The sequence below is a fragment of the Eptatretus burgeri genome, chromosome 17 (assembly GCF_056783735.1).
Source record: "Eptatretus burgeri isolate ZD-2024b chromosome 17, Ebu_testis_v1, whole genome shotgun sequence".
In the NCBI taxonomy this organism is placed as follows: Eukaryota; Metazoa; Chordata; class Myxini; order Myxiniformes; family Myxinidae; genus Eptatretus; species Eptatretus burgeri.
This window is the reverse complement of record NC_140977.1, coordinates 13915191-13987279: the sequence shown is the minus strand read 5'-3', so window position 1 is coordinate 13987279 and position 72089 is coordinate 13915191. Positions and strand designations below refer to the sequence as shown.

Below are 72089 nucleotides of genomic sequence, written 5' to 3'. Positions count from 1 at the left end.
ATCATGCATATTTTTCCAGATATTGAGTAAAATAGGTTTATCGGTAATGGCGTCACTAATTGAGTGATTTTGGGGGGAAAGCCACGGGTCGGACCCGGCAGCAATGCATCTTTGTGATGTCGGTGGATGACCCCATCAGCCCACGATGTCAAACGTTCCGGCGCTTTTCACTCGAATAAACCTTCTAGGCTCCTGGACTATAATGCACTCAATGAACAGGGACGAAGACTCTGAAGTGGGAACAACAGGTTTTATTCCGGACACGGGCACAACACAGCACAGAGCAGCACCACATTGGAACATGGGAGGGTCACGTGACACTCCGTAACCACGCCCCGTGCAGTGTGCACCCAAGTAAGCATGTATTAGCATCAACTACTGATACATCACAGTGTGTATGTGTGTTTGGTTGGTATCACCATACATGGGTTATAGAAAGTGGAATAGAGCCCTACCAGGTCTCAATGTGTGCGTGCGTGCGTGCGTGCGTACGTGTCGTTGATTGGTATCTACATATGTGTGTTTCAGAATGTGGAATGGAGTCCTCCAAGGGGGTGGGCTCAAGTATCCACCTTCATTTCAGTAAGGGGTCACGATTCACGGATACACACTCCCCCTAATTCCCTCACCTCATCCTCTCTTCCTCCCCTGTTAGGGGTGTATACACTTGCATGTTTGGTCACCAGTGTCACAATGTCGCGCAGGTGAACTAGTATCCACCTGGCGTAGTTGGTATGACCCAAGGCGAAGAACCAGGGGACAATTTTGCTCAGGGCATCAATGTATAGCAGGAAGTTCCCTTCACGGACCGATCTGACGTAGATTAGGACAGTGAGTTCCAACTGTAGAATGATCCACTAGAAGTGGAACTGCGGACTGGCTTGCACACGTTCAGCACACCAGTCTTCTAGATCCTGTCCCTCATCTGCTCCTTGGCTGAAGGCTTTCTGTAGGAGAAGATAGAGGCTACTGGCTGTGACCTGGTGAGCTCGCCGAGTGCATGTAACATGGGCAGCCTTCAGGAAGGAATCAGCAGTACCAGTTGTAGCAACTCCTGCCTGCACCAGAGCTCCTGTCCACCCACTGCTATCCAGAAGATCACCCAGAGTTTTCAGTGCAGCCATCTCAATGTGGAGTCCACCAAATAGGATGCCGAAGTGATCTTCTCCATGTGTTTCTGGCCATCTCCACTGGATCTGTTTGGCGAGTGCGTACAGTGGCTGATCGACTGTGAGGACTGGGATCTGACCAGGGTTCAGAATCTCAACTGCTGTCTTGATGACGTCCATGGAGTGACGAATCATAGCCATGGACTTGGCCTGGTCGTAGAAGAGAGGCAGCAATGAGGTGAGGGTCACGCCACACTCTGGTTCCTCTGGAATGGACTGCTTGCTGGCATGATATGCAGCCCATGACACAGTCTCATCTCCCTGTAGTGGTGTGTCTGATGCTACACTAACTGCCATCTGCTCTAGCCACCTGTCAAAATGACAAGAACTCATCAACACAATTAACAAGAGACAGGACCTCAGCACCACACACAGTTAACAAGAGATTGAGGCACATATATGAATACAGAATATGTACAACTTTCAGATGATATATTTTCTGTGGCGTACCTGTATTCCACCTGCATTGCTTGAGGGATCAGTTGGCAGTCACTTCTGTTGGGACCAGCCAACTTGGGCATCGGTGGTTCACGTTTACCCAGAACCACAGGAGGTACAGTGGTGTATGACTCTGGCAGGTGTGCAGTGGTTGCTGTTGTAGTAACATCATCTGAGACTACTACCCACAGCCGTTGAACTCCACGCACTTCACTATTCGGGTGCTGGAACAGCGAGATGCCAGTGCCGTGGAACGAGTCTCGAGCACTAGTTGAGCTGGGATTGTGGTCGATGTTATCCACTGCGCCAGTCGTGAACAGACCACTCTTCAGTTCAGGTGGGCAAACTGCACCCTCCTGCTGGAAGAAGCAGCAGATACTGTTCCCCAAGTCCGTGGAGATGCTCAGCACCCTATCATAGGAGACGGAGAGACCCAAGTGGAACAGAGTGTCAACCAGGTCTCGTTTGCGAGTCTTTGTGTGCATCAGCATTCCCAGGTACACAGGCACGGGGGTCTCCCGATTGTGGCCGTGCTTGGTAGACTCAATACTTGTACTCTGTCGGCGGCATGCGTAGCTGTTGAACATGAGGAGCTGTGAGATTGTAAGAGTGGGTATTGATACAGATGAGTGGCTTGACTGCTCTTGGATCGTGGGACCATTCAGGATCATAGCAACTAGTGCCACGAGAGAATTTGGCACAGATTGTTCTTGGCAGAGGGCATCAAATGAACCACTAGAGGCTGTCTTCATCTTCAACATGTCTCTTCGGACTATGTTCGCGGCTCTAGCAAGATGAACACCATCACTATCAGCATCGTGTTCACAGGCCTTGTGAAGGGCTGATCCGATGTCCTCGTTGAAAGCTAGCAGAACATCTCGGCAAGGCTTGTGCTCCTCCATGTCCGGAAAATATGTCATGATCCGGTGCTTGAGTTTGGTCGAGTGAACACGTCCAGTCAAGACTGTTCCAAGCTGTTTCAGCCGGTTGTTGTACAGACTTGTTAGGTCTGCCAGCTTGAACACTGGTGCCACAAGAGCGTCCATGCGGGCATCATCGATGTAGGACACCAGTTCTCCGAGAGCTATGCCATGATTGATATCATCCTGGTCATCCAAGGTTCCCTTTGTGTCCCTTGCTTTGTTATAGAGGGAAACCAGACACTTCACATGGTACAGGGCATCTTGCGCCATCATATCTCCAGCACTCAGTTTAGCAATAAGTGGCTTGTCTTCTAGTTTCAGAGCACATTTCCTGACTCGTCTGTCCAGGTCAAAGGTAGAAGCTTTGCGCAAAGACTCGTTACCTGCTGGCTTGTCACAAAAGGTACATGTTTCGAGCAGTGACTCTGTGCAGTTCACAATCTGACGGGTATACTTTCGTGTCACGCTTTCGGTATCCCCACTGGTTGTTTTTCTCTTCTCTGCCCGAATCAATTGAGTTTTGTTGTATTGTAGTCTGCACGAATCATGCCACTTAACCCTGTGGTGCTGGAAGGTGGACTCAATACCCTCACCATCATCCAAGCGGGACATGTCGAGAGATTTTGGCAAGCAGTCGATCTCACTGAACCTGAGGAGGTTGTCTGCCAGAGTCTGGTATCCAGACCCTCCTGTGCTTCGCTTGGAGTCAGCTGGACAATGAAGAGGCTCAGTGGTGTCCATCTGACACAGCACACATAGGTTCCAGTCTGTCTGGTTAATTGATGTAACAGATGTACTTGGCCCTCGCTGCTGGGGGTCTAATAGTTTGAAATGCTTGGCCATTGGCTTGAACCACCAATCAGTCACTGTAAAATTGGGAAGAACCACCACCAAGCAGGGGATTAGTCTTTGGGTACACTACAGTGGAGTTATCACCTGAAAACAGAATAGCAGAGTTAAAATGTTTTCAACTCCGAACCCCAGCCCAGAGGAGATGCATATATACACAATGGCGATCTTGGGTGATTGTCACTCGATGTCCCCAATAGGCCACCATACATTATTTCTTTGCGCTGGACAGGACCATGTTAAACCCAAATCAATATGAACACACCATTGTAGTTTGAACATTTCTATTATGCAATCATGAAAATTAATACAGTGAGTACATCAATATCGATTTCGCAAATTTATGCATTTAATCGCGACATTGCCAGCTCCCAGTATGTAATTAATAATGGAAATATTCATGGAGTCTAAGTTCCTTTCACCAAATTTGATTTTTGATCTATTTATATTTCCAGAAACAATATTCAGGTAACATTCACATGCATGATCATATTGCAGAGCTTTTGTTCCAGCCATGCATTATTGCGATGGTAAACTGTTATCTGTGTCCCTCATAGACCACCGTAGATGCATTTTTTAGTCAAATATGAAGTAGATAATGAAGCATGTGCATACTAGTTGATAATAATCGTATTATACTCACCACATTGTGTTTTGCACCAAGCACATATGACTTTGCTGACCTTGTAGACAGAATTTGTTATTCGTGGCAGCCATTTTGTAAAATGGCCACCATTTTGACCCTCGGGGTAATCTGGAATGTCCCTATATCCAAAATGTTTCCTAAGGGCATGCTATAACTGTGTACCAAATTTCATGCTTGTATCATCAAAGGCACAAAACTACCAGAATATTTCACATATCTTCCAGACTAACGCCACGCACCAGAATCTGATCAAACTCACCTACAGCCATAGCCCTTCAAAGGCAGATACATTTTAAATTGGTCTCCCACATTCCTTCAGGAATTTTAATACCGCCTTACAGAGTTGAGGGTGCTTCCAGTTCATCCACTGCAGCATCACCTGCAGGTCCAACACCCTTATCCCCATAACTCTTATATGCAGTACGAGACGCTGCCTCGATTACCCATAGAGGGCAATTTAGAAATAATTGATTTAAATCTTCAGGTTTTCTGCACACATCACAGAACCCCGTTGGGTGACATCCAATTCTATGGAGGTATGCATTTATGCGACAGTGCCCGAGTCTTATTCTACAAAGCACTAACTGGTCCCTCCGGGGAGCCTGGGGAGCTTAACAAGCGGAACCACCTCCGACTGCACCTTGTGAAAAAATCTCCCCTTTGTGCAGGAGTCCCACTGACATTGAAATTTTCCCTCAATACGGTCCTTGACCAGACTAATGATTTCTGAAGGTCCCAAGGGGATTTGGGTGACATTGTCCATTCTGAGGGCATGCTTTGCCGCAACGTCACTGGCCTCATTCCCCCCGATGCCCACATGTGCAGGGATCCAGCACAAATCCACCACCAGACCCCTCCAGTTTATGCTGTTGTACAAATGCCAAGCTTCTCGGACCAAGTCATACCTACAGCCACCCTGTAAGGATTCCAGCGCCTGTAATGCCGAAAGTGAGTCCGAGAGGATAACAGCACTAAGAGGGTTGAACTCGATTATCCATTCCATAGCTAGGACGATTGCAAATAGTTCCTCGAGAAAACTGAAAGATGATCGGTTAACCGAAAAGCCCTGACCACACGGACATCGGGGATACATATAGCTGCCGCTGTCCTTCCAAGAGAGGGTTCTTTCGACCCATCTGCATATATATATATATATATATATATATATATATATATATATATATATATATATATATATATATATATATGTATGTATGCAAAGATTGACTCAAATTTGTATTTTTAAACTCGATAGCCAGGTTGCGCTTTACCACAGGATTAACTGAATGCAATTTTCCCCAGAGATCCATGCGGAGACTTAGGGGTTCGAGTGTCCAGGGGGGCCAAATGGGGACTTATGTTGGGGGCTGACTGGAAGGGAGTCCAGCTTCATTTCCTTGGCTAACTTGATACAGGCCAGGCCAAGAGGCAAGGAAGCGGAGTTGTTGTCTCACTTCAGGTATTCCCAACAATTTTCAAATAAGGATTTACCATGATGGCTATCCCCAGAAAAAGTGGATCTCGCCCAATATTTCATTCTCAGCAGCTCCCAGCGAAGGGACAAGGGCATCTCACCTATTTCCACCAGAAGGGCAGACACTGAAGTACTAGTAAAAGCACCTAAACATACACGAAGGGCTTTTGACTGGACAGTCTCAAGTTTTTTACGGTTGCTCTTGGCCATATCACCGAAAGCCAGGAATCCGTAATCCAGGTAGGAACGAACTTTAGCTTTGTATATCATGAAAAGACTGTCATGATGTGCTCCCACTCTGTTCCAGAGAGACAACGTAATAAATTTATGCCTTTGGCACATTTACCTGTCAGCTCCTTCACATGCGGAGTCCAGGTTAGTCCCTTATCGAAAGTGACTCCGAAGAAAGACACCCCTCGAGATGGATGGATGCAAGTGTCATTAATTACCATTGCTATATCATCCGTTCTCTTCTTACGGGAAAATAGTGTTGTGGTTAAGGAAATTCGCAAACCACCATTCAGGTCCCGTAGGTGAGATATCTCTGTAAGTACATGTGTAGTTAGCCCAAACCCATTGTTTAGAGGGAATAAATGTGATTCATTCAGGCTGCGACCCTTTAAGATAGCCGTTTTTCTGTTCTATCTTTATTTTGAACCAACCACGTCTCAACCGCCGTCACACAACAATCACCAACCGCAACTCCGCTTCACAACAACAACAACGCCAACAGCCACGACCTTTACCGTCACGACTCGCTCTCGCAACCATCGCATCACCGCCATTCCAAGCGTCGCCATAGCCATCACCGCCACTTTAGGCCCTCCACCACCTTCACCTCTCCTCCTTCTGCGGCCATTCCCGCGCCGCTTGTGAACGCCGACCGTCAGGCTGTCCTGGCCTCGTGCGGGACGCGCGCTGAGCCGCGGGTACAAAGAGCAGCCTTTCCGAGGGGAAGTCGGATCAGGAATGATCACGCCCACTTCCGATCCGTCCAATCATTAAGCGCGGGGCGATTTGGCCCCGCCTCCAGGCGCGTCGGAGTAGAATCGATATATGCAAATTCGAGGATCAGGAGAGGTTCACGCCCACTTTTCCTCCGTCCAATGGGCGAGCGTGGCTCTGCCCCCGAGTTCATCCTGATCCGGAAATTTGCATATGGTTTCTCCTGCCGCACTATAAAGCGCCGAGCGCGGGGCGAATTCAGTCAGTTTCTGTTTCGGGCTCGGGCGAGTTGGAGAGGTGTGGCGGCGGCGAAGTGTGGCAGGGGCAGAGTGTGGCAGCAGCAGTCAAGACGGGTCTGGAGAAGAGTCGGTCTGTCGGGGTTCGGAGTCTGTCGGGGAGCTGCAGAGAGGGGAAGCCGGGAACGCGGTCGAGGGTGCAGTGGAGTCGCTCGTCGCGGGATCCAAGCAAGCCAGCTATCCTCTTTCCCCAGAGCATCAACAACCCCCCCCTGTTTCCCCCCGCGCTGAGATAGTGCGAAAAGGGGGCCCCGTTCCCACCCCATTCCAAGCAGTGCCAACGAAACCCGCGGAGGAGCGCGGAGTCGGGGCACCGCCGCCATTTTGCGGCTCATCACAAGACGGGTAGGCTCTACCTGGTCTTGCGCCCACAGACCACGTCTGCCCCCTTGTCGTAGAGGGTGGCCCCTTTTCTTTTGCTTTTGAGTATATGTGTTGTCGGCGCCGTCTGTAAAGTAAAACTGTGTAAGTGTTGCCGTGTGCTCGCGTAGTCGGTAGTAGATCTGCATTGTATTTCTTTTGTTGCAATTGCTTTTGGTGCATAATTGTTGTAATTGTATATGTGTGCTATCCGTGTGCCGCGGAATAAATGTTCCTCATGTTGAACTGTTTTTCCCGTTTCGCTTCGTCTTTTCTTTAATTGAATCTCCATCTTACTTCACGTAAAGGGTTGGTAGTGGGCTAAATACGCCCGATAATTAATCGGAACCGTCGAGGTTGACGATAACACCGCTCGGTTATCCCGATAGTACGGAACGGGTCGCTTAAAGTGGCCCGTGTCCGAGGTCGACCTGCGGCGAGGTGCGATTGCCCGGTCTACCCTCCGTGTGGGTACTTAGGTAGGTCGAATTTGGCGAACAACCCTATCCCACGCGGGGGGCCGATTGGCACGATCGTGGTGAGGCCGAAAGGCCCACCCGTGACTAGTTCCCGGCGTTAGTCCGAGAGGGTCACGACGGAATTGTCTGTCCGGTGGGCGACGTGCCGCGATTCGAGTTACGTGGCCGCTCGCACGCCGGCGGGCGCGAATTCGCAACACTGGTGTCAGGAGTGGGATACAAACTCATCCCCCTCCTCGCGGCACTGGTGTCAGAGAGCGGGAAAACGGGCTCTCCTGTCTCCAGCTAAATTCACGGGAATCGGTCCCAGGGGTGAGAGGAGCGATCCCCGATTCCCTCCAAATTACGAGCGATTCAAATAAACCCTTTACGAGAAATAAGATGGCGTCTCAAGGCGAGCGGGAGCCGGGGGTATGAGAAATGGATTTAGAATGTGTAGAATCCATGGTCCAGGATGAAATCCCCGTGCAGGAAATGTTGGTTGTGCAGGAACACAAACTCGCCCAACTGAACCCAGAGCCCGAAATAGGTGCGGCGGCGGCCCCGGTGTATGACGCCTCCCCTCCCCCTCTCCGCCAAAACCCCCCGATCCTTGCCGAATCGGCTCAGCTGAGTGCGCCCGACATGGCCCAGCTATGCGCCATGCTGGCGGCAATGACAGAAAAGATGGATACAAACACAAATGAAATGAAAAACGAAATAAAAGGCATGAACAAGCAAATGAACGAAGTGAAAACGAAAATGGATACAAACACAAACGAAATGAAAACGAATATGGAAACAAACACACTCAAAATGAAGGAAGAAATGAAAGAACTGCGGGGTGAGACGCAGAACATGGGCCGAAGCCTGCAGGCGGGCATGAAGGCAGTGACCAGGGAGCTTAAAATGGCGACTCCACGTGAGGGAGCGAACGAGCTGGGAGGGTGTGCAACGGCTGTCAGGCCCGCGGTGGAGGCGGGTGACAAAGGAATTCGGGAGACGTGTGGGCGAGGGTCGTGACTGTGACCGAGAGGAAAAAAAATTAATGGGGAGACCGAAACGTGTGAGACGAGACACGTGGTGAGGACGGAAAGGAGGAAAGAAATAATCGTTGAGACAAGGGAGGTAAAGGGTGAAGAGATGACAGAGTTGGCAGAGACATGGGAGATGGGAACGATAGAGGGAAGACTACACGATGAAGACGGGGTGAGAGACGCATGCACACACACACACACACACACGGAGGTAGTGGAGGACAATGGGGGTGAGCTTGCGGAGCGTGTCGGGACCCAGTGCGAGCAGCTGGATAGCCTCCTCCAGGAACGAGGGGAGGGAGGAAGTATGCCCCCTTGAGGCGAATCACGACCAGGTGAGTTCGGTCGTGTCGAGCGAGGTCGAGGGGAGGAGTGCTGTGGACAGGTGCACGGAAAGCTTGGGGGGTATAGAGGCCCCGGACACTTGTGGGGACACGAATCCCCAGTGTGGCTGTCCCTGTGTGTGTGGTGCAAGGTGTGAGTGCGTCCCCGTGTGTGGAAGCGACCCCATGTGTGAGTGGTGTGGTGGCAAGTGTGCCGAAGGGCGTGCTTCCCAGCACGCCGTGTGTGGATGAGGCACCGCGGGCGAGTGCCCCCGCGTGTGTGAGTAGTATGGTTTGTGTGAGGGAAATGGCACGAGTGAGTGGAAGGCCGCGAGTGAGTGGAGCCACGTGTGCGAGGGAGGTGGCATTCCTGAGTGAACGGCCGAGTGCAAGGGAGACCGTGTGTGTGAGAGATCGGTATGTGAGGGAGATGTCGGTTGGCATGCGGGAGCACGCAGCCGCGTCTCCCGGTGTGAATGTCATGGAATGGACTGTGAGCGTCGGAACACGCAGGTGTGCGTGTGTTGAATGGCGACGACGATGGCGACAGAGGGACAAAAGCCGAGTCGCGGCTGCAGCTGTTTCAGGGACCGTGCCGGGTTCACCTAGCAGCGAGCGCGAGGTCCGTGCTGTGCAACGCACGAGGCCCCCACGTGCTCGCTTGCGGGAGTGAAGTCCCGGTCCGGAAACGAGCGCAGTGAATGTTGCCGATCCCGCGACGGACAAAGTTGAGGCAGGTAAACGGATTTGGACCGGACAGGTTCTCCACGCGGGCGTGTGTGTGTGTGTGTGTGTGTGTGTGTGTGTGTGTGTGTGTGTGTGTGTGTGTGTGTGTGTGTGTGTGTGTGTGTGTGTGTGTGTGTGTGTGTGTGTGTGTGTGTGTGAAGCTCCAAAGGGCAGAGCACAGGTGTTCGCGTGGGGAACCCCTCGAGACGTGGGGCTTGTGTTTTTTTATGCGCACGGTGACGTCATGGCTGCACGTGGGGTTGGAATCCGGCAGGAGGGGTATCCCTGCCGGATGGTACCGTCCAAGGAGGGACGAGGTACACGTGCAACTGCATTACGTCACGGGCAGGTGCAAGGTGCGCGAGCTGTGAGTTGCCGCGCTGGTGCTGCGCATGTGAAAAAAAAATAATAAAAAGGGCAAGCCTCGCTTTCGGGTGAACAAGATTCCCGGGCAAGGGGTGGAAGACCCCCTTGGCCTGGGCACAGGATGAAACTAGTTAGGGGGAAGGGTTAGCTTAGCAAGACCGGCTCCATGGGGCAGGGGTAAGTCCTCATGGGGCCCGTGGAATGGATTAGTTAGAGGGATTGTAGCCAGATTTAGGTGGGGAAATGATTTTTTTTTATTTAGAAGACAGTGACAGACAGTGAATGTGTAGTGGGGACGTAGTTTAGCTACGTAGTGTTAAAAGGGACGTGCTATAGTGTAAGGGACGACGTGGGAGCACGAGTTAGTTAGGGGAGGTAGTTATAAGGATGGCAGAGTTCAGCGGTGTGCGTGTTGAAGAGTTGGTGAGTTGTGTTGTGCTTGGTGAGCGAGTGAGGCCAGCGGGTCTGTGTGTATGGAGCGAATGTGGAATGCATGGTGCGATGAGTGATTGGGGGGAGGAGTGACTCCCGCCCAAGGGACCCCGGGGTCAGTGTAGAGTGAGTTAGGGGGTTAGTCAAATTGAAAAATGGAGGTCGTTTTGTTGTTGGTGGGAAAGTAGGCTCGAAACCCATTTAGAGGGGTGCAGGAGCCCTGTTGACGGGCTGGGAGCGTGGCTGCGAAAGGTGAGTATCGCTGAGTGGGTACCCCGGGCACCAAGCTAGTCGGCTGTGCTAGGCCAAGGGCCTATGGGTAGCTGGGATAGCGTATTGGGTACGGGTGCGCCCGCTTGGTGCGGGGCCCGGGGCGCCGTTAGCCACGTGGGCAGTGTTGTGGGCAGTGTTGTGGGCACGGGTGACCCTCGGAAAGGGGCCCGGGAAGCCAGCCTGCCACGTGTGCGTTTCAGGGGAGGTGCCATGGGGGGCACTCCCTGGTGTTTAGGGAGCTGGTAGGCTCGGAGGCAGTGTAGTGCACGGGGGTGCCATAGCGGGAGATTCGGCAGAGGGTAGTGCCTGCCAAGGGGAGCCACGCGTCCCAGCCATGAGACCGTGTGAGGGCACGGGAAGAAAATTAGGGGGGCAAGGCCCGAAATGGTGAGGACACCAACACAGGCGACGGGAATCTGGGTTGTTAGAACCAATAGTTTAAGCGCGAGGAGCTTGTTGAAAGCCCCGGGGTAGTTTAACAGTTAAATGGTTGGGGTAGATTAGGAAGTGTACCCCTCCGCACCATCCATCCCCTCGCTCTCGTTGTGGGCCGCTGGACCCACTTTGTGTTATAGATCGCTGAAGTCTGGGGAGGCCATCCTGAGGCTTCGTTGGGCCTCGACACAACACGCTAGCTCTCCCTTGTTCCCCTCCGGGAAGGGAACGTAGAGGTTGGGAGTAGGCTAGGTGACTATAGGTTAGCCGAACAAGGACAATAAAGGGGGTTCGGGGACGATTTATAGTGGGGAAGTAAAAATAAATAAAAAAAAGAAAAAAATTAGTTGGGGCTAAATTGGGTTTTACAAATTAAGGGAGTGGGTATGGACAGTGACAGGCAAAGGCGATAGGTTGGGAGGGAGACCGTAGGGTAGGTCCGAGCCCGCCTTCCGAGTGGCCAGCACCACCGCACTCCCTCCACCAACCTCCACTGAACGGCAAAGGCTGGCCAGCTTCATCTGCCGGCTGTGTTGCTGCAAAGCCTGCGCCGGCGCACTTCATCGGCAGCTGTTGTTTTGCTGCAAGGCCTGTGCCGGCCTGATCGTCTGCAGCTGTTTACTTCAAGACCTGTGCCAGCCAGTTCATCTGCCGGCTGTGTTTGCCTACAATGGCCTTGTTCTGCAGGCTCTGGTTGCCTGCTCACCTTTGCCATGCCATGCCTACTGCCCCTGTTCACCAGCCCCATTCAATTTTGCTTTGCCCCCCCCCCCCTGTTCATTGCCATGTGTGCCAGGATCAGAAAGCAACAGTTTGCAAGCTGCAAGAACTGCCCTGTTGCCAGCTACAACACGGGCCTGCAGTGGCGGCCCGTGCACCGTGTTTGCGTCCATTCATCCATCCATCCATCCATCCATCCATCCATCCATCCATCCATCCGTCCGTTGTGCTCATTGCGTGTGCCACTTGAGCTGGCACGGAGACTGCGTTTGTGCAGCCCGTGCACAATTTGTTGCTTGCATCAGTGTTCTGCAGGGACTGCCTTGCGGGTAGCCGCACGGAGACTGGGTTTGTGCAGCCCATGCACCGTTGTGGTTCACTGCGTTCAGTTCAAAAGGGAGGCCTTGGACTGCGTGTCAGCAGCCAGCCACGTTCCCTGTCAGCTGCATTGTTTGAGCCAGAGACTGCATGCGAGCAGCCTGGCTCCCTGCTAACTGCTTTCTTTTTGCAGAGTTCATTGATCCTGGGCCATGGTTTAGTGTAAAATTTGTAAGTTAAGGTTAAGATGTACTGTAAATATGAGTGCGCCCCCGGCATGTCTGTCTTAGCGCCGGCAATTTTATTTAAGTCGTCCGTGTGAGTGGGTTTGTTTAGGTAGTTACTCAGCCCTCAGGTTGTTTATTTTGGGGACACTAATACCATGAATGTCGCACTCAGGGATCCGTAGGTAAAACGTACTAGGGGAGAACTACACATGATGGCACACGAAAATTTGACGACTCGGGACGAGTCTGTAAAAAGGGGAGGGAGTAGTGTTGTGGTTGAGGAAATTCGCAAACCACCATTCAGGTCCCGTAGGTGAGATATCTCTGTAAGTACATGTGTAATTAGCCCAAACCCGTTGTTTAGGGTTAATAAATTTGATTCATTCGGGCTGCGACCCTTTAAGATAGCCGTTTTTCTGTTCTATCTTTATTTTGAACCAACCACGTCTCAACCGCTGTCACACAACAACCACCAACCGCAACGTCGCTTCACAACAACAACAACGCCAACAGCCACGACCTTTACCGTCACGACTCGCTCTCGCAACCATCGCATCACCGCCATTCCAAGCGTCGCCATGGCCATCACCGTCACTTTAGGCCCTCCACCACCTTCACCTCTCCTCCTTCTGCAGCCATTCCCGCGCCGCTTGTGAACGCCGAGCGTCAGGCTGTCCTGGCCTCGTGCGGGACGCGCGCTGAGCCGCGGGTACAAAGAGCGGCCTTTCCGAGGGGAAGTCGGATCAGAAATGATTCACGCCCACTTCCGATCCGTCCAATCATTAAGCGAGGGGCGATTTGGCCCCGCCTCCAGGCGCGTCGGAGGAGAATCGATATATGCAAATTCGAGGATCAGGGGAGGTTCACGCCAACTTTTCCTCCGTCCAATGGGCGAGCGTGGCTCTGCCCCCGAGTTCATCCTGATCCGGAAATTTGCATATGGTTTCTCCTGCCGCACTATAAAGCGCCGAGCGCGGGGCGAATTCAGTCAGTTTCTGTTTCGGGCTCGGGCGAGTTGGAGAGGTGTGGCGGCGGCGAAGTGTGGCAGCGGCAGAGTGTGGCAGCAGTAGTCAAGACGGGTCTGGAGGAGAGTCGGTCTGTCAGGGTTCGGAGTCTGTCGGGGAGTTGCTGAGAGGGGAAGCCGGGAACGCGGTCGAGGGCGCAGTGGAGTCGCTCGTCGCGGGACCCAAGCAAGCCAGCTATCCTCTTTCCCCAGAGTATCAACAACCCCCCCCCTGTTTCACCTGCGCTGAGATAGTGCGAAAAGGGGGCCCGGTTCCCACCCCATTCCAAGCAGTGCCAACGAAACCCGCGGAAGAGCGCGGAGTCGGGGCACCGCCGCCATTTTGCGGCTCATCACAAGACGGGTAGGCTCTACCCGGTCTCGCGCCCACAGACCACGTCTGCCCCCTTGTCGTAGAGGGTGGCCCCTTTTCTTTTGCTTTTGAGTATATGTGTTGTCGGCGCCGTCTGTAAAGTAAAACTGTGTAAGTGTTGCCGTGTGCTCGCGTAGTCGGTAGTAGATCTGCATTGTGTTTCTTTTGTTGCAATTGCTTTTGGTGCATAATTGTTGTAATTGTATATGTGTGCTATCCGTGTGCTGCGGAATAAATGTGCCTCATGTTGAACTGTTTTTCCCGTTTCGCTTCGTCTTTTCTTTAATTGAATCTCCATCTTACTTCACGTAAAGGGTTGGTAGTGGGCTAAATACGCCCGATAATTAATCGGAACCGTCGAGGTTGACGATAACACCGCTCGGTTATCCCGATAGTACGGAACGGGTCGCTTAAAGTGGCCCGTGTCCGAGGGCGACCTGCGGCGAGGTGCGATCGCCCGGTCTACCCTCCGTGTGGGTACTTAGGTCGGTCGAATTTGGCGAACAACCCTATCCCACGCGGGGGGCCGATTGGCACGATCGTGGTGAGGCCGAAAGGCCCACCCGTGACTAGTTCCCGGCGTTAGTCTGAGAGGGTCACGACGGAATTGTCCGTCCGGTGGGCGACGTGCCGCGATTCGAGTTACGTGGCCGCTCGCACGCCGGCGGGCGCGAATTCGCAACAATATGATAAACTTGGACTTCTCAGTTGATAGTTAAAAACCCCAGTCTTCGGCCCATTTCTCCATGAGCCGGATATCGCCCTGGAGTTTTTTACTCGAAGTAGCAAGATTTTTACACCAAATCCACATAGCAATGTCGTCAGCAAACAGGAATAACTTGCTATGGAGCTTGCAGATGGAGGCAACATCATTTATCATAATACTAAAGAGTGTTGGGCTTAATCAGCTTCCCTGGGGAATGCTCTTTTCAGAATGAAACGAAGAGGAGAGGCTCAGGCCAACCCTCTCGACTCTTCTTCTTCTTCCCTAAACCTTTTATACATCACATGTCTCGACTCCCTCTCGATCGTTATCTCATCCCCACTAACGTGTATTATCAGTCGAGAATCTTATTAAATCATTCTACAGAAAAATATCTAACTGTGCAGAAAACGAGGAAAAAGAAGGTTCGACAAGCCAAGCTCGAAGATACACCCCCTTGGTAATTTAAGGGAAGCCACAGAAAGGTAGTAGTTGTAGTAGTAGTAGTAGTAGTAGTAGTAGTAGTAGTAGTAGTAGTAGTAGTAGTAGTAGTAGTCGTAGAGCTTTTGTTGGAATTACCACAATTCTAAATTTTTGCCGCCAAGGACTTTTATATCATGGGAAATTTTTGCTGCCAGATGCACTCAAAGACCTGTTGAGGAGTGAACAGAAAGCGAAGGGGAAGAGAGCACAGAAGAGAAAATCATAACCAGAACACAAAGGGACTGCTGATGGAACTGACGTTGAACACGCAGCCGCCAAGGACTTGAAGCGATCCGCAAGGTCAAGTGTTTTGGAGGAGAGAGAAATTGTGTCCCAATTGGGGACAAATGGAAGATGAGGAAGATGCTGTTCCTGAAGTCACAGATCATGAGAAATTTTTGCTGCTAGATGCACTCAAATAACTGTTGAGTAAACAGAAAGATGGGTCATCTATGAACAAACCTGGCACGGTAATGAAGAATGATTATGTGGCATCTCCTGACCTGTCAGAGTCAAATGAAACAGACGTCTGTCGCTAACACAGGACATCCAGACAAACCAACAACAACTAAAATTAGAATTCATCAAACTCAATGATTGATGCGTCAAAGGCAGCAGTTCTGCATGAAAGAACCACCACTGAAGCATCAAAAGACACTCTCTAACCCCTTCTTGTTGTGACAGACAGGCAGAAGGTACCGGTCTTATAAGTGACGAAGGCATTACCTGCACTGACCAAGGTCTCGAGTGCTGCCACAACGTCCACAGTAGATGTAGACAGCGATGCCGAGCACAGTTCTACCGCAGCAGCTCAAACAGATGATCTCCCTATCCCTACCATCAAAGCGTATTCAATCCCTATAGCTTTGCCAAGCGTTGAAGCAAGGACTGCTGCGTTAGTACCAACGGAGTGTTCATCTGTGTCAACAGGAGAAAGTGCAAAGTCAGTTTTAAGTGATGACAAGGTAGAAGCTTTGTCATACAGTACAGATGTACCAAAGAAGAGAGACCATGAGCGCCCAGACAGAGAAGATGAGGAGAGCATGGGTGATTGGGAAGGGGATCAAGGATCATTAAAGGGCATTGAATCGGAACTACCCTCAGGGCATCATTCATATATTCCTGGCCATGAAATAGTAGAGTTCCTCGAGCAAAGTTTGCACAGTCCGAAGAAAGTTTGAAACTGCTCTAAAGCAGTGGAAAGACTACAAAACACTCGTCCATTCCCTGTATATCCTGAGGAGAGATGGACAAAAAAGCAAGACTTCAGGTTCGGCTGAACAAGTCCAAGTCAGGAAGTTTCTTGCAAAGTTGCTAAGTTCTGGGGCTTAGCATGAGTTGGCTTCGACTGTGTTTCTCCTTCTATAACTCTTATTACATGAAATGACGGCATTATGCTTTCGCCTGGGATCACTGAATGTTAACGGGTGTAAAGATTCATTTCAATGTACCAAGTGCTGTCATTCTGTTTAATGGAGAAACTTGGAGTAGCATTTCTACAGGAGACCCACACGACCCAAGAGGTTGCCTTCCGATGGAAAAATCAATGGCAAGGATTGTTTTTTTTTGTTTTTTTTCAGTCACCTCACGGATACATCTTGTGGAGTGGCTATCCTGTTTTCATCAAGTGTGAAACCTGAAATACTTGTTGTAAATGAAGTCAGTTTGGGTCGTTTGTTGCATGTGAAAGTCTTGTTGCATGAAATTAAGGCTTGAAGATTTTGTTGTTAACTTCGTCAACATTTATGCACCACGAAGAGGAGCTGTAATGGTGTGGTTCTTTGTTCACATGTGGAGATATATGCTCACCTTGCCTGACGAGGAGTGTATGATTCTTGGAGGGGATTTTAATTGCACTCTCAATCCCTCCTGAGATAGAGTGGATGAAGAGCCGCACAGTCCTTCTGCTGGAGTATTACAACAAGTGGCAGCATGGTGAAACCTGAGTGACATTTGGTGTGTGCAGCACCCACAGATAAATCATTTTCCTCCAGCAGTATCAGGGTTGGTGACATCTCGCAATCCCGGCTGGACAGATTTTACTTGTCTCACCATTGGTGCAGGAATGCAAGTTGCTCCGGTATAAAATTTGCACATTTTGCAGATTATAATCTGGCCTGTATTAAGCTTTCCCAAGTTGGGGCAAAGTGTGGCACTGGGTTTTGGCATCTCAATAATGCCTTAGTCAAGGATGAGGCTTTGTTAAAACGAGGACAAATGTGTCCAAGAGGAACGTCCTAAAGGTTTTGTCTTCACCAGAACAAGAAGAAGAACAACAACAACAACAACAACAACAACAACAACAACAACAACAACAACAACAACAACAACAACAACAACAACAACAACAAAGCGGAGCTCTCTGAGAGCCAGCAACGCGACGTGGCTAAAAACTTTAAGTTTTGGCAAGCCTGGAGGGATAGAAAAAGAGATTTTTGTACACTTGGACTCTGATGGGACGTAAGTAAATCATGGCTGAAATTGTTATGCCAGGAATACTCAGATGGATTGACCAAAGCAATTGGAGTAGAAATTGCTCAGCTCAAAGAGGAGTTGTTGCATCTTGATTGTCACATGACAACGCTCACCCCTGCTGAATTGTGTGCTTTTGAGGAAAAGATCACCCTCAAAGCATGTAGTCATATGAAGGCACGAGGAGCATTTGTTCGCTCTTGGTTGCAGTTTTGTTATTGAGGATGAATGTGCCCTGAGTTATCTCAAAGCTTTGGAAAAGTGCAAATGTCGACTTAGGACGATATCCTGTGTTCTGGCAGAAAATGGCTCCTTGTTCAATGATCCTGAGCGTGTTCATTAACTAATTGGAGGTTTTTATGCGCAATTCTACTCAGGAAAGAAGGTGGATACGAATGCTTGTGCCACTTTGTGGAACGGCCTCCCCGAAGCGACTCCAGAATATAGAGAGCGACTAGGAGCTCCATTTTCTCTGGAAGAATTAACAATTGCTCTGCATAGCCTGTCATTGGATAAGTCCCCTGGAGTGGATGGCTTGTCTTGTGAATTTTACACCAAAGTATGGGATTTGATTGGACTTGACTACCTCAGTGTAGCTCAGGAAGCATGTGATGCAGTCCAAATGCCACCGTCTTGGAGGTGAGCAACCTTGGCTTTAATTCCTAAGGAGGGTGTCTTGAGAGACATAAGGAACTATCAGTCAGTGTCTCTGTTGTGCTGGACTACAAAATCATGGCAAAAATGTTGTCAAATCGTCTGGGACTGGTGTTACCAAAATTAGTTAGTCCTGACCAGTCATACACCATTCCTGGCAGAACAATATATGACAACATATCCCAGTCAAAGATGTAACACTGTGTGCAGACAAGACTCGGACTCAAGTTGGATTCCTTTCCTTGGATCAAGAGAAAGCGTTTGACCAAATGAAGCATGATTACCTCTTTGAGACCCTGCTAAGTTTTGGGTGGGGGAGGAGATAAAGCATGATCCAGACGTTGTACATGTCGGCAGAATGCTGAGTTAAAGTCAATGCTCACCTCCTTTCCATTCGAAAGAGGAATAAGACAAGGATGTCCCTTGTCCGGCCAACTCTATTCCCTGTGCAGTGATCCCTTCCTTTGTTTGATGAGGTGAAGGCAAACTGGCATTGTTGTACCAAACAACACGCTCTCCCTCATACTTTCTGCATACGCAGATGACGTCCTTATTTTTGCCAGCAGTGCAAGGGACATGCAAGCCATTTACTGTTCTCAGTGGGTCTACTCAACAGCATCATCTGCGACAATAAATTGGAGAAAAATTCCTGGGCTTCTGATTGGTCCAATGCCGATCATAGAGTTCCCAACACCTTTTCAGGAATAGACCTGGAGTCGCATTGAGCTAAAATACTTAGGGATGCATTTATCCACTTCAAGTGGGTGCTCACCACTTGTCAACTCGAACACTTTAGGGGACAAGATAGAAGCGAAGTTGAGAGACTGGAGTGGGCTGCTGAAAGTCCTGTCACTGAGAGGGAAAACACTCCTCATTAAACAGTTTATCATTCCAAAGATGATGTTTAAGATCTCTTGCAGAAACATTCCAGAGGAGTTTCTGGTTGAGATGCAGAGGAAGTTTTGGACTACTTTTGGAATGGCAAATACTGGGATTCCTTGGGCATTCTTAGCTTGCCCTTGGATGAAGATGGACAGTCTTTTCCCTGCCTTCGAAGCCACTACCACACATCCAGGCTGAAGACCATTCAACGCTTCCTGTATATGAATCCTGCACTGCAATGGTGCTCACTGGCATCGTACTTTTTCAGCAAAGTGTTAAATCTTGAGTACGAAAGGCTGTTTTTTACCATTACTTCACACAACCTGTCAAGTTCGACATTGCCTCTCTTTTATCAGGAAATGCTGAGGGCTTGACATGTTGCCGACATAAAAAGAACACATTCTTCTCCAAGCAAAGACCTGTTTGAAGAACCACTCTTTCTCAACCATCTTCTGCCATGTCCAACCCTGGCTTCATGCTCGTTAAGAAGGAAGCTCTTGACTGGTAATACATCCACAATGGGAGATCTTCTGAATAATAGGAAGAGAGACCTTCTCCCATCAGAGAAACTCGCAGCGAAAAGGGCCGACAGACAATTAAAATCCCCTCAAGGATACTCCAAGAGGTTAAAATGTCTTTGTCTCCTGATTGTTTGGCATACCCAGAGAATCCCAATGAGGGTGACGGAACTTTACAGATGTCCAGCAGCAACTTCATGGACCTTAAAATCGAACCACGACATTGCGAGCACCCTCAGCATTCACACGTACACAGCTTGGGTTGGCCCCCTGACGCAGATAAAATGTCCTTCTGTGGGCTGTCAAGGAAGAACATATTCCTGCTGCTCCTGAATTCGCTCCGCTCCACTACATTTGTGTTTCTGGCTTCACTTCTCACCAACATTCTTCATCATCAGACACCCAGTTCAGAAGCAGAGAAAGTCACGAGATCTCCTTGTCAACTTTATTTTAACTTGTGTAAAAATGGCAACATGTAACACAAGGAAGGAAAAAATAGAGAGAAATGTGATGGAACACAGTGCTGTGGGCCTGAAAGGCTTGGTACGCTCACGCATCGTCTCAGAATATAAGGCGGCAGAATATGGTAACGGAAACAATGTTCAAAATTTCAAGGAACGTTGGAGCATAAACGAAGCACTTTGTATTATCTCTCCACAAGATACTTTGTCGTATTTATCCACAAGGTACTTTGTAGTATCTCTCCACAAGGTACTTTGTAGTATCTCTCCACAAGGTACTTTGTAGTATCTCTCCACAAGGTACTTTGTAGTATCTCTCCACAAGGTACTTTGTAGTATCTCTCCACAAGGTTCTTTGTAGTATCTCTCCACAAGGTACTTTGTAGTATCTCTCCACAAGGTACTTTGTAGTATCTCTCCACAAGGTACTTTGTAGTATCTCTCCACAAGGAACTTTGTAGTATCGCTCCACAAGGTACTTTGTAGTATCGCTCCACAAGGTACTTTGTGGTATCTCTCCTCAAGGCACTTTGTACTATCTCTCCACAAGGTTCTTTGTAGTTTCTCTCCACAAGGTACTTTGTAGTATCTCTCCACAAGGTACTTTGTAGTATCTCTCCACAAGGGGAATAGTTCTGGTTCCGGTTTTGGAGCGGCGAGAGGTCTCCCTCGGGGCTCCCTGCTGACGTTCTCAACGTTAAGTTTCCGGTTGTTATTTGTCCCGTTTTAACTGTTTAATTTTCTCACCTACATGTTACTGTGTTCCTAGTTCGGTTTTGTTTCAAAAATCGTGCTATTTTGTGAGCATCAAACTTGGTTACCTGGTTCTTACCTGGTGTTTGAGGCCTAGGCCTAGGCTTGAGGCCTACTGGTTCCACTCGGTGTTCGATCGTTTTTTTTGTTTGTTTGTTTGTTTTTTCTCCCCATTACCTTCAATTTCTATCCTCCCCATTACCTTCAATTTTCATCCTCCCCACTTTCCAAACATCCCCCATTCTCCCAACTAATCTCTTTCTTATCTCAAAAGAAAGAAAAGAAAAGAAAAGAAAAGAAAAACCCAACAACAACACGCTCACCTTCTTCCGAGTCTGCTTCTTCTTCTTCCTCTTAACTTCCTCCTCGTCTTCTTCCTCGATTTTTTTTTTTACACTTCCATGACCTAATCTGTTGAACTCTCTCATACATTAATATTAACAACAAAAACGATCTTATAATGCTTCATCTTCCTCTCTCACACATGTGGTACTCTTTACTGTTTCACAATGCACTACTCTTCTGCTATTTTAACAGACTGCTCTCATTTCGACCTCTCCTTCATTCCTTGCCTAAAAAATCCAACTATTACAGCGCTTCTTCTCTCCATGCTCTGAATTCGCCTTCATTGCATCCATCAAGAATTGTGTTAAATCGCATCTCTGACCTAAAACTTTTAAAAACCACTGTTTGCCATGGATGCTCGCTTTCCATCAACCATTCTTTTTTTCCAACTTCAGTGCCAACTCACCCCCCTCACCCCTCACTCTCACTCTCAAAGCAACTATCCCACTCTTCTCCCTCTCACCTCTCTCAAAAATTCCCCCCTCACCTTTCTCCCACCTTTCATCCCCCTCACTCTTCCTTCTCTAAGTTCCCCCCTCTCATCCACCAACCTGCCTCCCTCCACTGCCCTCTCACCTCCATCTCTTCACTCCACCTCTTCAAATCCTCAACTGCCTTCTTCCTTTTCTCTTGTCCCCCTCTCCCCCCAGCACCACAGAGCCTTTTCTCCTCCTCATTCGGCCCCCTCCCCTCGCTATTCTGCAATACCCCACACTCTTTCAGCAACCCTCCTTACCTCCCCCCCCTCGTCCCTTGTCCTACCCTCCCCCTCCACCTCCTGCACCCAAAGCTTCCTCCCCTACCTCTTCATTAAAAGTGTGGACCTCAAATATCCGGGGCCTTCGCTCAAACCTTTCAGATCTTTCCATACAGGTTGCCACTGACAAACCAGACATTATCTGCCTAACAGAAACTTTCCTCTCCCAAGATGTGTCTGACTCCCAAGTATCTCTCCCTGGTTACTCCCTCTTACGGTATGACAGACCTGAGCCTCGTCCTGGTGGAGGTGTTGCTCTCTTCATCAAAGACTCTATTCCTCACTCTCCATGCACTGCTCTCACTCCCCCACACCCCCAGGAATACCTCTGGCTTCGGCTTCCCCTCCACTCCCACCTCATGTTTATATGTGTACTGTACCGTCCACCGAACAGTGATGATTCCATCTACACCTCACTATCCGAAAACATGGACCATCTTCTATCTTCTCATCCAAACTCTCTCTTCCTCTTATGTGGTGACTTCAATTGTCATCACGCCAGTTGGCTAGGTGTGGGTACCTCTCTCACCTGCCATGGCACCTCAGCAAAAGCTTTCTGCGACTCATTGGGACTGACTCAATCGGTCAACTTCCCGACCCGGATCTCAACCAATGGTACTCCATCTCTTCTGGATCTGATTTTGACAAATTTCCCTGACAATATCTGCTGCTCTTCCTTCGCTCCAATTGGTTCTTCTGACCATGTCCTTGTTAAAGTGGACATCTCTCTGGCTGTTATCAGAGAACCACCTCACCGCCGTCGAGTCTGGCATTTCACTCAAGCCGACTGGCAGGGTCTCCGAGCAGCCATCAAACTTACAGACTGGTCTCCTATCACTACTTTCTCAAACATCAACTCATCCTGGGAATTCTTTCAAAGAAACTTGCTCTCCCTCATGCACAGATTTATCCCCTCTCGTGTTCAGTTGTCTTACCCTTCCTCCCGCCCTTGGTTTACTGAAGCTTGTGGCGAGGCAGTTGTCCTGAAACAACTTGCCTTTGCCTCATGGAAAGCAAACCCAACTGAGGGCAATCTCAGTTCTTTCCACAAAGCTCGGAACAAGTGTGTATCTACCCTCAGGAGAGCCAGAAAACAACATCTTTCTCATCTCAAGTCTGAACTCTCAAACCTCTCTCCCTCCTCAAAATCCTGGTGGCGTTTAATCAAATCTGTTTCTGGTGTATGTTCCCCTTCCATCCCCTCCCTTACCTCAAATGGCCGCACTGCTGATTCCACACGTGATAAAGCTGAATGTCTAAACTCGGTGTTTGCAGCTAAATCTTGTGTCCCAAACCCATCACTATCTCTACCCACTTTACCCAGTCGCACCCAACTGTCCCTGGACTCTGTATCCTTTTCTCCTGACAAGGTGGAGAGCTTGCTTTCAAACCTCGAGTCAGATTCTGCAACCGGTCCAGACGGCATCAGCCCACGTGTCCTCAAAGCCTGCTCTTCTGCTCTTGCTCACCCTCTCTCTGTTCTATTCACCCTCTCATTTGCCCAAGGTCATCTGCCATCTGCTTGGAAATCTGCTAACATCACTGCCCTGCATAAAAAAGGTGCAAAAACAGATCCCTGTAACTACAGACCAATCAGCCTTCTCCCAATCATCAGCAAGGTTATGGAATCCATCATCGCTTCAGACATGAAATCCTTCCTCTTCTCCAATGGCTTGATTTCCAATCATCAATTTGGTTTCAGACCAGGTCACTCTACCCTGGATATGCTGCTTCTGCTCTCCCATCAATGGATGGAGGTCCTCAATGCCAGACAGGAAATCCGAGCCGTATCCCTGGACATATCACGTGCTTTTGACACAGTCTGGCACCCTGCACTACTCACCAAACTCTCTTCCCATGGTATTCAAGGCCATCTCCACTCATGGCTCGCAGACTTCCTCTCCTGTCGCAGTCAACGTGTGGCCCTAAATGGAGTTCTTTCATCCCCTCTTCCTGTGCAGGCTGGAGTTCCTCAATGTAGCGTTCTGGGCCCTGTTCTTTTTCTGGTTTTCATCAATGATCTCTCGGACTCTCTGGAAAATCCTCTATTTCTCTTTGCCGACGACTCCACCCTCTGCCGTACCATCTGTCATCCCTCAGACCGGCAAGCAGCAGCTTCTTCGCTCACTGCAGATCTGGATAAAATCACAAACTGGTCCAACACGTGGAACATGTCTTTCAATCCAGACAAATCTCACACTCTCACTATGTCTCTTCGAAAGGACCGTTTAGAAAACCCCCCCATCCACTTTTTCAACAATCCTCTGGAAGAAGTCCTTTCTTTCAAGCTTCTGGGTCTCACTATCTGCCATGACCTTTCCTGGGAAAGTCACATTTCCAACCTCGCCTCAAAAGCCAGTCGCCGACTGGGAATCCTCCGTCGTGCAAAGTCCTTCCTCGGCCCTCTTGAGCTCCTGACCACTTACAAAGCTTTTGTCCATAGCCTGATGGAGTACTGCTCTCCCCTCTGGGCTGGTGCTCCTGCCTCCCACCTTTCTCGGCTTCACGCTGTCGAAACCAGGGCATTTAAGATCATCGGCATCTCCCGCAATGAAGCTGAGTCTTTGGGCCTCTCACTCAATCACCGCAGGTTGGTCGGTGGTCTTTCTGTCTTCTACCGACTCCTCTCCAGCCTTGCCCCCCCTGCTCTCTCTCTGCGATTTGTCCCCACCACATTTCCACAGGGCGCTCAAGGTCCGCCAACAACCCCCTTCTGGTAAAACTACCAAAATCACGAATCACTGCTCATCTTCACTGCCTTCAGAATATAAGGCGGCAGAATATGGTAACGGTAACAATGTTCAAAATTTCAAGGAACGTTGGAGCATAAACGAAGCACTTTGTATTATCTCTCCACAAGGTACTTTGTAGTATCGCTCCACAAGGCATACCTGCCAACCCTACCGATTTAGCCGGGAGACGACCGATTTTCGAGGCTATCTACCGGCTATCGATTTTACATGCTTAATCTACCGGTTTTTAAAATTCAGGGAAAATTTTTTTTAATCCGAGTTACAGAATACGATACTGTACAGTTCCTTGCAGTTTACGTTTTTCCGTCGTCTATGCGCGCGTCTACACCGTTACACGCGTCTGCTATCGTTAAATCTGATTATCCGCCCTTAGTTTAGTGATAGCAGACGCGCGTAACCGCCTGGTGTCGCGAGCGTCGCACGGTCGAGTGGACAACAACAAAGCCATTTTTCGTGTGGATGCTTTCACAGCAATCACAATGGACACGCCTGAAAAGAAAAAGCCACCTTTGCGGTATGACAATGTTTTCAAGGACGATTGGACAAAAGAACATTCGTGGATCAAGGTATCGCGGAAAGGTACGAAGCACACGTTCTGTGAGCTGTGCTGGACTGATATATCTGTGTCTCACAGCGGATACAGAGATATTGCCACTCACATTAAAACGAGCGAACGCTGTCAAAAGCACGCCCTTAATGAAAATGTGACAAGTAGGCCAGATTTTGTTTGGCCACAATTTGGCCTGCAATTTGGCCACAAATTTGACTTGGATGGAACCCGCGTCCTCGACACGACATGAAACAAAATGTGACATAATAAATTTGACAAGGAGGCCAGATTTTGCTGTGGTAAATAGTTGATTTTATTGAGGCTAGAAAGTGGTCTAAAATGCAGGAGAGTGCACCATTTTTTCAAAAATGTTCCGTGGGGGGCATGCTCCTGGGTCGCGCAAAAATCTACCAATTTTCATTCCAAAAAGGTTGGCAGGTATGACAAGGTACTTTGTACTATTTCTCCACAAGACACTTTGTAGTATCTCTCCACAAGGTACTTTGTAGTATCTCTCCACAAGGTACTTTGTAGTATCTCTCCACAAGGTACTTTGTTGTATCTCTCCACAAGGTACTTTGTAGTATCTCTCCACAAGGTACTTTGTAGTATCTCTCCACAAGGTACTTTGTAGTATCTCTCCACAAGGTACTTTGTAGTATCTCTCCACAAGGTACTTTGTAGTATCTCTCCACAAGGTACTTTGTAGTATCTCTCCACAAGGTACTTTGTTGTATCTCTCCACAAGGTACTTTGTAGTATCTCTCCACAAGACACTTTGTAGTATCTCTCCACAAGACACTTTGTAGTATCTCTCCACAAAGTACTTTGTAAAATCTCTCCAAAGACACTTTGTAGTATCTCTCCACAAGGTTCTTTGTAGTATCTCTCCACAAGGTACTTTGTAGTATCGCTCCACAAGGTACTTTGTAGTATCGCTCCACAAGGTACTTTGTAGTATCGCTCCACAAGGTACTTTGTAGTATTGCTCCACAAGGTACTTTGTAGTATCGCTCCACAAGGTTCTTTGTAGTATCGCTCCACAAGGTACTTTGTAGTATCGCTCCACAAGGTACTTTGTAGTATCGCTCCACAAGGTTCTTTGTAGTATCGCTCCACAAGGTTCTTTGTAGTATCGCTCCACAAGGTACTTTGTAGTATCGCTCTACAAGGTTCTTTGTAGTATCGCTCCACAAGGTACTTTGTAGTATCGCTCCACAAGGTACTTTGTAGTATCGCTCCACAAGGTACTTTGTAGTATCGCTCTACAAGGTTCTTTGTAGTATCGCTCCACAAGGTACTTTGTAGTATCGCTCCACAAGGTACTTTGTAGTATCGCTCCACAAGGTTCTTTGTAGTATCGCTCCACAAGGTTCTTTGTAGTATCGCTCCACAAGGTACTTTGTAGTATCGCTCTACAAGGTTCTTTGTAGTATCGCTCCACAAGGTACTTTGTAGTATCGCTCTACAAGGTACTTTGTAGTTTCTCTCCACAAGACACTTTGTAGTATCTCTCCACAAGACACTTTGTAGTATCTCTCCACAAAGTACTTTGTAAAATCTCTCCAAAGACACTTTGTAGTATCTCTCCACAAGGTACTTTGTAGTATCTCTCCACAAGGTACTTTGTAGTATCTCTCCACAAGACACTTTGTAGTATCTCTCCACAAGACACTTTGTAGTATCTCTCCACAAAGTACTTTGTAAAATCTCTCCAAAGACACTTTGTAGTATCTCTCCACAAGGTTCTTTGTAGTATCGCTCCACAAGGTACTTTGTAGTATCGCTCCACAAGGTACTTTGTAGTATCTCTCCACAAGGTACTTTGTAGTATCGCTCCACAAGGTACTTTGTAGTATCGCTCCACAAGGTACTTTGTAGTATCGCTCCACAAGGTTCTTTGTAGTATCGCTCCACAAGGTACTTTGTAGTATCGCTCCACAAGGTACTTTGTAGTATCGCTCCACAAGGTTCTTTGTAGTATCGCTCCACAAGGTTCTTTGTAGTATCGCTCCACAAGGTACTTTGTAGTATCGCTCTACAAGGTTCTTTGTAGTATCGCTCCACAAGGTACTTTGTAGTATCGCTCCACAAGGTACTTTGTAGTATCGCTCCACAAGGTACTTTGTAGTATCGCTCTACAAGGTTCTTTGTAGTATCGCTCCACAAGGTACTTTGTAGTATCGCTCCACAAGGTACTTTGTAGTATCGCTCCACAAGGTTCTTTGTAGTATCGCTCCACAAGGTTCTTTGTAGTATCGCTCCACAAGGTACTTTGTAGTATCGCTCCACAAGGTACTTTGTAGTATCGCTCTACAAGGTTCTTTGTAGTATCGCTCCACAAGGTACTTTGTAGTATCGCTCCACAAGGTACTTTGTAGTATCGCTCCACAAGGTTCTTTGTAGTATCGCTCCACAAGGTTCTTTGTAGTATCGCTCCACAAGGTACTTTGTAGTATCGCTCCACAAGGTACTTTGTAGTATCGCTCCACAAGGTTCTTTGTAGTATCGCTCCACAAGGTTCTTTGTAGTATCGCTCCACAAGGTACTTTGTAGTATCGCTCTACAAGGTTCTTTGTAGTATCGCTCCACAAGGTACTTTGTAGTATCGCTCCACAAGGTACTTTGTAGTATCGCTCTACAAGGTACTTTGTAGTATCGCTCTACAAGGTTCTTTGTAGTATCGCTCCACAAGGTACTTTGTAGTATCGCTCTACAAGGTTCTTTGTAGTATCGCTCCACAAGGTACTTTGTAGTATCGCTCTACAAGGTACTTTGTAGTTTCTCTCCTCAAGGCACTTTGCTCTAATTCATATAAATGTGTTATTTTGGTAATTTGTTCTTTCTTCTCCCCACCCCCATTTTTTCTTGGTGCTTTCTATCGAAAATGCTCCACCTTACCCCTTTCAGTCCTGACCGTGGACTTGCAGGGATGAGGAGAGTGAGCGACATTAAATGGAACTGTGGCAGTTCAAACAAAAGCACTACTACTACTACTACTACTACTACTACTACTACTACTACTACTACTACTACTACTACTACTACTACTACTACTACTACTACGACTACTACTACCTTGCTGTGGCGTCCCTTCAATTACCAAGGGTGTGTATCTACTAGCTTGGCTTGTCGAACCTTCTTTTTCTCGTTTTTTGTTCCGTTAGATATTTTTATGTGGAATTATTTAAATAAGATTCTCGGCTGATAATACACGTTAGTGAGGATGAGATAACGATCCAGAAGGATTCGAGACATTTCATGAAAAAAGGGTTAGATAAGAAGAAGAGCCGGGTGTGGATGATCCGTGGATCCGTGTTCTCGGGACTCGAACAGAGAACGAAACATTTCCCGAAGCGAGTTGTGAGTTGAGGAAGTTTTGTGTTGTGAACATTTCTGGTTTTTAAACATTTTCGTGAGTAACATTAAACTAGTGTTATAGATTATAACATGTTTCTCCCCGAGATATCAGCGATCACCAAGGGTAACCACGTGACGTGACCCGCGATGTTCATGTTTTTCGGACCGTTAAGTGACCAGTGGAGGTTTTAGTCATTTGTGGGCCTCATGGATCACAATGGTGGATCAGTGGAGGTCCTGTCATATTAAAATACTCAATTTAGTGTTTGTGTGTCTCTGTGTGTTTGTGGTCAATGTGTTCGGAAGTTAATTATCAAATCTTAAGTAGACTCGTCAGGAGGACGAATCGTGTGAGAAGGTAAAGGGTGGATCTACTTTGTTTACCTCACACTCACCACCACCCTCACCCCTCACTTCATCCTCATCCTCACTCTCCTCCGCGTCATTATCACCCCTCACCCTCACCCCCTTCTCCTCACCTCCACCCCCATCCTCACCCTCACTTCCACCCCCACCCCCATCCTCATCCTCACCCGCCCCCACCCTTGCACCTCTTTATCTCCAAAACCGTTAACTGTGCTGGGTAAGTATTCTATGAATACCATCTACTTTCAAAACTGTTGAACACGACTCAGATTTTAGATGGAAATCGAAACTTTTGCATGTTTTATATGTGGCCAAATCAAAATTTACATCAACATGGAATACAATAACAGAATTGTCTTAAGAACCTGCAACATGTGCAGTTTATTTTGGGGGGGATGTCAAAAGGTGTGTGTTTGTGTGGTGAACGTTTGAGGTGCTGGAACTGATTTTGGCAAAGGATAAGGTCTCGAGTACAGAGGTAGTTCACATGTAGATACTGTGTGGGATCAAGGTACTCGGGGTGGAGCAAACATCAGGAAGAGTGGTGCGTTTACTTCTTCTTTAAAGGTTCACCCACCCTGTACTGCACACTCAAGTTGGCTGATTGAAGGATTCCTGTCGTGTGCAGCTGGAATCTGAACAGCCGACTGTGCTTGAGTGTGACATGAAGGTTGAGGAGTTGGAAGGATTTCCTGAGATTCTACAGATAAAAATAGAGGATGTGGACTCCTTTGGTCTGGAAGAAGAGCAAAGCGACCAGTTGAATGGTGAGTTGTATGATTTTCACTTCTGATGGGATCTGTGTTTGTTTGGTGCCAATTTTTTTTGTTTTTTTGGACACATGATAGAGGGTTGTGAAAGACCAAGAGCAGAAAGGGGGATACAATAACAGCAGAGTAGAAGTGGAAATGAGATTAAGGGGTCGGGGGTGCGGTAGGACACATCGGGGTGAACAAGCTGCACACAAGTTGAATGAAACAACAGAAGAAGAGGAAGGGGAAAGCGGTGATGAAACAGAAAAGTAATATGTCAAGAGAAGAGGAAGAAAGGGAAAAAATTACAATGACCTGGAAAAAGAGATTGCTTTGTAATGGGGTCATTTGGGGTGCAAAAATCATGGTTTGATGGAGGATCTCAGATGGTGGTGAACAGCTGTCTTGAAGACTTGAGGGGAGAATGAGATTTAGTGTAGTCGATAGAAGAAAAATCGTGCAAATTATGATACAAACATCAAATTTGGCATTTCTGTTCTGTAGGGCTTTCTGATTAAATCTGCCCAATTGGCCATTTGAAAATCCAAATTTTTAAAAATTTGAAAAAAAAAATTCCAAAAATTTGAAGTCACAGCTGGCTGAAATTCTTGAAGCGCAAGTGAACATCACAGACAGAGAACCAAGGGGAGATGCAGTCATTATTGATGGCTCAGCACTTATCAATGCCCGACCTCCACGCACTTCAAAGATATTTGATGACTATGCTAAAGAAGACATCATCCCAAAGGTTAAATCCAATGGTGCCAGGTACGAGAGGGTGGACGTAGTGTTTGATGTGTACAAGAAGTAAAGTCTGAAGTCCGAGGCAAGGTCGAAAAGGGGGCAAGGAATCAGAAGAAGAGTGACAGGAACCAGTAAGTCCCCAAGTAACTGGAGAAGCTTTATTCGAGATGACAGCAACAAGACTGAGCTGTTTCACTTCCTTGCAGAAAAGATGTGTGAAGCACAGATGACAAGCATAGTCATTGTCACAAAAGGAGAAGATGCCATTAGCAACACAAGGAAGTCACTGGATGCTCTATCTCCATGTTGTCATGAAGACGCTGACACTCGAATATTTGTGCATGCCAGGGATGCAACGACTGATGGTAGCAAGTCCATTATCACTAAGGCAATGACATGGATGTACTAGTCATAGCTATATCTGTACTGCCATCCTTACAGGAACAAGGTCTTGAGAACATGTGGATTGCCTTTGGCCAAGGAGCCAAGGCACGATGGATTCCAGTCCATGAGGTAGTTTCTGCAATAGGGCCTGAGAAAGCAAGAGGGATCCCATGCTTCCATGCGTTCACTGGATGTGACGTCGTGTCTGCCTTCTGCGGTAAAGGGAAGAAAACTGCATGGCAGACTTGGAACGTCTTTGATGATGTTTCTGAAACATTCACCAATCTCAGCAAGCATCCAACATTGATTCGTGATCTTGACTTTTTTGAAGTTTTTTATTTTTATTTTTATTTTTATTTTTATTTTTATTTTTATTTTTATTTTTATTTTTTGCAAAATTTGCATTTTCAAATGGCCAATCAAGCAGATTTGATTAGAATCCCCTGGAGAGCAAATGTGCCAAATTTGATGCTTGTATCATCATTTGCACGATCCTCTCAAAAATGGCTGTTATCTGCCCCACTAATTGAAAAGAAGGTGGAAGTTTTATCCACAGACAGGAATGAAAGTGTGGATTGGACAAGTGATTCTGGATTTTTGGGAGTTTCACGAGAAGGGGTTTGCAAGTGGACAGTGTGTTCCATGCAGAAACCTCTGGGGGTGGATGGAAGGGAGGAAGCATGGAAAGAGTAGTGTGTGAAAGACCAGTAAGGAGGCAGGAGACAAAAAAGATAACACGAACCTTTCTGTGATGTGGAAGTGATCGGTCCATTGACTGAACTTCATTGCTGGAGATTCCAATAATCTTGAAGGCCTTGGTTTTCTCATTGTCAAGCTGATCAAGATGTGAGGAAGGGGTGTCTACCCAGAGGGGAGAGCAGCACTTTTTTTTTTCTTTTTTTTTTTTTTTTGTATACCTTGGTCGAGGCTCGTATGAGAGCTAACACACAACTCACAGCAGTGAGGCATGAGACAAGGGGCGGGAGTGGAAGGGACAAAACATTGGGGAACAGACACAGGTGAAATGTGGAAGGGAGAGGGATGGGGATGGGACGGGGAACATGGCGAGGGGAAGATGGACATTAAAGGGACTTTCAGGAAGGAAAGCAGGAGAATTGAAGGAAGTGGGCTTGGGTGGATTATCGGGGGTAGAAAAGATCGAGAATTTGGATGGGGGAAGATAAGAGGTGGTGGTGAACAGCTGTTTTGAAAGCCTGGAGGGAAGAATGGGAAAGAATAGAGTGAGGAAGTTTATTCCAAAGGCGGGAAAAAAGAGGAATGAAAGAGTGAAGATGAGCAGTGATTCGTGATTTTGGTAGTTTTACCAGAAGGGGGTTGTTGGCGGACCTTGAGCGCCCTGTGGAAATGTGGTGGGGACAAATCGCAGAGAGAGCAGGGGGGGCAAGGCTGGAGAGGAGTCGGTAGAAGACAGAAAGACCACCGACCAACCTGCGGTGATTGAGTGAGAGGCCCAAAGACTCAGCTTCATTGCGGGAGATGCCAATGAACTTAAAAGCCCTGGTTTCGACAGCGTGAAGTTGAGAAAGGTGGGAGGCAGGAGCACCAGCCCAGAGGGGAGAGCAGTACTCCATCAGGCTACGGACAAAAGCTTTGTAAGTGGTCAGGAGCTCAAGAGGGCCGAGGAAGGACTTTGCACGACGGAGGATTCCCAGTCGGCGACTGGCTTTTGAGGCAAGGTTGGAAATGTGACTTTCCCAGGAAAGGTCATGGCAGATAGTGAGACCCAGAAGCTTGAAAGAAAAGACTTCTTCCAGAGGATTGTTGAGAAAGTGGATGGGGGGGTTTTGTAAACGGTCCTTTCGAAGAGACATAGTGAGAGTGTGAGATTTGTCTGGATTGAAAGACATGTTCCACGTGTTGGACCAGTTTGTGATTTTATCCAGATCTGCAGTGAGCGAAGAAGCTGCTGCTTGCCGGTCTGAGGGATGACAGATGGTACGGCAGAGGGTGGAGTCATCGGCAAAGAGAAATAGAGGATTTTCCAGAGAGTCCGAGAGATCATTGATGAAAAAAACTTCATCATGCTTCTGAAGGAGGCCTTGTTGGATAACAGTTCAGGTGGACTCGGGAAGTAGTTTGCACAATGGAGGATGCCCACTCTCCCTTTGAAGGCCAACTGGCTATTGAGGCCATCTCAGAAATATGGTTTCTCCAAGAAAGATCACAGCTGATAGTGAGACCCAAAAGTTTCAGTCGCTGAACTTCTTAATGAGGAGAGACCAACAGAGACCAACAGCGACGGAGTTTTGAATAGCAGATGTAGATTTGCCAGAATTGAAGGACATGTTCCATGTCTTTTAGCAGCTTGTGATTCTATCAATGTCTGAAGAGAGGGAAGAGGCTGCGACTTGTCTGAATGATGTGTGGTACAAATGAACTCGATTTCTGCTCGGGTTCAGCATGCAAAGGAGAATCTTTAATAACAATACATAACTTGCGTGCACAGATACAGGAAAAATCTCCATCACTAAAACTTTTTAAAATGCCCGAATCCAAGCCTTATACATATAGAAGCTGGGATGAGTGGGGGGGGGGGAATGATTGAACCAACCCGGATAAAAGAGAAATAGCTTTTAATTTAGGAAGGAGTGGAACAGAGTCGAAACAATGTTGGTTCCAGTCAGCAAGACCCAAGTACAGACAATCAGAAAAGAGCACAAGCAGCCCTTCAAGGTCCCACAGTGCTTGGAAGTACAGACAGTTACACAGATCAAGGGAGTGAATCATTACTTCAGCACATTCTCAGCGTTTATGAAGAACAACATTGCATTCTGACTGGCACTCCTCACAAGACCATGGAAGCTTTTACAATTTTTTTTTTTCTCTGCCCCTCTCTGCCCCATCCCTCCTCTCTCTTCCCCATCCCTCCTCTCCCTCTCTCTCTCTACCCTCTCTCCCCACCCTCCTCTCTGCCCTCTCTCCCCACCCTCCTCTCTACCCTCTCTCCCCACCCTCCTCTCTGCCGTCTCTACCCTCTCTCCCCACCCTCCTCTCTGCCCACTCTCCCATTCCTCCCTCCTCTCTACCCTCTCCCATCCCTTGTTTCTCTCAGCCCTCTCTCGCCTCCTTCTTCTCTACCCTCTCTTCCCTCCCTTCTTTCTACCCTCTCTCTCCTCCTTCTTCTCTACCCTCTCTCTCCTCCTTCTTCTCTACCCTCTCTCTCCTCCTTCTTCTCTACCCTCTCTCTCCTCCTTCTTCTCTACCCTCTCTCTCCTCCTTCTTCTCTACCCTCTCTTCCCTCCCTTCTTTCCCTCCTCTCTACCCTCCCTCCTCTCCACCCTCTCTTTCCTCTCTCTCTCTTCCCTCCCTTCTTTCCCTCCTCTCTACCCTCCCTCCTCTCCACCCTCTCTTTCCTCTCTCTCCTCCCCCCTCCCTAACCTCTCTCCTCTCCCTCCTCTCTTCCCTCTCTTCCCTCTCTCTCCTCCCTCCTCCCTACACTCTCTCCTCTCTACCCTCCCTCCTCTCACAATTGTGTGAGATCACAATTGTGGTTAAATTGCCAATCAATGCAGGTTTGGGAGAAAACGTTCTCCATTTTGGTTTCTCTACATTTTTCTTGCCTCCTCTATTTTGTTGGTTGTGATTTTCGGTGATTGTGAAATTCCCACTGAAATTGTGGTCGGGGAAGAAGCATCTCTTAACATCGAGGCAGTTTCTTCCGAACGTAATGCTTTGTTTGACATAATGCTGTTCCCGTGGGGAAATGTTTTATTTTCTCTCTTCAAGGAAGAACTGAAGAAGTTAATTTTAATGCATTATTACCGTGCCAAACGAGAGGGCATTGCATTTGTGTTTGTATGCTTGTTTTTGTTTGTTCGCACAGAACTTTCATGTTTTTCTCCGCAACCACTTGTCGGATTGAGACAATTTTGACCATATGTTGACTACTCGTGTAGAATGTTTTCATGATAATTATGACGTCATGGGTCATGTGGTGTGGCAGCTGTATTGGAAAAATGGAAAAACTTTGTACCTCTGTATCTCTGAAACCACCAAGTAAAAAAAATGGAGACTTGGTACCGAGCAAGTACTCATGGGGAGAGGTAAGACTGAGCAATTAATAACACCCCTCTCTCTCCTCTGGGGAATGAGTCTGTCATAGGTGCCTTCGTTATGACGTCATAATTGCATATGGAGAACGCTACATCCAATCAGTATGAAAATTTTTAAGGGTCATCTCAGGATAAAATGGTCCACACAAACTTTTTTGATGACATCATCGGGCATGTGATTCGGCAGCCATATTGTTTAAAAATACAATTTAAAAACCTTCGAAAATCTTTGAAAGAGCTGAACAGGTCGAGGTGAAGCTTTATACAAATGACCAAATATGATGTCATAGGACTGAGAGATCTCTCTCAAACATTGTTTGGCAGTCATATTGGATTTACCCCAAAACATAAAATTCTTCTTCTCCGGAATGGCTGAACAGATCGAGGGAAACTTCACACAAATGTTCCCCAAGGCATGCATGTACAAGTTTGTTTAGGAATAATTGATGTCACATGGTATGACAGCCACATTGGATTTAAGAAAAAATATTAAATAATGTTTTTTTCTGGAACCACTTAATCGACGTGAAACTTCAGAATTATGATCTAGTCGTGATGGGGATTACATGTTTTAAATTTCAACTTGATCGGACACCTGTTCTGGCTGCCAGAATAATTTTATTTTTTGATATGGGTTTTAAAAAATATTTATTTATTTATTCTTTTTTTAATATGGCTCACTTGGCTGTGCCTGGATGGGTTTGAGGGTCGAGGAGCAGCAGCTGAAATGTGAATCCTATCCAGGTTTCTCCTGATGACTTAATCATTGCTTTTTGCTTGTTTGGGTTCCTTCTGATTTACTCCAATGCAGGACTGTACCTATTTGGTCTTCTATTTGATTTAAATTGAATTTATTTTAATGCAATTCTGAATTCAATTGAATAATAATAAAAAAAACATGGGTCAGGGTCAGGTGTCTGATCAAAGCGGTGTTGCATCAAAGCGGGATGTCTTCGTACCCCGTCATCACTGCCAGCAGTTATAAAGTGGAATTTGTTCTTGCGTCTCATTAATTACATAAACACCAATACATAAACACCACACAAAACAAGTTCTGGTGAGCAGGGTCTGCAATCTCTCATTGCTATTTTTCTTGTTTAGCTATTTTAATAGTATGGAATGTGACACAAGATTGCTGATGAATGTGACACAAGACTGTCTACATTGAACAAAAGTTACTTTTTCCAGATTTATTTGTGAAAGTGGAAGTGAAAACCGAGCATGATATTGATGTCCACCTGGATCGACCAGACCATAATGACTCTGAGGCTTCTTTCTTCAAGAGGCATCTCCATGAAGGTTTCTGTCAATGCCTCTACATGTTGTTTCAGACATTCTCATGATGTACTCTGTTGTGAAGAAAAAAAAAACCCAACGTTTTGATTTCATTGCTTTAAGAAATAACCACGATGGTGGATCAACTTCTCAAACATCCATTGTCCCTTTCATCATTTGGTGAAATAAAATAGCCAACAATAATGTTCCTTGTTAACCTCCGCCATCTTCGAAGATGGATGGAGGTTACTGTTTTCACCCCTTTCTGTCTTTGTTTGTTTGTTTGTTTGTGAACAGTATTATGGAAAAACTCCTCGACGGATTTCGACGAAACTTGGTGGGGGGATTAGGTATGGTCCAAGGATCATGCCATTAAATTTTGGACTTGGTCTTTGGACCCCCGCCCCAAAAAAATAGAGAAAAAATTTTTTTTTTTTTGCATTTCTACATGTTTTAAGTGATTTCCAACCCCCCCCCAAAAAAAAAATTGTTCGAGAAAAAAAATATTTGCAACTTTTTTTTCAACAAAATTTCGATTTTTATTTTATTTTATTTTATTTTTTTTTTTTTTTGCATTTTTACATGTTTTAAGTGATTTCCAACAAAAATCATGCCAAAATTATAATTGCGGCTGATTTTGGAACTTCAGGTGGATATACCCATGTAAAATCAATTTCTGTCTCAAGGAATCGAGTTATGACGAATGAATTGAGTATGTAAAAGGGAAACTTGCAAACTATAACTCTGAGCACTGTTGACGTCAAATTGAATGAATAGGATATCAGGTTCACTTGAGTGACCTAGCAGTATTGGCGGCGGAGGTTTTGCACTCTACCGAGTGCTCCCCCCTCTAGTTTTTTTTAAGTGTATTTACCATTGTACATGGTAAATTCTTTGATAAAGAACTTACTTATGTGGGCCCCCATGAGTGACAAACAGTCACAGGTTTTACTGTATTTATCGAATTGATTATGAATAATTATTACAATTAATATTATACTCGGTTCATTCCTATGATTAAATTGATGCACAGTTCTATATTGCTGGACAGTGTTAAATTAATGTTTCAAGAAATGTTGACATGCTTGCAATGACTTCTGATTTAGTAAACATAGTAAGTCTTTGGTCATAAAGCACATCAAATGGAAAAGAATAGTCAATCCATTTTGCAAGATAAAATTTCACCGAGCGTTAATGGGACAAAGCAGTGCGCATGGGAATATGCGATGGTGTGCCATCGACAACGTAGTTCTCGTTCTTTTTGCTAACCCCACCTCCTCTGCTGACTTTTTTTTTCTCTTTTTATTATTATTTTTTTCTTCCACCCCCTCTCCCCCCCCCCCGCAACCACCCTCTCTCTGTCTTTGTCCCCTCCTTGCTCCCCTCCCTCTTGCAGTATATAGCAACGTTACATGAGCAGTCACTCTCCCCACCTCACCCCTTTCCTTGTTCTTCTGCCCCCACCCCTTTCTGGCTTCCCCTCCCTCTTCTCTTCTCCCCTCTGTTCTTTCTCCCTGCCATCCCTCCTCTCTCTTCCCCATCCCTCCTCTGTCTCTCCCTCTCTCTGTCTCTCTCTCCCCTCTCTCCTCTCCCCTCTCTCCTCTCTCTTCCCTCTCCACCCTCCCCTCTCCTCTCTCTTTCCTCTCCTCCCTCCCCTCTCCACTCTCCCCTCCCTCCTCTCTACCCTCTCTCCCCATCCTCCTCTCTGCCCTCTCTCCCCACCCTCCACTCTCCCATTCCTCCCTCCTCTATACCCATTCCCATCCCTTGTTTCTCTCTGCCCTCTCTCCCTCCTCCTTCTTCTCTTCCCTCTCTTCCCTCCCTTCTTTCTACTCTCTCTCTTCCCTCCCTTCTTTTCACTCTCTCTCCCCTCCCTTCTTTCTACTCTCTCTCCCCTCCCTCCTCTCTACCCTCCTTCCTCTCTCCCCTCCCTCCTCTCTACCCTCCTTCCTCTCTCCCCTCCTTCCTCTCTCCCCTCCTTCCTCTCTCCCCTCCTTCCTCTCTCCCTCCCTCTTCTCTCCCTCCCTCCTCTCTCCCCTCCCTCCCCTCTCCCCTCCCTCCCCTCTCCCCTCCTTCCCTCTCCCCTCCTTCCCCTCTCCCCTCCCTCCCCTCCCGCCTCTCTCCCTTCCCGCCTCTCTCCCCTCCCGCCTCTCTCCCCTCCCGCCTCTCTCCCCTCCCGCCTCTCTCCCCCTCCCGCCTCTCTCCCCTCCCGCCTCTCTCCCCTCCCGCCTCTCTCCCCTCCCGCCTCTCTCCCCTCCCGCCTCTCTCCCCTCCCGCCTCTCTACCCTCCCTCCTCTCTACCCTCCCTCCTCTCTACCCTCCCTCCTCTCTACCCTCCCTCCTCTCTACCCTCCCTCCTCTCTCCCCTCCCTCCTCTCCTCACCCTCCTCCTCTCCTCACCCTCCTCCTCTCCTCACCCTCCTCCTCTCCTCACCCTCCTCCTCTCCTCACCCTCCTCCTCTCCTCACCCTCCTCTCTCTCCTCACCCTCCTCTCTCTCCTCACCCTCTCTCCTCTCCTCTCCTCTCCTCACCCTCTCTCCTCTCCTCTCCTCACCCTCTCTCCTCTCCTCTCCTCACCCTCTCTCCTCTCCTCTCCCTCTCCCTCTTCCTCTCCCTCTCCCTCTCCCTCTTCCTCTTCCTCTTTCTCTCCTCTCCTCTCCTCACCCTCTCTCCTCTCCTCTCCCCTCTCTCTTCTCTGACACGCATGTGCAATCGCAGGGTGCTGTTGTTCAGTCTCTGGTGGTAGGTGTGGAGCTTTGTGTTGCTTTTTCTCTTTTTTTCCCTTCCCTTCTCTATTGTCCATTTGATGGTGTTTTTTTTGCTGGTGGTCTTGTCTTGTCTTGTCTATCTGAGTGAGGGAGGGAGAGGCAGCGCAGCCGGATATTATTATTGATATTAATCACCTTAGGTGGTGACCTCGCTTTTTTTTTTTTAGGTTCTTCCTCTTGTTATTGTTAATTTTTTTCTCTCTTGGTTCTAATTAGACCCATATTACCATTTATTTTATTACCATTTATATATACTTGTTTATTTGAAACATGGCGAGTGCAAGTAAAAATTGAAGCACCTTTAAGAGGCCATTTTGCCGACGAGGCTTTATCACGTAAGCACGGCCTGTGCTTCGCCCCCCCCCCCCCCCGAAGGCGTTTTTTAAGAGATGATATTCTCCTCAAGATTGGAGAACAAATAGGTGCAGAAAATATTTGTGCTGCCTCTAAAATGAGCCAAAAGATTGTGGTTTTTGTTTCACAAACGTGTTTTGTTGACATGGTTGTGCAAAACAGTTTATTTCTGGGAGATGACGAAACGTTTGTTCCAGTCTCGTCAATGGACACTCCCACTACAAAAATAATCCTGAGTAATGTGCCGCCTTTCTTATCGAACGAAGTAATTCAGCAAAAGTGAGGTGATTATGGCACAGTTGTGTCTAGAATGATCACGGTTCCCTTGCGCACGAGGAACGATAAATTAAAACATGCCGAAGCACTGAAGGTGTGAATAAAAGCGGAAAAGTTTTCGTAGTACGGATGGGGAATAATCTTGATAAGCCTTCACAAGATGAGCAAAGCGGTGAGGTGCTGGTTGAAAATGAGGCTCCACTGATTGTTGATGTTGAAGGGGATAAAACTCTGAACCGCTCACATACATGAGGGGAAAAGACCTACTCTTGAGGACAATAGTCAGTGTAGCACACACATTGATAAAAAGGAAAATGATTTAAAACGGATAGCAACGATGGGGCAGAGCTCTCTGTGGAATGCCAACAGGAAGAATGTACTGGTGTTGGTATAGAAGAGAATCAATAATCCAATTGCAATCAGATGATGACACAGGTGTCGTTTCTGGGAGGATGTCCTCCTACTCAAATGAAACTTCAGGTGCAATCCATGGGAAAGGTAAACAAACCACAATATATAAGGAAGATAGTGTTCTTTTCCTGAGCGGAACCTTCAGGCAATGCAATGTTCAAATTAGAGACCATTTTCCTGATATCAAGGCTTTCATTGTGACTGCAAAGAGATGTTACAAAGGAATGACTTTGCAGAACTTTCTGAACCTCAATTTCAGCGTCTCAGGAAAGCTGTAACAAAATAAAACAAAGAACTGCAGTTAGAAGGTTTTTGAAGTGCCAAGTTTCTCCAATGACAGAGTTACAGATTGTAACCCTGAACATTAATGGGGGGCCGAGCCCCATTACGGAGAATTCAAACGATTCAAACCTGAGAGAAAATAAAAGCTGACATTATCCTATTATAGGAGACCCATGCTACAAACACCCTTACAGCTGCGTGGGGAAAACTTTTTAGAGGGCAGTGGTTCTTAAGTGGGTTTCCAACACCCAAGGCCGGTGTAGCTATTTGTTTCAGCCACAAGCTTCCCATACAGCAGGTTTTGTTGAAAGAAATGTGTTTAGGACACATCAGTGGAGTGCACTGGCCAAAAAATAGTGGTGGTAAATGTTTACACTCCGAGTGATCCGATAGAAAGGAAAAATTTCTTTCCTTCACTGCGAGATTTCATTAAAGACCAAGACTCATCCGCATTTATTTGTTTTGCTGGAGATTTCAATTGTACAATTCACCCAGAAGTTGATGGGAATGGTCATGAACCTCATGCAGCCTCCACTTAGGGGTTGGAGACTATTATTAATAAATATTGTTTTAAGGATGTGTGGCGACTACAACACTCACGGTTGTGTAGCTATACATGGTGCAGATGCCAAGATGGTTTCATATCAAGGGCAAGACTTGATAGAATATATATTAATAAGCCAATGTTAAATGTTGTGACAACATCCCAAATTCTACCAACTGGTTTCACAGATCATAGTTTAATCATGTTATCCTTTAAATTACCCTTGTCATCAGGTGATAGTGCATAATGGACTCTTAACACACGCCTCTTAAGTGATAAAAAATGTAATGATTGTTTTAAGGCTGAATGGGAAAAAATCTGTACCTCCAAGCCTGAGCACGCTAACCTCCGGTTGTGGTGGCACCTTGCAAAATCCCAAATAAAATCTTTCTGCCAGCAATATTGTTTGTACACCACTAAGATGCAATCTCACTCAATTGATGCGTTAAAATCTGAAATTGTTTCCCTCAAGCAAAATAATGATGATGCTGGAAAGGACACACGAGATCAGTTGCTGTGGGCAAAGAGAACATTGCAAGCTGATATGGTTAAGCAAAGGGCAATGGGTACCTTGGTACGAATGCGGATGACTAACCTGACTTTGGACGTGCCAAACAAAGAGTTCTTCAATTCGGAGAACTCGACCAAAAAGATGCAACAAATCCATGGCCGACTCACTTTAAATGGGACCTTAACAACCTCTCAGCAAGGATTAAGAGGTGTCTTAAAAGATTTCTACTCCAACCTTTACTGTCCTCGCGGCGTGGTAAATGACTCTATAATGAAACTGATTGCTGGACTTTCCAAGGTTGAAGAGGACCAGCAACGAGCGCTTGACTCCTCAATCTTGGCCGAGAAACTTGAAGCAGCCATTCGAAGCTTAAAAGATGGAAAGGCCCCCGGGATTGATGGCCTACCCGAATAATTTTATCAGACTTTTTGGAAGCTTGGTGGACCCGAGTTGTTAAATGTCCTCGAGGAAAGCATTTATGTTGGAGAGCTGCCATTGTTGTTGAGGAGAGCAGTTGTGTGTCTACTACCAAAAACCGGGGATCTTCATAAAGTTGAAAACTGGCGGCCTGTGTCGCCACTGTGTGCAGACGATAAGGGGCGAGATTGTGTACCGGGAAGATCTATTCATAATAACATCTTTTTGGTGAGAGATAGTCTTTCTCGTGATTGTGATAACTTGCGTGATAATCATGGGCTACTGTTTATTGATCAAGTGAAAGCTTTTGATCGTGTTGACCATAAATACCTTTTTTCTGTCCTTAAAGGGATGGGTTTGGAGAATATTTCATCTCCTATGTGAAACTTTTGTATACTGATACTTACTGCATGCTGAAAGTGAATAACAGGCTATGCTCTCCCTTTCCTTTTCGACGAGGTATTCGTCACGGCTGTCCCCTTTCGGGGCTGTTGTATGCAATCACCCTTGAAGCACTGTTGTCCTCCATCAGGCAACGAATGCCCCAGGATGAGGAGGGCGTAGAAGGCCCAAAATTTGTGCTGACTGCTTATGCTGATGACGTTTGCATTTCAATTAGGGGCCCAAATAGTATTTCCGTTTTGCGACAATGTTTGGAAAAATTCTCTGCAGCCTCCTCTGGCGAGGTAAGTTGGAACAAAAGTACAGCCCTATGGTGTGGTCACAAAAATCTCTCCTCAATACCGCCACCTTCTCTCCCACAGAACATTTGATGTTAATGGGGTTAAATACATCGGAGTGTATCTTGGTGATCCGAAGATGGAATTGAAAAATTGGGAAGGTGTGTTAGAACAGATTACATGTCGATTAAAAACATGGGAAGGACTCTGCAGATCTATATCATTCAGAGGGTGCAGTCTTGTCATCAACAACCTAATAGCAGTGAGGTTATGGCATAAAACCATTGCTTTGCAGCCACCCAAAGAACTAATCTTTGTCATCCAGCGAGCAATGGTTAATTTATTTTGGAGTGGCTACCACTGGCTGCGGCCTGCTGTACTGCACCGCTCCTGGAAGGAGGGTGGCCAAGGTGTTATGGACATCACAGGCCGAGTTGTGGCCTTTCGCTTACAATCTGTGCATAAACTGCTGTTCACTGAGCAGTTGCCATGGCGTCCCTTTGCTTTTTTTTCCTGCAACAGGCCGGAGGATTACGGTATGACCAACAACTTTTCTTCATGGACCTCGAACGAATTCACTTTGGTGTACTCCCTGGGTTTTATCAAAGCTTGCTGGATGCCTGGAAGGGCTTTGGCATCCACCGGTCAGCTGAAGCTTACAATTGTTGAATGTTCCTCTGGGAACCTTTTATTTTACAACCATTTTCTCCCAGGGATCCCTCAGAGCAAGGCCTTGATCAAGAAATTTATACAAGGATGAGTCAACAAGGTGTGCGATCTCAGGGATTCATCTGGGTCTCGGTGGAAATCTGCTGGGTCTGTTGCGACATGCCTTGGGTGCAGATCTGTCCGAATTGTGGTTCGGACATTTAGACTGCTAAATATTGGTTGGGAAGGTGTTGGTATTGTGGATGATTTTCGGCTGGCCTTCCCCGAAATTAAGGTGCTCCCCCCATTTCATTTGAGCAGTGAACATTTCCCCACCTTTCATTTCGTCGTTAAATCTGGGATCCATGACCTCTCCAGACATAGATAAAGAGCATCATCCCGCTTCGGATCAACGCAGATAGCAATGTGGTCAGAATGGCTCGGAGCCGGATGTCCTTCAGGCCCACAGTGGCCTGTAATGTATACGTGACCTATCTATGGCCTATTGGCAAATTATACAATGGAGATTAGCACATTGGGCTCTCCCTTCCAACACTCTCGTACACCATTTCAATAACTTGGTACAAGTTACTTTCCCCTTTCTGCGAACACAAGGAGGATCTCTTCCATGCTTACGTGCAATGCATAAGAATAAAACCTCTCTTCTCTTTGCTTTCATATTATTGTTGTGAACTGACTTTTCCTTTTGCATCACGCGTTTTTGTGTTTGGGGTGCATTTTAAGCCCCCTTGCATGGACTCTGTTGTTCTCCTCAATTTCCTGGTTGCTGTTGCAAAATATGCTATATATAAATCGAGGAAAATTAAAATTGACAATGATTATAGATCTGATGTCATGCCGATTTTCAGAGGTTTTGTGGCAGCAAGACTCTCCCTGGAATTTAACCATAACTTAAGTATGGACAATGTAAATGTTTTTAAGAGAAAATGTTGCTGTGGCAAAGTTTTGTGTTTTGTGGATAAATTAGATGTGGTGATGACCTTGCAATGGTTGATGAAAAACTTGATCTTTCCTCCTCTTTCTTTTCTTCCTCTGCTTTTTATATGCCCAATATATATTGTTGTAGAATTTCCGGCCATTGGCGTTCGAACGGCCGCGTCTAACCAATAGCGGTCTCTTCGCCCACCGAACGGACAATCCAGTCGTGATTTTCTGGAACAATGCCAGAAACCAGTCACGGGCGGGTTTTTAATCCCACCACGGCCCAGTCCGTATTCCACCCGCGCGAAATAGGGTCAATCGCCGAATATCGATGTACCTAAGTACCCGCGCGGGTAGCCTACCGAGGGACCGTACCTCAGCGAAGGCCTGCTTGGACACGAACCGCTTAAGCGGTCCGTTCCGATCTGGGATAACCGAGCAGGTATTATCGCCAGACCTCACCGGACCCGATTCTATTTATCGACTATTTAAAAACCAACTATATTCCGAGTGCAAGATGAGGCAGTTCAATGAGGGAATGGACGCAACGAACAGGTTCACATTCACACAAGGACATTTATTATAATAAAGCACGTATGCAATTATACAAGGCAAAACACGTGTGCAATTACACAAGCAACAAAAGCACGACAAAAGAACTACAACCGTCTACTTATTATGTACGGTCACTTGCACTTAACAGCAGTTCCTAATAATTAGACGGGCCCACGGACACACGCACGCACGCACGCACACACGCACACACACACACACACACACACACACACACACACACACACACACACACACACACACACACACACACACACACACACACACACACACACCCAATAAAGGGTGGCAGAGGCTTTTAATAATGAGCTCCAGCTCGGAGGACAGGTGAGCTGAAACCCAGAACCTATCTCGAACCTCTCCACCTCGTGTGGTCTTCAAGTTGTTCGGACCCGGGCTCCAGCGAGAGCGAGCTGGATCCAATCGCCGAGCCACTATCAGGTCAGGTCAGGTATGGGAGCATGTGCCAGAACAGCGCGTTGCTGCGTCCACTTTCCGCCGGTACTCCAGGGGCCTCCGTCTGGCCATCCCCCAGGCAGATGCCAGGCCCATCCCCATCTCCTTGAGATGATGGTCAACCTGTTGCAACCATGAGGCACGTGGTCGACCCACTGGCCTCCTCCACTCATGAGACTCCCTCGCTGAGAGAATCTGGTGAGCAGGATCAGAGTCAGGAAAACGAGCCACATGTCCATACAGCCGCAACTGACGCTCACGGACTAAGCAGGTAACAAATCTCATCCGAGTCTCTCTCAGCAACCGCTCGTTGGACACAAAATCCGACCAGCGATAGCCAAGGATTCTCCGAAGAGACCTGGTACCAAAGGAATTAAGTCTCCGTCTCAGATCCTTGGTCAGAGTCCAAGTCTCGCACCCATAGAGCAAGACTGGAAGTACCAAGGACCTGAAGACTCGGACTTTCGTCCTCCCGCACAGGTACCGGCAGCGCCACACCCCATGATCCAGTGAATCCATGACTCCCCAGGCCCGACCCAGACGTCTATTGACCTCTGACTCGCAGCCAGCAGAGACATGAATATCACTGCCAAGGTAAGTGAATCTCTCCACGACCTCAACATCCTCACCACAAACAGACACAGAAAGGACAGCAGCATCCAAGATGTCACCGAAAGCCTGGATCTTAGTTTTGACCCAAGAAACCCGTAATCCCTACGGCTCCGACTCCTCTTTCAGCACCTCGAGGGCCCCCAAGAGGATGTCTAAAGTCTCCGCAAAGATTACTGCATCATCTGCAAAGTCAAGGTCCGAGATCTTGACATTCCCAAATGACGCACCGCAACTTGATCTCTCCGACATCCTCCCTAGAATCCAGTCCATACAAGTGCTGAAAAGTGTGGGGGCAAGGACACATCCCTGACGAACTCCAGTAACAACTGGAAATAAGTCAGAGATGGTACCACCACACTTCACAGCACTCTCAGTACCAGAGTAGAGTTCAGACATCAGATCGATCAGTTTTGGTGGCACCCCACGAAGACCAAGAATCCTCCAGAGGACATCCCGATTCACTGAATCGAACGCTTTACAGAGATCAACATAGGCTGCAAGCAACCCCTGCCGAAACTCTCGTCTGCGTTCGGTGAGGACACGAAGTGCAAGGATACGGTCAATCGATGACCTCTTTGGTGTAAAGCCTGACTGCTCTGGACGCTGGTGCTCAAGCAGATGGTGGCGAACCCTATCGAGAATTATCCGAGCAAAGACCTTGCCCGGCACTGAGAGCAGCGTCACCCCTCGGTAGTTGTTGCAGTCTTGGCGATCACCCTTCCCTTTCCAGAGAGGGACAACAAGGCCCCTCTTCCAGTCAGTTGGGATGATGCCTGTGTTCCAGGCAGAGCACAAAACTGCATGCAACGACACGAGTGCAGCATTTCCACCAGCCTTGAGAAGTTCGGCATGGATGCCACAGATCCCTGGAGCTTTGCCCCGTTTCAACTGGTTCACCGCAGCCCGTGTTTCCACAAGAGTAGGTGGACCACAGTTGATTCGAGGGTCAGCAACAGGGATTGTAACACCCTTGACGTCCAACTCGATACGTGGGGGATCAGGCTGGTACAACCGCTCAAAGTAACCGGCCCAGCGGGCCTTCACTTCAGACTCCTCTGTCAAGAGCCTACCACTCTCTGCTCGAACTGTAGTGCTCCGAGGGATGGGCTTGGATGAACGTAATGCGCGAATTCCCCTGTAAGCGGGACGAGAATCACCTGTCCACAGGTGATGCTCTTCCCCCTCACAGATTCCTCGCACATAGGCCTCCTTGTCCACCCTCAGTGCACGTACAGTTTTACGCCTCAGCTCCCTGAACAGATCAGCTCTGCCATTCAGCCTGGCCCTGCGACTCTGGTCAATGGTATCCAGTGTCCCTTGAGAGACAAAATTCTTCTTTGCCCTGCGATGAGCTCCAAGGCATCCACCGGCAACATCAAGGACGGTGGTCTTGAAGGCGCTCCACAACTCTTCAGGACCCCCCAAAGTACCCAGACCCCCCAAGTGTCCACTCAGCCTGTTCGCAAACTCCTCAGCTACTCTCTCATCCCTGAGCTTGGCAACATCCAGCCTCGGCTGGGATGGTACCATTCTCCAGGATTTAAGGTGCAGCTTTAGAGTTGCTACAACAAGCCTGTGGTCAGTATTGAGGAACTGAGCACTCCGGTAGACCCTGCAGTTCTGGATCATCCTCCAACGACCGTCAATGAGGACATGGTCAATCTTCTTTGCCACACCGCCAGCGTTGGAATACCAAGTCCAGCGATGAGCTTGTGGGCGCTGAAACCATGAACCAGCCACCCTAAGTCCATGACTTCTTGCAAAGTCAAGGAACTTAGTGCTATTCTGGTTCATAGTTCCTGACCCATGGGGACCAACACACACCTCATAACCGTCCCTATCAGTTTCAGTCGATGCATTGAAATCCCCCAAGACTAGAAGTGTATGTCGTCTGGGGCACTGATCAACCACAGACCCGAGTGTGGCGTAGAATGCATCCTTCACGGTGAGATCACTCGCCTCAGTCGGAGCATAAACAGAGACCAGGGAAATGACACCTAAGGAGTGACGAATCCTTAATCTCATAATACGCTCGTTGACCGGTGTTACCTCAATTATCATTGGGGTCAGCTTATTGGACACAGCTACAGCAACTCCTTGGGTATGGTAACCATCAGAGCGACCAGACCAATAGTAGGTGTAACCACCCACCATTATCTCGCCGCAATCCGGTCTCCGAACCTCAGAGAGCTGCAATCCCGATGTCCAAACGCTTGAGCTCAGATAATAACAGAGACAGGTGATCATTCTCTCTTAGGGATAGGACATTCCAGGCACCCACCCGAAGGGACCGCCTCAGGTTAACCCAAGGAGACCGCCGTCTGGTGGACGACACCTCAGCACCACTCCGACACACTCTCCCGCAATCTGACCCAGGGATGTTACCCCATGGTTTCCCTCCTATCAAAGATTGGGGGTCCCGAAGGCTTTGCCCCAATCCCGTCATCTGGTGAGCTGCCCTGCGAAGGGAAGCTGCACAGGAGGTACTCCCACGGAGTGGGTTTTCAGATTTTTTTTGCGTTTTTGCGTTTTGCGGAATGAAGGCTTTTACGGTGGCCGGGGTGCAAATCCTGCCACCAACCTCCTAATAAGAAGTGACCCAACTGCAGGAGGATGTCCGCAGACACAGTTGGGCACTCGATATGGATGGCCGTTGGCTCACAAGGAGCCCCTCCGCCCTTTGACAGGTTTTGTTTTTAATCCTGCTTGGTGTCCATATCCAAACACCCTCCTCACCAGAAAACCTGGTGGGGGAGACGGTTTAGTCGCCGACAACCTGACCATGGAACAGGTTAGTACAGGTTTACATGGTACCTGTAGCAGGTCACAGATCGAACCTGACCTGACAATAACCACTATCCTTCCTGCGCTTCTCAACACGTACTGGTGAGACGAGGCGCCGATCCTTCCCCTCGATGCGTCGCTTCCCCGAGGAACCACCTCCCGCACTTCTCAACACGTGCTGGTGAGATGAGGCGCCAAACCTTCCCGTCGATGCGTCGCTTCCCCGAGGAACCACCTCCACGAAGAGGTCGATGAGTCGCACCAAGCCGGAAACCAAAATGGAGAACAAAGAGCTCCAGGAACCAAGAACAAGAAGCCACCACTCACAGCTCGAGCCAAGTGACCGGCTTAACTTCCTTCCAAACAGGGCAGCTTGAAGCAAAAAGCTCTCCCAAGCCAAGCAGAAGCCGAAGCTCACGGAACCGTCAAAGCAAAGAGCCTCCGAAAAGCCTCCTCCCGAGCCAAGCCTCAGCCGAAGCTCACTGAGCCAGCCGAAGCAAAAAGCTTCCACAGGCCTCAACCTTAACGCAAGCCAAGCAGGACCCGATGGTCTGCTGAACGACTCCGTTCTCCAACCCTGCCCTTCCAACTGTGCCCGAACAAAAGAAAAAGATCTCCTCTTATCCTTCTCCGCCCCCCCCCTCCTCCACGTCCGGCGTGACTCATGCCCTCGTGATCCATCCCCCCCCCCCGCTCAACCACTGGTGGGAGGGAGTTGTTGACATCATGAGTCACGGGACGGCAGGGTTCTTCCTCTTCGCAGAAAAGGGGGAGGGATGTCTCCATTGTTCGTTCCCTAACTATTAAATTGATCCGCAGCGCATCTAATCAATTTCTGAACATTTAAACAATGGAAGGTGAGCTATCTCGGGAACAAGCACTTATCGACGTTGCTGACTAAAGGAACCTGTATGCTGTGTGCAATCGAATTCCCAAATTCGTTACACTACCAGCTCCCCTTATTACAGACTCGTCCCGAGTGGTCAAATTTTCGTGTGACCAGCATGTGTAAGTTTTCCCCTCGTTACCTCGTACGTTCTACCTTCGGATCCCTGAGTGCGACATTTCTTCATACGTGTCCCCAAAAAAATAACCTAATGCGCTGCGTAACTAACTTAACAAACTCTCGCAGACTCATTCAGACAACTTAACTAAAATCGCTGGCGCTAAAACAAACACGCAGGTGGGGTTCCACGTATTTACAATTTCCACTCAACTTATCCATTACATAACCATGGCCCAGGACTTGTGATCTGTGAAAGGGGAGAAGGTAAAAGTCATTTCAAAGTTCATTGATGCAGGGGAATGGATGGAGATGGTCGCAAAACAAAAATGAGCAAGATGGATGCATGGGCTGCCTGCAGGCAGTCCTTGCAAAACTGTATGGTGATGGATGGACACAGGGGCAAACGCAAACAAGGGCTTGCAGGCATGGAGTCATGGCAGAGGCAGGCAAACTCGGCATGGCAAGGCAAGCCCATGCAGCACAGGCGGCTGCAGCACAACAGGCCGGCAGGTGAAGCTGGCCGGCCTCTGGTGTGGTTCCATCAGGTCTGGAGGGCGTGCGGTGGTGCCGGCCGCTTTGAAGGCGGGCTCGGACCAAGCCAACTGTCTCCCCCCACTCTATCGCCTTTGCCTGTCTCTGTCCATACCCACTCCCTTAATTTGCCACACAACACAACAAAATTTAGCCCCTCTTTATTTTTATTATTTTTATTTCCCTTTTATAATTGTCTCCCTTACCCCCTTTATCGTCTTTGTCTGGCTAACCTATCCTGTCAACCTCGCCTACTCCCAACCCCTACGTTCCCTCTCTGGAGTGGAATAGGGAGAGACTAGCGTCCTGTCTCGAGGCCCAACGAAGCCTCAGAATGGCCTCCTCAGAGTTCAGCGATCTACCAAGGTGAGACCAGCGGCCTACAACAAGCGAAGGGATGGATCGTGCAAACGGGTACATCTCCTATCTACCCTAACATTCATTAACCTGAAACTACCCCGGGCCTTTCCAAAAACGCCTCACACTTTGAAACTAGCGGTTCTAAAAACCATGATTCCCGTCGCCTGTGTTGGTGTCCATTATAAATTTGGGCCTTGCCCTCAAATTTTCATTCGTGCCCTTGCACAATTTCCTGGCTGGGCAGCGTGGCTCAACTGGCAGGAACTCCCCCTCTGCCGAACTCTAACCATGGCACCCCCAGGCCCGCAGGCTGCCTCCGAGCCGAACTGCTCCCTACAACGCGGGGGGTTGCCCTCTCTGGCATTGCCCCCCCTCTGATGCCCACATGGCGTGTTGCTGCCCCGGGTCCCTTTCCAAGGGTCGCCCGTGCCCACTACACTGCCCCCGTGGCATTCTGGCGCTACGGGTCCCGTTTCCGACGGGTCGCCCGTGCCAACGACACTATCCCGGCCCCTCTTGGGTCCTTGGCCTACTCTGGCCAACTCGTCCGGTGCCTGGGGTGCCCACTAAACAAAACTCACCTTTCCACAGCCACGCTCCCAGCCGGTCCATGAATTCCTGCACCCCTCCAAACGGGTTCCGTGCCTTCTCTCGACACCAACAAAATGACCTCCTGTTAATAAATTTAGCTAACCCACTAACTAACATTAAACTGACCCCGGGGTCTCTTGGGTGGGAATCACTCCTCCCCCCAATCGGTCATCGCACCATGCATACCACATTCGCTCCACTCACACACTTGGGCCCGCTGTCGCACACTCATTCCTCACACACTTTCCATTTCGCAATTCACACCAACACTCTATACTGCCATCCTCTAACTAAATCCCCTGACTAACTCGTGCTCCCTCCTCATCCCTTAAAACTCATGAACGTTCCATTTACTCTACGTAGCTAAGCTACGTCTCCAATACACATTTCCTGTCCGTCCATGTCTCCAAAAATCCAAAAATTCCCATTCCCTTAATCTGAACTAAAATCCCTCTAACTAATCCATTCCACAGGCTCCATGAGGCCTTGTCCCTGCCCCATGAAGCCGGTCTAACTCTAACCCATCCCCCTAAGTAGTACTTCCTTGCCCCCCCAACAGGGGGTCTTCCACCCCCTGCCTGGGGCTCGTGTCCACTCGAAGTGGCGAGGCTTGCTTTTCTCATTTTTTTTTTCTATGCGTCCACCAGTGCGGCAACTCGCAACCTGCGCTCTTTTCCGTGATGTCATGGCAGCTGCTCGCGCTTCGCGCACCTCGTCCCTTCTTGGACGTTGACATCCGGCAGGGATTCCCTTCTGCCGGATTTCAACCCTGCAGCCACGACGTCACCCTGCACATCAAAAACAAGCTCCGCGTTTCGAGGGGTTCCCCACGCGAACACATGTGCTCTGCTCGTCAGAGCTTCACACATATGCCCGCCAGGAGAACCCATCCAGTCCAAATCCATTAACCAGCCTACCTTCTGTCCGTCCGCGGGATCGGCAAATCCACCACGTGCGTTTACGGACCGGGCTTCACTCCCGCAGGCGCGCACGTGGCGGCCTTGTGCTGAGCACAGCACGGACCCCGCGCTTGCTGCTGTGCCAATCCGGCACGGTCCTCAAAACAGCTGCGGCCACTACCCGGCTTTTGTCCCTCATCTGTCGCAGTCGTAGTCGCCATTCAACGCGCACACTCCTGCGTGCCACGACGCTCGCACACCTCACCATTACACTAGGACATGCGGTTGCGGTCTCCCGTATGCTAACCGCCATCTCCCTGTCATACCGCCACCTCACACACGCGGTCTCTCTCACACATCGCCTTTCACTCACACACACCATACTACTCACACACGGGGAATCGCTTGCACATGCCATAACACTTACACACGGGGTTTCACTCACAATGCATGCTTTCCAGCACACATTTCGTCACACTCGTAACCACACACACCGGGACGACCACGCTGGGGACTTGCGCTACCTCAAGCGCTCCCGGGATCTCCAAACCCCCCAAGCTCCACGTGCACCCGTTAACAGCACTCGCCCCCTCTAACTCCCAAAGCTTGACCGGACTCACCTGGTCGCGATCCGCCTCAAGGGGGCACAGTCGCTCCCCTCGTTCCTGAAGGAGGCCATCCTGCTGCTTGCATCGGGTCCCAACACATTCCACCAGCTCACCCCCATTGTCCTCCACTACCTCTACCCGTGTGTGCTCGTCAATTACCTGTAGTTTCTCCTCTACTTGTTTTATCTCGGTCACCTCGTTTATTATTTCCGTTTCTTCCTGGCTCCATTTTCCTTCCCATTTGAGTCGTTCTTCCTCTCTGAGCCCCTTTAGTTCATTATCTTTTCGGAGCTTTTCCATCTCTGTGGACTCCATCTTTGCTCTCTCCTCGAGTTGATTAATTTCAAATTCATATAGTTTTTGCTTTCTTCCCCACTGTCTCTCACGTTCTTCATTCTCCAATCTCATCGTTTCTTTCAATAGGCCGATCTCTTTTTTCCTGTTTCATTCGTCTTCCTTCACTATCTCCGCATACTTCAACCTTGCTTTCTTTTTTAATTGTTGTTGTCTTTCTTTTTAAATTTCTTTCACCCCCTGTCCCTCACGCTCTTCATTCTCCAATCTCATAGTTTCCTTCAATTGGCCGATCTCCTTTTCCTGTTTCGTTTGTTGTTCTTTCACTATCTCTGCGTACTTCAACCTTGCTTTCTTTTTCAGTTCTTGTCTTTCTTTTTTATTTCTACTCCACCGTCTCTCTTGTTTTTCATTCTCCAATCTCATCGTTTCCTTCAATTGGCTGATTTCCTCTTCCTGTCTCATTCCTTGTTCTTTCAGTATTCTTTCTTGCATCTCATTCTTTAGTCTTGCTGTGGCTTCTAATTGTTCAATCTGCACAGTGTGGTTCCTGAACGTTTCATCCTCCGTTCTCGTTCTTTCCTCTCTCAACATCCTCAGCTCGTTTTGTAAGTCATGAGCTTTTTTTTTCTAATTCCTCTCTCACCTCCTCACACTCCAACCTTGCTTTGGCTTCTAACTGTTTGATCTGCACAGTGTGGTTCCTTAACGTTTCATTCTCCGTTCTCGTTCTTTCCTTTCTTAACATCCTCAGTTCGTTTTGTAATTCTCTCTCTCTGCTTTGGTGTTTCTGTAACTCAGAAGCTTTTTTTTCTAATTCCTTTCTCATTTCCACACCTCTTTCACATTCTTCCTCCAAGTTCTTCCTATCCCGGGAGATACTAATTTGCTCCTTCTCCTTTCTTTTATTCAGTTTGCTTGCCTTTTGTAACAAAAACCCACGCAACTGATCTGCTTCCGTTGTTTCCCGATGTAGTTCCTCGACTGTGCTGGCTAATTCCTCATTCAGCTCCCAAATTCGTTCCTGCGCATCAGCCAATTGTTGTGACTCCCCATGAAAACAAACCTCCTCAACCTCGCCTGCGCGCCGCCGTATCTCGTCCAATTTAATGGCAAACGAATGCAATTCTTTTGTATATTTCTGACCACACTTCCACTCCCCCAAGGCATTCGACACTCGTTCATGAAGTTCGCCCATGTATGCGCCGGCGCCCTGACTCGCCTGCCATGCCCACATGGTTTGAAACGGTGGCTGGGAGCACCCGCCTCGTGTCGTGCCGTTCGCTGTGCTATTAATAGCAGCCCGCTCACGCCTCGTTCCGCGCTGAGGTGCGATCTCGCCGCAATTGTGCGACTCCGTTTGCCGGCAAAGTTCGTGCTCAGTGTATGAGGGTGAGCGCCCCCACTGATTAAAATTAGTGGTGGGGTCATTAAAAGAACCGTCCCGGGCCATGGATCCCACATCAAAACACATTTCTAATCCACCATGCCCCTGTTCGCCTTGAAATGCCATCTTGCTTCTCGGAATAAATTTTAAAAGCTCGTTTTTTTGGGGGGGGGGGGGAATGGAGGGTCGCTCTGCACACCCTTGATCCGATTCCCGTTAATTTGGTTGGAGGCGGGATGGATTGGAATCCCACTCCCGGACACCAGTGTTGTACAATTCCCGCCCGTCGGCGTTCGAACGGCCGCGTCTAACCAATAGCGGTCACTTCGCCAACCGAAAGGACAATCCAGTCGTGACTTTCTGGAACAATGCCAGAAACCAGTCAGGGGTGGGTTTTTAATCCCACCACGGCCCAGTCCGTATTCTACCCGCGCGAAATAGGGTCAATAGCCGAATATCGATATAACTAAGTACCCGCACGGGTAACCTACCGAGGGACTGCACCTCGGCGAAGGCCTGCTTGGACACGAACCGCTTAAGCGGTCCGTTCCGTTCTGGGATAACAGAGCGGGTATTATCGCCAGACCTCGCCGGACCCGATTCTATTTATCGGCTATTTAAAAACCAACTATATTCCGAGTGCAAGATGGGGCAGTTCAATGAGGGAATGGACGCAACGAACAGCTTTACATTCACACAAGGACATTCATTATAATGAAGCATGTATGCAATTAAACAAGGTAAAACACTTATGCAATTATACAAGCAACAAAAGCACGACAAAAGAACTACAACCGTCTACTTATTATGAACAGTCACTTGCACTTAACAGCAGTTCCTACTTATGAGACGGGCCCACGGACACATGTGTGCGCGCGCACGCGCACACACACACACACACACACACACACACACACACACACACACACACACACACACACACACACACACACCCAATAAATGGTGGCAGAGGCCTTCAATAACGAGCTCCAGCTTGGAGGACAGGTGAGCTGAAACCCAGAACCTATGTCGAACCTCTCTCCCTCGTGTGGTCTTCAAGTTGTTCGGACCCAGGCTCCAGCGAGAGCGAGCTGGATCCAATCGCCGAGCCGCGATCCTTCCCGAGCTCCTGCGAATCCTCCCGTGCTTCTCAACATGTGCTGGTGAGACGAGGTGCCGAACCTTCCCGTCGATGTGTCGCTTCCCCAAGGAACCACCTCCCGCGCTTCTCAACACGTGCTGGTGAGACGAGGCGCCGAACCTTCCCGTCGATGCGTCGCTTCCCCGAGGAACTACCTCCCGTGCTTCTCAACACGTGCTGGTGAGACGAGGCGCCGATCCTTCCCGTCGATGTGTCGCTTCCCCGAGGAACTACCTCCCACGCTTCTCAACACGTGCTGGAGAGACGAGGCGCCGATCCTTCCCGTCGATGTGTCGCTTCCCCGAGGAACTACCTCCCGCGCTTCTCAACACGTGCTGGTGAGACGAGGCGCCGAACCTTCCTGTCGATGCGTCGCTTCCCCGAGGAACCACCTCCCGCGCTTCTCAGCACGTGCTAATGAGACGAGGCGCCGAACCTTCCCATCGATGCGTCGCTTCCCCGAGGAACTACCTCCCGCGCTTCTCAACACGTGCTGGAGAGACGAGGCGCCGATCCTTCCCGTCGATGTGTCGCTTCCCCGAGGAACCACCTCCCGCGCTTCTCAACACGTGCTGGTGAGACGAGGCGCCGAACCTTCCCGTCGATGCGTCGCTTCCCCGAGGAACCACCTCCACGAAGAGGTCGATGAGTCGCACCAAGCAGGGAACCAAAATGGAGAACAAAGAGCTCCAGGAACCAAGAAGAAGCCACCACTCGCAGCTCGAGCCGAGCGACCGGCTTAACTTCATTCCAAACAGGGCAGCTTGAAGCAAAAAGCTCTCCTGAGCCAAGCAGAAGCCGAAGCTCACGGAACCGTCAAAGCAAAGTTCCTCCGAAAAGCCTCCTCCCGAGCCAGGCCTCAGCCGAAGCTCACTGAGCCAGCCGAAGCAAAAAGCTTCCGCAGGCCTCAACCCTAACGCAAGCCAAGCAGGACCCGACGGTCTGCTGAACGACTCCCCTCAACTCCCTTCTCCAACTCTGCCCTTCCAACTGTGCCTGAACAAAAGAAAAAGATCTCCTCTTATCCTTCTCCCCCCCCCTCCTCCACGCCCGGCGTGACTCATGCTCTCGTGATCTCTCCCCCCCCCCCCCCGCTCAACCACGGGTGGGAGGGAGTTGTGGACATCATGAGTTACGGGACGGCAGGGTTCTTCCTCTTCGCAGAAGAATGGGAGGGATGTCTCCATTGTTTGTTCCCTAACTATTAAATTGATCCGCAGCGCATCCAATCGATTTCTGAACATTTAAACAATGGGAGGTGAACAAATTCCCAAATTCGTAACAATATATATATATATATATATATATATATATATATATATATATATATATATATATATATATATATATATATATATATATATATATATATATATATGCATGATGTGATACCGGTCGTCCGTCCGTTTCTGTCCACACTCGAACTCCCAAAGTTTTCAACTTTCACGTTTCATATTTGGTACATAGGTACAGACTGGGGAGAAAAGCCTGGTGTTGGCGCAGTGGTAAGGGCAGCGGCTTGGGATCCAAAAGGTCCTGAGTTCAAGCCCCGTTGAGCCACCGAATTAATACACCAGGGGGTTGACTCAGCCTGTCATCCTTCCGAGGTCGGCGAAGTGAGTACCAGTATACTGGGCCGGTGTATACCCCGGTTAAAATAGGTGTACCATATCCCTGTGTCGTAAGAGGTGACCAGGGTTGCGTCAGGAAGGGCATCCGGCGTAAAACATGTGCCAAATCACTATGCGGATCATACGGATGATCTGCTGTGGCGACCCTGAACGGGAGCAGCCGAAAGAAGAAGAAGAAGAAGAAGAAGAAGAGGTACAGACTGGGGAGACTGTGTGTGGTGACATACGTTCATCATCTAAAGTGGTTCCTGTTTTCCATGTCGTTGCACAATTCTGTATATACCTTCTTGTTTGGGCGTATATTGTGCTCATTTGTGTTCTTGTTATTATTTTGTTATTTTTTATGTCCTTTTTTTCTTCTCTTTCCAATGTTTTCTTTTTGTGGTTCAAATTCTCTCTCTATCTCTGTCTTGTCTCTCTCTCCATCGCCTCTCTCTCTCTCTCTCTCTCTCTCTCTCTCTCTCTCTCTCTCTCTCTCTCTCTCTCTCTCTCTCTCTCTCTCTGTCGCCTCTGTCGCCTCTGGCGCCTCTGTCGCCTCTGTCGCCTCTGTCGCCTCTCTCTCTGTCGCCTCTCTCTCTGTCGCCTCTCTCTCTGTCCCCTCTCTCTCTGTCTCTCTCTCTGTCCCCTTTCTCTCTGTCTCTCTCTCTGTCGCCTCTCTCTCTGTCTCTCTCTCTCTCGCCTCTCTCTCTGTCTCTCTCTCTGTCGCCTCTCTCTCTGTCTCTCTCTCTGTCGCCTCTGTCTGTGTCTCTCTCTCTGTCGCCTCTCTCTCTGTCTCTCTCTCTGTCGCCTCTCTCTCTGTCGCCTCTCTCTGTCGCCTCTCTCTCTGTCGCCTCTCTCTCTGTCTCTCTCTCTGTCGCCTCTCTCTCTGTCTCTCTCTCTGTCGCCTCTCTCTCTGTCTCTCTCTCTGTCGCCTCTCTCTCTGTCTCTCTCTCTGTCGCCTCTGTCGCCTCTCTTTCTCTCTTACTCCCTCTCCCTCGTTCCTCCCTCGCCTCTATCCCTCGCCTCTATCCCTCGCCTCTCTCCCTCTCTCGCCTCTCATCTTCGGAATTAATGACACACCTGCGTCTGCCAGATCAGTGGAGAAATGCATAAGTGAAATGGCACAAAACGGCAACAAATAACAGAGGGTGGCATTAAACGGTGCAGTCGAATTTGGTGTTGCACTTGGAAGTGATGATGTGAATTACTTACCAGGGCCAATGTTGTTGTGAGGTTCTGTGACTCAGACGACATTTGAGAAAAGGTATGCTGCCTAATTCCCATGCATGGCACAACAACAGGGGAATATATTGTGAAGATGTTTGTTAATCATTTTGAGGAAAGAGAAATTGACATCAGAAAAATGTTTCCTATGACAACAGATGGAGCCCCTGCTATGGTCAGAAAACAAAAGGGATTTGTAAAGATGAAACACCATTGACAATCAAATTGGCCACTCGACGGTAAATTTTCATTGTATTATTCATCAAGAAAATCTTTGTGCCAAGAGCTCAATAATGTGATGACTGCAGCGGTGAATATAATGAATATTCTTGTTGCTCGATCTGCGTTGACGCACATGAAATTTCACATTATGCTTGAGGAGATGTACATACAACGACATTCCGTTTAACGGCAATGTCTGTTGGCTAAGTCGTGGAAAGGTTTTGGCACGCTTTGTGAACTGCATCGATGCAATCAAGATCGTTTTGTCAGAAAAGGGTCAAAACTATCCCAAACTGGTTGATGACAAATAGGTCGTGCCACTAATGTTTCTAACTGACATCACTGCTCATCCAAAAGAACTCAGCCTCCATCTGCAGGTGCAAGCCAAACTGTTACGGATCGTTTTGAAACATGGAAAGGATTTCTTGCGAAACTTGCTGGTTTTTTTTTCTCAGGACATTGGCACCTCGACTTTCCACTATTTCCAACATTTAAATAACTATCCACACATTGTCCCATCAGTGTTGCCGAGATCGGAATGTACATGTGATAACTCGCATGAGTATTTTCTGTCGGATTTAAAGATATCCAACGTTTTGGCCCAATGTTTTCCTTTTTAATTAAACCAGACAACTTTGATTCCAGTGGCATTGATTTGACAGTGTGTGTCACTCTACCTGACATATGCTGCTTCTGCTCTCCCAACAATGGATAGGAATCCTCAATGCCAGACGTGAAATCGGAGCAATCTCCCTTGAGTAGACTTATCGCGTGCTTTCGATACAGTCTGGCACCCTGCCCCGCTCACCAAACGGTCTTCCTGTGGTTTCCAAGGACATCGCCACTCATGGCTCGCAGACTTCTTCTCCTGTTGCGGGCAACGTGTGACCTTCAATTGAGTTCTCTTATCGCCTCTTCCTGTCCAGGCTGGAGTTCAAGGCAGTGTTCTGGGCCCTGTCCTTTTTGTAGCTTTCATCAGTAATCTTTCTGACTATGGAAAATCTTCTTTATCTCTTTAATGATGACTCCATCCTCTACTGTACCATCCATCATTCCTCAGATCGGCAAGCATCAGCCTCTTCACTTTCTGCAGATCTGGACAAAATCACAAACTGGTCCAACATGTGGAATATGAGTTTCAATCCTGACAAATCTCACACTCTCACTATGCGGAAAGGACCATCTGGAACCCCCCACCCCCCCCATCGACTTTCTCAACAATCCTCTTGAAGTCCTTTCATTCAAGCTTCTGGGTCTCATTGTCTGCCTTGATCATTCCTGTGAAAGCCACATTTGCAAGCTGGCCTCCAAAGCCATTCACCCATTCAGCGTCCTCAGTCACACAAAGTTCTTCCTTGGCACATTTGAGTTCCTGACCACATACACAGCTTTGGTCCGTAGCCTGATGGAGTACTGCTCTCTTCTCTGGGCTGGAGCTCCTGCCTCTCACTTTTCTCACCTTCATGCTGTGGAAACCAAGGCATTTAGGATCATTGGTATCTCCTGCGTTGAGGCTGAGTCTTTGGGCTTCCCACTCTCTCACTGTCGGTGGTCTTTCTGTCTTCTACAGTCTCCTTTCTGGTCTCGCCCCACCCCCTGCTCTGTCCCCCCCCCTCCCCACATTTCCGTGGAGCGCTGAAGGTCCATCAGCAACCCCCTTCTCGTAAAACTACCAAAATCATGAATCACCGCTCACCTTCACTCTTTCATTCCTCTTTCCCCACCTTTGGAATAAACTCCGACACTCTCTTCAATCCCATTCTTCCCTCCAGGCCTTCAAAACTGCCGTTTACAACCACCTCTTATCTTCCCCCATACAAAACCTTGATCTTTTCTATCCCCGTTAATCCACCCCAAACCCACCTCCTTCAAATTCCCTGCTTTCCTTCCTGAAAGTCCTCTGATGTCCATCTTGTATCCCCCGTGTTCCCCACCCCATCCCTCTGCCTTCCACAGATCTCCTAATGTCTCTGTTCCTCACTGTTTTGTCCTTCCCTCTCCCGCCACTCTTGTCTCATGCCCCCCTTGCTGTGCATCATGTGTAAAGGCCCGGTCACACCTTGACGTTTTAGCCAACGTATGCCGATTTTTGAATTTTTTTTCTAAAACGCTGGCACACGTTGAATACGTTATGGGTAAGTTTTGATAACATTGAGAGCACGCTGAAAAACACTGCCATACGTCGTTGTACTTTTCGGTTGTCCTCAAATTTTTTCATGCTTGAAATTTCACGACGTATGCCAGCGTATGACTCACGTTCCGCTACGCTGGCCACAAGTTGTATGCACGGTCTGCGATCGTTGACAGACGTCAACACATGCTACTTGTAAGTTAATCATAAGTTGAGACATGCCGAGGTAATGTTTAGCGTACCCGAAACTTATTTCTAACCTATGATTAACGTGTTGTTGGCACGTTACGCGATCGTTGCCACACATCGACGGACGTTACTTTTAAGTTACTCATAGGCTGAAAGACGTCGGTATAATGGATCGTCCTTGCGTCAGTGTCCACGGCCACGGCCAGGACACTTATTTGCAGCATTCTTCAAACTTTTCTTCGGCATGACGAGGATGTTCACACTTCGATGTCTAGCTTGGCTATGATTCCAATTGTCCATCGGCAGCGTCTATTTAAAATAGTCGAGTTTGAGCGTTTTAACACGTTCAGAAGAAACGCTTCAAATTTCCAAACCCCAGCGTCAAAAAACAAAGGCGAGTGACAGCTATTTAAATCGTTCATTGTAAACAATGAAAATAGTTGAGTGGTACCGTTTAAAAGTCGTTGAGTGTAAAAAAAATCGAATTGTTGAGCGCAAGCGTCAACTTTCAAGAGTGGGGTTTGAGCGATTTAGCACGTTCAATAGAAACGATTAAAATTTCCGAGCACCAGCGTCAAAAAACAAAGGCGAGTGACAGCAATTTAAATCGTTCATTGTAAACAATGAAAATAGTTGAGTGGTACCGTTTAAAAGTCGTTGAGTGTAAAAAAAAAATCTAATTGTTGAGCGCAAGCGTCTACTTTCAATAGTGGAGATGCAGCCATTTAAATCGTTGAGTGGCAGCCTATGAACCTACCCGTGGACACGTGGACGCAAGGAGGATCCATCATAACCCACACCCTCCCCCTCACACTCACCTACTACTGCCAACATGAACAAACTACTACTAATACTGGTACTGATACTGTTACTGCTGACATGGACATCGACTCAAAAAGGAACTCGAAAACACTGTTGGGTTCCCCTTTTATGAGCAGCATTTTTATATACCAATTCCCAAAACCGCTGGGAACATGTCTTGAAATGGCAGTTGTAACCTAGAAACATGTTCATTTTTTTTTTTTTTTGTCGACCGGAAGACGTCATTGGAATACGTCTACATACGTCAATGTGTGTTGGGACTACGTAAAGAATTGGTATAAGAATTATGGCATAAGTATAAGGTATAAAGAAAGAAAAGAAATTGGCGACTTATAAGTAGCCTTTGTGGACGTGTGTAAGCGTCCACATATCGTGTGTAAAACTTATCCCCATCGCATGCGGAACGTGTGTCATACGCCGAGTACGTCATAAAATTTTGAACATGTTTAAAATTTCTTGACGTACTCTACTTACTACGACGTATAATAGCATACTTTAGCGTTCTACTCACGTATACCAAACTTACTCATACCGTATTTGACGTGCCCCAACGTTTTAGACACGTTTTTCTTAGGTCGGCATACGCTGGCAAGATCGCCAAGGTGTGACTGCGATGTTGACACTTCCATTTCTACGGCAGTTATGATTCGAATCGTTGTGCGTCAGCCTTTTAATAGGCTACGTCACGACATCGTCGGCGATGCGTGCAACGCGCTATGCCGAAGTTAGACTATCGTTGGGCATCGGTTGTGTAGGCCGACAACAGGTTCAGCATTCGTTGGTATAAGTTATCTATAACACAACGAAACGTTCTGTGTCCATTACTAATATGTTATTCATACGACCAACTCGTTATGAATACGTCCGAATCTTAAAAAAAAAACATCAAAAGTTCAACGTAAGCCAGCGTTTTACATACATTTTAATACGTTGCCATCGCTGGCGAAAACGTCAAGGTGTGACCGGGCCTTAAACTTTCGTAAGAGCCTTGACAATGTACACAAAAAAAAATTACCCTAAATTATGATGATCATGGGAAAAACCAAACTTTTTTCACAGAATAATGTATATTTACATCAAGAATGTTTTTATTGTCTTTTTTTTTGTTTTTTTTTTTTAACTTTTTTGCAATATATCAAATACAGTTGAACATGTTTGAGTCTGAGTGTCAGAATGATATGAGTATTGTGCAGAAGCTGATTTATTTTTTACAGGTAAATTGATGTTACATTTACAGGTGGATCCATTGAATCGCGAAGGGAGACTCCAGCTACTTGTAGGAACAGCTCAGACACACGTCCACAGGACCCGCCAACTGAAACGAGCAAGAGGACTTTTTTCAAACAAGACAACCCGAAAAATGAAATGTTTGCAGAGAACAATTTTCACAAGACTTATCGTGGCAAGAAAGCTGAACAAACTTGTGGAAAACCGTTCACTCAGTCGTCCACCCAAAAATCACACTTGACAATTCACACTGGAGAACGCCCATTCAAATGCACAAGTTGTGGAAAATCTTTTGTTCGTTCATCTCAACTTAAAACACACATGATGATTCACAATGGAGAACGCCCATACAAATGTACAAGTTGTGGAAAATCTTTTATACGTTCATCCGACCTTAAAAGGCACATGATAATTCACAATGGTGAACGCCCACACAAATGCACAAGTTGTGGAAAATCTTTTATTCTTTTATCTCAACTTAAAACACACATGATGATTCACAATGGAGAACGCCCATACAAATGTACAAGTTGTGGAAAATCTTTTATACATTCATCCGACCTTAAAAGGCACATGATATTTCACAATGGTGAACGCCCACACAAATGCACAAGTTGTGGAAAATCTTTTTATTGTTCATCTCACCTTAAAACACACATGATGATTCACAATGGAGAACGCCCGTACAAATGCAAAAGTTGTGGAAAATCTTTTATTCGTCCATCCGACGTTAAGACACACATGATGTTTCACAATGGAGAACGCCCACACAAATGCACAAGTTGTGGAAAATCTTATATTCGTTCATCTCAACTTAAAACACACATGATGATTCACAATGGAGAACGCCCATACAAATGTACAAGTTGTGGAAAATCTTTTATACGTTCATCCGACCTTAAAACGCACATGATGATTCACAATGGTGAACGCCCACACAAATGTACAAGTTGTGGAAAATCTTTTTATTGTTCATCTCACCTTAAAACACACATGATGATTCACAATGGAGAACGCCCATACAAATGCAAAAGTTGTGGAAAATCTTTTATTCGTTCATCCGATGTTAAAACACACATGATGATTCACAATGGAGAACGCCCATACAAATGTACAAGTTGTGGAAAATCTTTTATTCGTTCATCTCAACTAAAAACACACCTGATGATTCACAATGGAGAACGCCCATACAAATGCACAAGTTGTGGAAAATCTTTTTATTGGTCGTCCAGCTTTAAAACGCACATGATGATGCACAATGGAGAACGCCCGTACAAATGCACAAGTTGTGGAAAATCTTTTTATTGGTCGTCCAGCCTTAAAACGCACATGGTCATACATAACAGTAAATGCCCATACAAATGCACAAGTTGTGGAAAGTCCTTTAATCATTCATTCAGCCTTAAAACACACGTAATGAATCACAATGGTGAACGCCCCTACAAATGTACATGTTGTGAAAAATCCTTCATTTATTCATCTGTCTTTAAAAGACACATGATGCTTCACAATGGTGAACGCCCACACAAATGTACAAGTTGTGGAAAATCTTTTATTTTTTCATCCTACCTTAAAACACACATGATGATTCACAATGGTGAACGCCCATACAAATGCACAAGTTGTGAAAAATCTTTTATTCGTTCATCCGACCTTAAAACACACATGAAGTTTCACAATGCCGAACGCCCATCCAAATGCACAAGGTGTGAAAAATCTTTTATTCGTTCATCTCACCTTAAAACACACATGATGATTCACAATGGCGAACGCCCATGGAAATGCACAAGTTGTGAAAAATCTTTTATTCGTTCATCCGACCTTAAAACACACATGATGATTCACAATGGCGAACGCCCATGCAAATGCACAAGTTGTGAAAAATCTTTTATTCGATCATCTTCCCTTAAAAGGCACATGAAGATTCATAATGAAGAACGCCCATACAAATGCACAAGTTGTGGAAAATCTTTTAATCAGTCATCCAGCCTTAAAACACACATGGTCATACATAATGCTGAATGCCCATACAAATGCGCAGATTGTGCAAAGTCTTTTAATCACTCATTCAGACTTAAAACACACATGAAAATTCACAGTGGTGAACGCCCAGACAAATGCACAATTTGTGGAAAATCTTTTAGTTGTTCATCCAGCCTTAAAAGGCACATGAGAATTCACAATGGTGAACGCCAACACGAATGTCCAAATATTGATGGTCAGAGCAACATGAGTGAAAAAGAAAACCTTCAGTAGTTTATTGAGTATTTAAAAAGCATTCCAGGGAATATCACTGCAAATGAGCGCCAAGTGGAGGCTGTCAGAGATTCAGTGAAGATTTTGAAATGAACCCTTGGAAAGTGGTGATGAGAATGAAGTTTCACACTTTGGTTCATGAATCATGATCCTTTACCAAAAAAGGAGGTGAAGATTTTTAGTTCTGGGAGAACATCATCCCACCTTCTGAAACCCGCAAATGGAGATAATAACCAATGACACGCATATATACACACATGTATGCATAATATGATTGTATGATGATGATGATGATGATTGACACACCACCACTTCGAGCTATCACTATCAATTACCCCTATCAAGCCACCATCCTGTGGGGAAAGCCACATGATTGGCTGCAATCAAAGATTTCCCAATCATGGTGAACCCTCTTTAATGGAGGGCATGCTTTTGAACTCAGACTTTCAAAGAAGTGAAAAAGGGACACAGACATTGAATAAAAAAATATTTTCAACAAGATATTGAATTTTCATGAAAATGTCTGTTTGAATAAAGTGATATGTTGGAGCCATGGCTTCACCAATTTATTTTAATGAGACGAAAATGTACACAAGAGTTGTGAGATATGGTGTCTTTGGTGAAGAGTGCGTGAGTTATTACGGACACCTTGGGCAACTTCCAAATACAGTTCCTTCAAAAGTATTCACATCCCTTGACTTTTGTCACATTTTGTTGTGTGACAGCCTGAATTTAAAATGCATTAAGTTATAAACTTCATATAAAATCCCGGAAGGTGACATGGGTTGGCGCTAGACTATTGCATACTCGTCATACAGTTTTTGATTTGGATCGGGCTGAATTTTTTTTGGCAAAGAGGTTGATTATAGTGCGCATAAAAGCACGGTAGCCGATTTATGATTTACTAAAAAAAATTATTTTTTGGATTTTTTCAAAACTTTCAAAGTCCCATTGCTAGGCAACGGTGGCGTCCATAGCAACGGTGCTCAAAAGCATACAACTCAATCCTGGTATGAACCTACCAGTCAGGTTTCATGAAAATTGGTTGAATCCTCTGGCCTCCAGAACTGTCCATTACATACAAACAAACAGACATACAGACAGACCGAAAACGTGAGTATGAGGGTCGTCCAGCAACTGACCACCCAACATAGACAGACAGACGGAAAACCTAAGAATAAGGGTAGTCCAGCAACCACACAACAGACTTACAGACAGACGGAAAACCTGAGCATAACGGTAGTCTAGCGACCACCCAAAACATTGTCGCCAAGCCACACAAAATACCCCATAATGACAAAGTGAAAACATGTTTTTAGAAATTTTTATAAATGAAAATCTGAAATGTTTTGCGTCAATAAGTATTCACCCCCTTTGTTATGACACTCCAAATTCATTTCAGGTGCATGCAATTTCCTTTGATCATCCCTGAGATGTCTCTGCAACTTGATTGGAGCCCACCTGTCGCCAATTCAATTTATTACGCTCGCCGGAGAGGGTACTGTATTTGGGTGTGTCGAAGAAATTCTTCAGTCATCCTGTACATTTGAATCATTTATTTAATAAACAAATAAATATGCGCATATGGAGTAATCTAGGGAAAATAACAGTCTTCCTCCAGATTCGAAAATACATGGAAATGTTGAGTTTTTCATATAGTGTTCAGTGAGACGTAGTTTTTCATTTCCAAATGCTGGTGCCAGTTTATCAGGTTTTGGTATTCCCAGGTGGAGATAATTTTCAACTTTTGTGCAGCAGTCAGCATAATTTTGTGAAGGATTGTAGCATATATTTCAAACCCAGATGTGTAGATTCTCTCCCGGCACAGAATGACGTCAAGACTGCAGCCCCTATGGGTACATTGATGGATTTCACATAGGTCTATGTCAGTCTGCTTTTCACAGGCTGGAGAAATATATATCATCTTGAAGCAATCAGGACTGAGTGAATACATCTGGACATTTCCTTTGAACAACATTCCAGTTGAGCTAAAATAATATCTCCTATCAAGCTGGCTGGTGCCTTATATCGATCATTTCATTAAAATCCCTTAGTAAGCAGGATAGTCTTAAATAATGGGCAATTCTTTTAAACTGAATAATAATTTAAGTTTTCATTGAAAGGTCAACCTGTTTTGAACATCTTTACTAAACAGGATGATCATCTTTCAATACAGAGGAAAGATATGATTATGTCAATGAAAAGTAGATACATGTTCAAGGACATATAATTGTAATAATAATGTCATATTTGAGTACATTTTACATTAAAGGTTTATAAAAATACATTTCTTTGAAATCATTTACTTGGCAACATTTTATGATTATTTTGATCACGCTCAAACCCATCACACTAATTTTTGGATCCCTCCCAGGTATCGAATTATCCACTGTCGTGTGTGTGTGTGTGTGTGTGTGTGTGTGTGTGTGTGTGTGTGTGTGTGTGTGTGTGTGTGTGTGTGTGTGTGTGTGTGTGTGTGTGTGTGTGTGTGTGTGTGTGTGTGTGTGTGTGTTGTACTCAATGAACAGGGATGAAGACTAAAGTGGGAACAATAGGTTTATTCCGGAAACGGGCCAACACAGCACCGCATCTGAACATGGGTGGGTCACGTGACTCATTAACCATGCCCCGGTGCACCCATGTATGTATGCATTAATATAAACGACTGCCACATCACATCTCTCCCCCTTTTTTTAAAAAACAAATCAAGATGCTCAAGAGGCTTACAGACACGAGCTGATCTTAAAAGAGCTCGTGGAGGGCTGTCCATGCGTGCGACTACTGTGGGTTTCTCAATAAGGGGTACAGGGTCGGGAAGGAGTTCAGGTACATTGATGGGTGAAAAGCTTTCATGAGGAAACACCTCAGGTTCAAACTCAGGTGGTCTTAATACAGGAGTGGGTGACAAAGGCACTTGAGCCAGTTCAATGTTTGGCTCCCCATGACGTGATCTGAGTTGGTCAACATGTTTACGCATGCATCAACCATCACACAACTTCAAAAGAAACATCATTTCACCAATGTTGTCGATAATGATGCCAGATAACCACTTGATTCCACATCCGGAGTTCAACACGTATTCAGGATCATTGATCTGGAAGTTGCAGTGTGCAGACATTGGTTGTGATTACATTTCTGTTGAAACTTGTTATTCTCGACCTGGACCGTTATGTTCGGGTGCACTAATGATAACAGTGTTGTAAATTCATGACCCATCAGAACCTTGGCAGGTGAGCGACAGGTGGTTTGATGTGGTCTGGTGCGGTAGTTGAGCAACACACAAGCTGGACCAGATTGAATAGAGCCTTCCTTGATGTGGCTTTGACCATTCTTGATGATCAGAACAGCACGTTCAGCTTGACCATGACTGGCAGGTCGGGGGCAGATGTGTAGTGCTTCATGCCATTCATTTTACAAAAGTTCTGAAACTGAACTCGTAAATGACGATCCATTATCTGATACATTGGAGTTTGGAATACCATGTTGTGTGAGCATGGTACGTAGAACTTCAATTGTTACAGCAGAGGATGAGGATGGCACCACGAGAGCTTCAATCCATTTGGAGTGGGCATCAATGAAAATAAAGAAGAGCTTCTCTTGAAATGGACCAGCATGGTCGATGTGTAGTCTGGACCATGGCTTTGATGGCCACAACCACATGGCCAATGGAGACTGTGGTGGTATCTTGGCATGGGCTTGACAAGTGTTCCAATGGCATGCACTGGACTCGATGTCACTGTCCAAACCAGGCCACCAAACATGGGCTCGGGCAATAGCCTTCATGGTGACTATTCCCAGATGAGCATTGTGGAGTTCACTGATAATTTTACCCCGGAGTTTAGGTGGAATTATCACTCAGCTTCCCCAAAGCAAGGAGTCTGCATAAAGAGAGAGCATATCTTTCCGGATGAGGTACGGTTTTGCCCCTTCCGGTGGTGATGTCCAATCACCTGACATAACACAGCATTTAATTTGTGAGAAATCTCGATTGCTGTTGGTAGCACAAGCAATCTGCTTAGCAGTTACGGGCACCTCATTGTGAATGACGTTATCCATGAGATGAATAATATCGCCAGATTGTGGAGGTTCTGCGATGGTGATGGGAAGCAGCAAGCGACTGAGCATGTCAGCACAGTGCATATCCTTACCCGGGCGGTAAACCAAAGAATAGTCATAACCAGCAAGGGTCAACACCCAACGGTGTACACGACCTGATGATGTGGGCAGAATGGCTCTGGTTTCTCCCAGGAGACCTAACAAGGGTTTGTGTTCAGTCTCAATGGTAATATGTCTTCCCAAGACATATTGGTGCATCTTTAATGTGTCTCAGACACAGGCTAACGCTTCTCATTCGATTTGAGCATAGCGACGTTCAGTGTCAGGAGGTGTGGTGCATACACAACACCCTGGAGATTACCGGTTCCATTTTCTTTCAACGACGCACACCCGATGCCATATAAAGAGCTATCACAACTGAGAACAAGTTCCTTGGATGGGTCAGAATGGAGAAATAACAGCCAGGAGGACAGCATGGATTTAGCAGCCTTGAACGCTCTTGTTTGGGCAGCTTCCCATTTCCAGACAACTCCTTTCCTGAGGAGAAGATGTCGAGGGTCGATAGTTGTGCTCAGTTGAGGCAGGAAATTACCAAAGAAGGTCAATATACCCAGGAATGCACGAAGTTCCGAAATATTTTGTGGCATTGGGGCATTCACAATTGCTTCAACTTTGCTCTTCGAGGGCAAAATGCCTTGACAGATTTGATGACCCAGGTATTCAACTTCACTTGCCACAAAGGTATACTTCTCACGCCGTAGGCATAATCCAGCTTGTGATAGCTGATTGAGGACTTTGTTTCGGTTGTCGAGGTGTTCATGTTGTGACTTGCCCGTTTTCAATAATGTCTCCCTCTTGCGTTGTAAGATTGGTGCAGCAGAGCGTGTGCCAAATGGGCATCTGTTGTACATGTAGATTCCTCAATGAGTGTTGATGCATGTATCGGGCTTGGAATCGTCATCCAGTTCCACTTGAGCATACCCATTCGGCAAGTCAAGCTTACTGAATGTCTGGCCACCCATGAGAGTGGTGAACAGATCCTCTGCTTTGGGCAAAGGGTAGCCATCCAGCTTTGAATTCCGGTTGATCGTCGTTTTGTAGTCCCCACAAATGCGCAGTTCCATCTGCTTTGAGTATTGGAACAATAGGTGCTGCCCAGTCAGTGTACTCGACTGTTGAGATGATGCCCTCTCTCTGCAGGCAGTCAAACTCACATTCAATCATTTAGGGCACAGGTCTAGCCTTGTGGAACAATGGCTGAGTATCTGCAGAAACATAAATCCTCACTTTGGGCCCTGCAAAGGTGCCAACACCATCACTGAACAGGCTAGGGTACTTGTTGAGCATGGTATCGTATCCAGCATCAGAGTTGGAGACTCTGTTTTCATCACTCCAATCAAGTCTACATCACGTCGGGGCGCTGCATACGATCAGTAATACAGCTCGCCGCCTTTCAGCGTCCTCATCGGTGTCCATTTTGTTTGCCACGAAGTGCTGTTCGAGACGATCGGTGGAGTCTTCCCAATCATCCCCCACTGTGTATTCACACAATATGTCGATACACGGACATCCTCGTCACCGCTGTCATGTACTCAATGAACAGGGACGAAGACTCTGAAATTGGAACCAGAACCACAGGTTTTATTCCGGACACGGGCACAACACAACACAGCACAGCACAACACAGCACAGCACAGCACAACACAGCACAGCACAGCACACCACAGCACAAGCACAACACAACACAACACAACACAGTACAACACAACACAGTACAACACAACACAACACAGTACAACACAACACAGCACAGTACAACACAGCACCCCATTGGAACATGGGCGGGTCACGTGACTCTCCGTAACCACGCCCCGTGTACCCATGTCAGCATGTATGAGCATAACTAATGATACATCACTGGGTATGTGTGTGTTTGGTTGGTATTGTGCTGTGTCACGTGATTGGGTTTTCGTATATCATGCCTCGCCCGCTAGGGGTGGGAAGAGTGTGCTTCTGGTCGTGCAATAAAGCGGAGTAGATGCTGGCCCGCGTGCTTCTTGCGTCCCACCGCACCTGGTACACTCTAGGTATCACCATACATGGGTTATAGAATGTGGATTGGAGTCCTCCAAGGGGGTGGGCTCAAGTATCCACCTTCATTTCGGTAAGGGATCACGATTCCCCCACCACACTCCCCCTAATTCCCCCACCTCATCCTCTCTTCCTCGCCTTCGCCCTCACCCTCACCCTCCACCGTTCCCCCCCCCTCCCCTCACCCACTTTATTGACCCGGAAGCAAGGCGATGGTTTGTATTTGCTGGTAATTATATCATGATGAGATGGAAGAGCTTAAGGTTTCAGGAGATAGCAAGGAGGACGATATCGTTACAGTCAATGAGACACGGTGTCAGGAGGAAGCCCACAAATTCCAGGATATCCTCAGTCTTCCCACAAAGAGCAAGCGATATTAAATGACATTGTAGCAATTTTAACAAGACGACTAAATAAGAACAGAGTTCAATTTGTTCGACCACTTTATTAGCGTGGAACGACAATAATCAAACAAGTATTGAACAGGTTGAAACGCCCACAACATCCCTGGCTCCGGCTCAGGCTGCGCATGCGCACTGGCACAGGGGACCGTCGATATGTAGAAGTACCGTAAAGTACAATGTTCTCTATCTCCCTCCGAGTCTTTATTATGTTAATAGATAAAGGCTGAGAAAATATTAAGTTTAATGAATGAACAAAAGTTTATATCACCCATCGTGTGACTATTCCATGGAGTAGTCCTTGTGCCAGGCAGGCACGCTGGTCGCTCTGGTGGATCGGCGTTGACCTATTGCTGGTGCTGGTGGTGTCACATCGGGCCCCAGTGGGGATGGGGCTCTCGGGGTTTCAGGGGCCGATGGTGGCGTCTGAAGGATCGCGCGCCTTGGTGTCCCTCGTCCTGGTGCTGCTGGCGTGTCTGAAACGGGTGTCGTCTTGCGCCGGGGTGTGTATACTGACGTCAGTGCCGGCGTGGGCCCCGTTGGCGTCGCAGATGTCACGGGTTCGCTGTCGAGGTCAGGCAGTTGCGGTGTTACAACGGGTGCAGGTACAGTGATGCGGGTTGCTAGATCATCATAGATAGACCGGGGTGGCAGCTGGTCATTGCGAACTGGGCTAAACTTGCGCAGGAATTTCCTGTTCCGAAGTGT

At 47.3% G+C, this 72089-nt stretch overlaps 2 protein-coding genes across 10 annotated transcripts; one reads left to right on the top strand and one right to left on the bottom strand.

The window, feature by feature from the left end:
• Positions 1–958: 958 nt before the first annotated feature.
• On the bottom strand, positions 959–3898 carry LOC147009357 (uncharacterized). The gene has a single exon (XM_085861910.1). It carries the CDS (start codon positions 3371–3373, stop codon positions 1529–1531), a length of 1845 nt encoding a protein of 614 aa, XP_085718036.1. The 5' UTR covers positions 3374–3898; the 3' UTR covers positions 959–1528.
• Positions 3899–28311: 24413 nt separating this feature from the next.
• On the top strand, positions 28312–65380 carry LOC147009356 (uncharacterized). 9 transcript variants are annotated; one of them, XM_085861761.1, is made up of 5 exons: positions 28312–28485; positions 29477–29615; positions 34693–34792; positions 35990–36100; positions 62588–65380. In XM_085861761.1, the coding sequence occupies exons 3-5, from the start codon at positions 34783–34785 to the stop codon at positions 64831–64833; spliced, it is 2367 nt and encodes a 788-aa protein (XP_085717887.1). In that variant the 5' UTR covers positions 28312–28485; positions 29477–29615; positions 34693–34782; the 3' UTR covers positions 64834–65380. The 9 variants fall into 9 exon arrangements, 8 of the variants coding, with proteins under 8 accessions (XP_085717887.1, XP_085717886.1, XP_085717884.1 ...); XR_015052825.1 differs by lacking the exon at positions 34693–34792 and adding an exon at positions 42843–43089 and having other exon boundaries at positions 28332–28485; positions 62588–62725; XM_085861760.1 differs by lacking the exon at positions 34693–34792 and having other exon boundaries at positions 28315–28537.
• The last annotated feature ends 6709 nt before the right edge of the window (positions 65381–72089 follow it).

Bases quoted from the DNA above. Each gene is read 5' to 3' on its own strand.
- LOC147009357 (XM_085861910.1), bottom strand. From the start codon at position 3,373: ATGGCCAAGCATTTCAAACTATTAGACCCCCAGCAGCGAGGGCCAAGT.
- LOC147009356 (XM_085861755.1), top strand. From the start codon at position 28,384: ATGAAAAAAGGGTTAGATAAGAAGAAGAGCCGGGTGTGGATGATCCGT. The intron at 28,486-29,476 runs GTGAGTTGAGGA...TGTCGTGTGCAG, and splicing joins AACATTTCCCGAAGCGAGTT to CTGGAATCTGAACAGCCGAC. The intron at 29,616-35,989 runs GTGAGTTGTATG...TACTTTTTCCAG, and splicing joins GCAAAGCGACCAGTTGAATG to ATTTATTTGTGAAAGTGGAA.